Here is a 72,089-nt window from a genome sequence, read left to right as displayed (position 1 = left end):
ATAATTTTTTGTTCGGTTATATATAACAGAAAACTTGTTTTATTAAAAGGGTTCTAATAATTAGTTGAACGCAATTTTTTTTCAAGAATAACTTTTTCCTGGTTGAAAAGAAGGGTCCGAAGAAGTAGGGCACGTTGAAAGAATTTCATCATTCAGTTTAAGAGGGACAAGTTAGTATCTTTAGGATAGTGTAGCATTGAAAAGAAAAATAGGGTACGAGCCGATCAATCATGTTTAGCTTAGATGATTGAAATCTAAATATGATTGAAAGCAGAGCAACTATTAGTAATACAATAAAAATAAACTATCTCGTCATTAATATCTTTGCTTTCAATAATTGTGACCTCTTGAAAAGATTGATTCACCCACTTATGGGCAAAAGTCATTTTTTCTTGCATCGTAACTTTTAACTTCATATTATTAGCTTCAACTTAGACACATTTTTTTTTAAAAAAAAACTTATACTTAGACATTTGTATTGCACTTAAAAATTTCATCATAACATTCCAATTTTTTAAAACTATTATTAATTTTTAATAAAATATTACCACAAAAAATAATTTGAGTCATACCAAATGCACAGTTGATGAGTCGGGAATTTGGACTCATTTATATCTCAAAACGCAAAAAAATTGTGTCCCTTTTGCCTTTGTTGTGGCCAAAACTGACTTCAAAGGGATTATTTGCAGGTGAAAGGTGTTGAGAATTGTAACGACCTGTTCTCGTCATTAGGAATAGGCCAATGGAGAAGAATTTTGGACCAGAAAACTTCAGGTAGTAAGTTCAAAAAATTTGAGCATAGGCCAAACTTGAATGAATTCTAAGTTAGGTGAAGTTAAGGAGGATCATGTGAATGATGGGAGGTCAAATATATAATTTGGTTGGACAGGCTGATAGCCAAGACGATATAGAGCATTTACGGCTTCGCGGAAGGGCATTCGGGCGAGTAAAACTCTCGTAATCAAATTTGGCGTGAAGGGTATAATTTTAATGCATCTTTGGAAGGGGTATGTTGAGAAATGGGGGCATGGACCAAAAACTTCGACCCCACTGTTTCCACATATGCCGCCAGAGCGGGATTATCCCGTCAGAGCGGGGTTGCTAGAGTGGGACAGTCATGATAATCAGTTTCTAAAGCCTCAAGAGGTGACCTAGGGATATTTTCATTGATTTTCCATGGATTTTCACGCTTAATGTAAGGTTTTTACTCCCTGGATTCATACTTTGATTCTTAAAAACTAGAAGTATGGGTGATAATCATTAGGGGAGGGTTTGAATTGAAAATCTATGATGAAAAATAACCCTAGGGTAAGGTTAGGATCATCGGTTTGGTCTAGGGAGTAAAATTGTGTTATATTTCCTAATAGTTAGGACATTGTATTGATCTTTCATATGTATTTAATATTTTCTAGACCAAGAACGAGATGAACTAACCCGGAAATAGAAGACTCTGGCATTGTAAGATTGTGAAAGCTTGAATTTGAGGTTGGTGATGGTCTAGTTTCCCGTATGTGTTTCATATACTTATTAAATTACTTCATGATATGCATGTGTGTTTATGAATTGGAAAACATGCTAGATTATGTGTGAAATGATCACTTGTTGGCTTGTTATTGTGATGAACTGTTCTTGGTGGTATAAATGTTGTAAACATTTAATGTTCTTGTGATTGTGATATCTTAGGATCGGATGTCACATTCCGACACATAATTTAAATCAGGTGTCATGTTCCGACATATACTTGGATCGGGTGTCATATTCTGACACAAAGTTGATTGTTTGTAGGTCCCTTGAGAGGACCCTTGTGTGAAATTATAGCATGTGAAAGATATTGAGTTGTGATATTGAGATGTTGTTGAATTATTCTGTGTATGTATATGCCTATTATGTTGAATTTACTTATCTATGATCCGCTTACTGGCTAACTGCATGATCCTACCAGTACACCATTATTTTTGTGTATTGATATTACTCTTACTCTGCCTTTTTATTGAGTACAGAGCATATTCAGTCAGTTGTGGAGAGACCTCAGTTGGAAGATTAGAAGTTTGTTCAAAGTCCAAGGGTGAGCTATTTTGTCATGCTGCCGTGGACTTTTCCATTAATCTCAACCCTTCTTTCGGGACTCAGATATTTAGACACTATTTTAATATTGTGACTTCTATTTGGGAAGTGTTTCCCCTTTTCTTACATTGACACTGTTTAGAGTTTTGGTACAGACGACTTTCAGTTCCTAGAATGTATTGACTTTCGCATTTTTATGGTTATTAAAATTATTGGCTGAGTTTATGGGAACTCGGTATTATTTTCTGGTTATATTTGTGCTTCTGCAATAGTTTTAATATTTATTTATTAAGTTGATAAGTTGGGCTGTAGAAATGGTTCTTCAACTGGAATGAGTATTGTGGGTGCCAGTCACAGCGGGTCGGGATCGTGATAAAGTTGGTATCAGAGCCTAGGTTCGTTGATCATGTCGTACCAAAATGAGTCTAGTAGAGTCTTGCGGAATGGTACGAAGACGTCTGTAATTTTCTTTGAGAGGCTATAGAATTTTAGGAAAAGTTTCACTGTCTTCCTTCCTTCGTGCTATAACTTAATTCTAATTGGTATCTGGTGATACAAATTGGTTTCTAATCGCTTTCACTCTCTTGTCCGCAGATGGTTAACATACGTTATGGAGGGCAGCACCTGCTAGAGTTGAGGTCCCTACTGAGGAGATGCTAGAAGGTGAGTCCTCTTCTGTTCCCCAGAATGAGTTTGAGGGAGAAGTAGAAGCTGGAGAGGAAAAGGAGAAGGTAGAACAAGAGGAGGGTACCCAAACTAAGGCTGTTGGTATCCCCCTCTAAATCCAATCTTAGACCAGTAGATCATGGCATTCCTAAGTAGGCTAACTAGCACTGGCGCCATACCTACCATGCCCGCAGCACCAGCTCCTGTTGACCATCCGTTTGCTGTTGTAGTTCAGCCAACAGATGAAGTGGTAGGAACAGATGCATTCTTCAGGCCACTAATGGGTCCTGTGATGGATGGTATTGAGCATGACATGCTTACCAAATTCCTTAAGATCAAACCTCCAATATTCCATGGTACTGAAAATGAGGATGCCTATGAGTTTATTCTTGATTGCTATGAGAGGATACACAAGTTGGGCATAGTGTATCAGGATGGAGTGGAGTTTGTGACCTTCCAACTGCAGGAAAAGGCCAAACAGTGGTGGAGGGCCTATGTGGAGTGTCTTTTGCTTATGTTGCCCCCACTTACTTGGGCTCAATTCCATGCTCTATTTTTAAAGAAGAATGTGCCCTACACCTTGAGGGACAAGAAGAAGGATGAGTTTATGACCCTTGAGTAGGGAGGGTTATCAGTTGCTGCTTATGAGACCAAATTTCATGCACTGTTCAAGTGAGCTACCTAGTTGGTCACTACTAAGGAGGAGAGGATCAAGTTGTTCGTGAAGGGGTTACCCTGAGTTACAAGTACTTTCTGTTCATATGACTTCATTTGACAGGAACTTTAACGAGGTCACAGATTTTGTTAAGAAAGTTGAAGGTGTGAGGAAAGATGGGCAAGCCAAGGCTTTGACAAAAAGACCTAAGAGTATAGGTAACTTCTAGGGGTCTTATTCCAGAGGGTCAGGTAGGCCGGTGATTGCTGCCCACTTCCACTAGTAGCTTTTTAGGTACTCCGTAGCAACATCAGGCCTATGAGGTCCAGGGAGCATCATTTCCAAGTAGCCGTCCGCCATTTAGTCGAGGTTGTTTTAACTGTGGAGAGACGGGCCATATACAAAGAGAGTTCCCTCACCCTCATGGGATAGTTTTAGCACCCCTACAAGCCCAAGTAGTGGTCCCAACAGCTGGAGGGAATAGTGGAAGAGGACGTCCACAAAGTAGGCGAGGAGGAAATCTGAGAGGCCGTGGGAGTCGGGGCAGTAGTAGTGCAGGTCAGGAAGTAGTCCAGCTAGGCAGGGAGGTGGCCCTTCAGGATGACTGAGCTCAGTTTTATGCATTCCTATGCAAAATTGAGGCAGAGGCATCTGACGCAGTTATTACAAGTATTATTTTTATTTTTGACCGGATGACTACTGTTTTATTTGATTTGGGTTCCACTTATTCCTAGGTTTCTGTAAGATATGCCTTGGGTTTTAATGAATTGTGTGATATATTGGATGCCCTGGTTCATGTTTCTACCCTTGTTGGAGAGTCAGTCATAGTCACTCATGTGTATCGTTCTTATTCTGTTGTGTTTATGAGATACCATACTTGGGTTGACTTAGTGATCTTAGACATGAAAATTTTTGATGTGATCTTAGGCATGAATTGGTTGTCCCCCTACTTTGTTGTACTTAATTGCAATGCAAAGACTGTGGCTTTAGAGATCCTAGAGAGGGAAAGGTTAGAGTGGAAATGGGTGTACAAGCCTAAGATAACTAAGGTCATATCCTTTCTTTTGGCTAGAAAAATGGTGGGGTGGGTTGTTTGGCCTATTTGGCCCATATTCGGAATATGGAGGTAGAATCTCCTTCTTTTGAGTCTATTCTAGTAGTGTGTGAATTCCCAAAAGTTTTTCCTTCAGACTTGCCTGGTATGGCTCCTGACCGAGACATAGACTTTTGTATTAATTTAGAGTCGGTACTTGTCAAATTTTCATTTCTCGCTACCATATGGCTCCGACAGAGTTGAGAGAGATTAAGGCTCAGATTCAGGAGCTTTTTAATAAGGGATTCATTTGTCTTAGTGCTTCTTCTTGGGGTATTCCGGTGTTGTTTGGCAAGAAAATAAATGGTAGTATGGGAATGTGCATTGACTACCGATAGTTGAATAAGGTCACTATTAGAATTAAATACCCTTTGCCTCGTTTGATGACCTGTTTGACCAGTTACAAGGTGCTTTAGTCTTCTCAAAGATTGATCTCAGGTCTGGGTATCATCGGTTGAAAATTAGACCCGAGGATGTGCCCAAAATAGCTTTTAGGACCAGGTATGGGCACTATGAATTTTTAGTAATGTCCTTTGGGTTGACCAATGCACCTACAGCTTTCATGAGTTTGATGAATGGGGTGTTCAAACCGTTCCTAGATTCATTCATGATAGTATTTATAGATGATATATTGGTGTATTCAAAGAGTGAACAGGAATATGCAAATCATCTTTGAATTGTGTTGGGGGTTTTGGGAAGACAAAGGTTGTATGCGGAATTGTCTTAGTTTGAATTTTGGCTTCCTTCAGTTGTCTTTTTAGGTCATGTTGTTTGAAAAAAAGAAGTAATGGTAGACCCACAAAAATTTGAGGTAGTTAAAAATTGGGCTAGGCCTAGTTCTGTGACAGAGGTTAGAAGTTTTATGGACTGGCCAGTTACTATCGCCGGTTCGTAAAAAACTTTGCTTCTATTGCTACTCACTTGACCAGGTTGACTAAAAAGAAAGTACCATTCGAGTGAACATACAAGTGTTAAGAGAGCTTCCAAAAGCTCAAAACTCTCCTAACCACAACCAATTTTGACCCTGCCGGTCGAAGGTAAAGATTTCATTGTTTATTGTGATGCTTCACATTCTGGTTTGGGTGCTTTGTTGATGCAGCATAAGAATGTTGTAGCATATGCTTTGCCATAATTGAAGGTGCATGAGAGAAACTACCGACTCATGACTTGGAGTTGGCAGTGGTAGTGTTTGCACTAAAAATCTAGAGATATTATTTGTACAGTGTCAAGTGTGAGATTTTTACTGATCACCGCAGCTTACATCATGTGTTCACCCAGAAAGACTTGAATTTGAGACAGCGAAGGTGAATGGAGTTGCTTAAGGACTATGATGTCACTATCTAGTATCATCAAGGAAAGGGTAATGTGGTAGCAAATGCATTGAGCCAGAAATTGGTGAGCATGGGCATTTTATATTGTTTGGGGGCCCTTAAGTTGCCCCTAGCTAGGGAAATTTAGGCCTTGGAAGATAGATTCATGAGGCTAGGCATCTCAGAGAAAGGTGGGAAAATGGCCAGAGTTGATCTAAGGCCCAATTTCATAAAAGAGATCAAGATCAAGCAGTTTGAGGATGTATACTTAAATGAAATTAGATGGAAGGTATTGATGGGAAAGTCACTAGACTCAACACTAGATGCAGGTGGGGTGCTTCATTATATGAGAAGGATTTGTGTTCCCCGGGTAGATGGACTAATTTAAAAGATCCTATTTGAATCTCATGGTTCACGATACTCTATTCACCCTGTAGTGACTAAGATGTATCAAGACTTGAAATTGTTATATTGGTGGCCGGGTATGAAGAAAGACATAGTTGAATATGTAGCCAAGTGTCAGAATTGCCAACAAGTGAAGTGTGAGCACAAAAGATCTGCAGGTTTATTGCAAAGGATGCCCATTTCTAAATAGAAGTGGGAGAGAGTAGCCATGAATTTCGTGGTGGAACTTTCTAAGACTTTGGAAAAACATGACTCTATTTGGGTGGTGGTTGACAGGTTAACAAAGTCAGCATACTTCATTCTGATTAGTATGGATTATAATGCACAACAGTTGGCTAGAATTTATGTGAAGAAGATAGTAAGGCTGCATGGGGTGTCCTTTTCTATCATTTCAGACCGTGGTACGTAGTTCACTTCCAAATTTTGGGGTAATTTGCATGAAGAGTTGGTTACTCAACTCACATTCAGCACAATTTTCCATCCACAGACAGACGGGCAGTCAGAAAGGACTATCCAAGTGCTGGAATATTTGTTGAGGCCATGTGTGATAGACTTTGGGGGACACTGGGACAAGTTCTTGTCTTTATGTGAGTTCTCCTATAACAATAGCTACCATGCTAGTATAAATATAGCACCATTCGAAGCCCTATATGGGAGGGGATGCAGGTCTCCCATATGGTGGTTTGAAGCTAGGAAAGTAGAGCCATTGGTGGTTGACTTAGTGAGGGATGTTCAAGATAGGGTAAGAAGCATCCAAACTAAGCTTCTAGCTGCTCAAAGTCGTCAGAAGGAGTATGTTGATTGCAAAGTGAGGGATATGACATTCGAGGCTGGTGAGCAAGCACTTCTAAATATATCACCCATTAAAGGAGTTATGAGGTTGGGCAAGAAGGGCAAGTTCATCCTTTGCTATATTGGTCCTTTTGAAATTCTTGATTGTGTAGAGTGGCGTATAGGTTGTCCTTACCACCTAACTTGTTTGGGGTAAAACCAGTATTTCATGTGTCTATGTTGAAATAGTACCATGGGGATGTGGACTGCATCATTAAATGGGACTCAATATTATTAGACAAAGAACTTCAGTATGAGAAAGAGTCAGTTGCAATTCTTGATAGTGGCATCTGAAAATTGAGGACTAAGGAGATCAATATGGTTAAAGTTCAATGAAAACATCATTCGGTAGAGGAATCTACTTGGGAGACTGAGAAAGACATGCGAGACAAGTATCCTCAACTATTCGACAAAACATGTATTACTCTATCTTTACTTTAGCCCTGTTTTCCTTAGTTAGTCACTCGGGGACGAGTGATGGGTAAATTGATATCTATTATATTGACCTATTCCCGTCTTTAGGGATAGGCCAATGGAGAAGAATTTCGGTTCAGAAAACTTCGGGTAGTAACTTCGAAAAATTTGAGCCTAGGCTAGATTTGGACGAATTCTAAATCAGGTGAAGTATAGGGTAATTAAGTGAATGATGGAAGGTCAAATATATAATTTTATTGGACAGACTGATTTCCAAGACGATACAGAGCATTTACAACTTTGCAGAATCGCATTCAGACGAGTAAAACTCTCGAAATCGAATTTGACGTGAATGATATAATTTTAATGCATCTTTGGAAGGGGTGTGTTGACAAATGAGGGCTTGGAGCAGAAAATCCAAGCTTACTTTTTCCGTATATCCTGCCAGAGTGATATTATTCCCATCAGAGCAGGGCCTCTTGAGTGGGATCTGTCCCACCGGAGCGGGACAGTCGCGACTTAAGTCGTGAAAAAGACCAAAAATAATTTTTTCTGCAACAATCAATTTCTAAAATCCCAAGATGTGATGTAGGTCAATTTTCATTGATTTTCCATAAATTTCCACACTTAATGTAAGGTTTTCACTCCCTAGATTCATATTTTGATCCTTAGAAACAAGAAGTATGGGTGGTAATTATTGGGGGATGGTTTGAACTGAAAATCTATGGTGGGAAATAGCCCTAGGGTAAGGTTAGGATCATCGGTTTGTCCTAGGGAGTGAAAATGTGTAATATTTCTTGATAGTTAGACCATTGTATTGATCCTTGATATGTATTTAATATTTTCTAGACTAAGAACGAGAAGAACGAACCCGAAAATAGAAGGCTCTTGTATGTGTTTCATATACTTGTTAAATTTCTTCATGATATGCATATGTGTATATGAATAGAGAAACATGCTAGATTATGTGTAAAATGATCACTTGTTGGCCTGTTATTGTGATGAACCTATTCTTGGTGGTATAAATGTTGTAAACATTTAATGTTCTTTTGATTGTGATATTTTAGGATCAGGTGTCACATTCCTACACATAATTTAAATCGGGTGTCACGTTCCGACACATACTTGGATCGGGTGTCAGTTTCGACACTAAGTTGATTATTTGTAGGTCCCTTGAGAGGACCCTTGTGTGAAATTATAGCATGCGGAAGACATTGAGTTGGATATTGAGATGTTGTTGACTTATTCTGTATATGTATATACCTATTGTAGAATTTACTTGTCTATGATCCTCTTACTTGCTAACCGCGTGATCCTACCTTACACCATTATTTTTGTGTAATGATACTACTCTTGCTCTGCCTTTTTACTGAGTACAGGGCATATTCAACCAGTTGTGGAGAGACCTCGATTGGAAGATTAGAAGTTTGTTCAAATTCTGAGGGTGAGCTATTCTATCATGCTGCCGTGGACCTTTCCATTAATCTCAGTCCTTCTTTCGGGACTCATATATTTAGACACTATTTTAGTATTTTGACTTCTGTTTGGGGAGTGTTTCTCCTTTTCTTACATTGATACTAGTTAAAGTTTTGGTAGGGACAACTTTCAGTTCCTAGGATGTGTTGACTAACGCATTTTTATGGTTATTAAAATTATTGGCTGAGTTTATGGGAACTCGATATTATTTTCTGGTTATATTTCTGCTTCTACAATATTTTTAATATTTATTTATTAAGTTGATAAGATGGGCTATAGAAATGGTTCTTCTACTGGAATGAGTATTGTGGGTGCCAGTCACAGCGGGTCGGGGTCGTGACAAGGATCAATCATGAGTTAAACATCAAAGAAAAGAAGTAAAAAAGGGACAAAATTGGGCAAAATGGAATCTGAAGTTCGGAAAGAGCTATTTTCGAGTCGCCAAAGGCCTCACTAGCTCTCTCATCTCATCAGAAATCAAGGCCTAAAGCTTGAACACTTTGTCGAGAGAAATGAAAGTTCGGCGATCCGATAAATCGATTTGGGGAAGTTGCATCGCAATTGCCTAATTTTATTGGAAGAAAGGGTTCGAGAGAATCACAGAAAGGCGAGAGGCACATCAACTTGGTGACTCGCGGATGGTTAAGGCAAGCATGTCTAAGTTCGCCTAAAACAATAGAGCCTCAAAGAAAGAGAGGGACTGAAGACCCATGTGAGAGGCGAAATCGGCGACTCACCGAACTTGTTGGTGAGAGAGATCGAGCTCGCCTAACCAGGAGTCGTGGAATTTCTCCTGTTCAGTGCAATTTTTCTCGAGCTAAAATCTGGCCAAAATCTCATTCGCTCAAAATTTGCCTATTAGGGAACACCTCTGCGTCGCGGACTTGGGCGATGGTTTTCGTCTGAATTTAGTTTTAAGTAAGGACACTTTAGATTTTCCCCTAATTGTTAGTTAATGAACCTAAACGTTTTTAGGACCTAATTCAGCTCTATAAATTAACCTAAACCTCTAATTTTATTCATTCTTCTACAATTCCCCAACTCAAATATTTCTCTCTCTACAAAAGACTTTCAAGGACTCCATTGAAGACTTCAAATAAATTCACTCAAACTCTCCATCAAAACTCTCAAGTTCTTCCAAATTATTTGTTTTCTCACTTAAGGTATGTGGGTATTGATTCATGGATTCATGAATTCTTTGATTCATGGATTCATGAATTCTTTCATTCATGAAGCCCAATCAATTTGTTAAGTTTTCTATCAAATTAAAGTATGGTATTTTATGGGTTTTATGATCTCTGTTCCAATTGCATGAATTATGATTCAAATTATGATTATGAATCTATTTTAATATAAATTGATGGTTATTGCATTGAATTGAAGAGTTTTCCATGAATTCTCCTACATTGATATTTAGGGTTCATGATATTAATTATGAGTATTTTCACTTATACTTTTGAATGATATTATCTTTATGAATTATGTATGGGCTGATAGAAAGTATATGATCATGTATGTTTTCAAGTCAATTTCATTATTTTCAAATCAATTGATCATGCATTCATGTCTTACCCTAATTTCAAGTATAAGCTATGATCATGAATTTCTAAGTATGAATTATGTCTATGTATGTATGATTTGTAATGTGGAAGGACAATACCCTCATTTCACTTATGTTATGAAAATGAGGTACTCTATGATTTCAAATCTATGATCATGACTATGATATATGTCATTATGATTTGTATGCTATGTATGTATTCTGTGGTTTTTGACTTAGCACCGAATGTGGACTTGAGATGGGGACTCGAAATATGGGGTCCTTATATAAAGTCTCTTGTCCCATAACTACGTGCCACCATAGGTTGTCTTCATGGCCTAGCTATTGGATCCACATATAGTGTAGTTATGACCCGCCTAGCGGGGTAGAGTCTACCTTGGTAAGTAGATTCCCTTTCTTCCGGTGTAGGGGTAACATCGGAATTTCATGTTATAGTTCACATGATCTTATTGTCGGTTATGGTTCCTATCCACATATGTATAATTTCATATGTATTTTCATGATCTCAATTATGCTTTTCAAATGCTTTGGTCACTATTATTTTCTCATGACTTTACTTATCTCATCTTATCATGCGTGTTACTTGACCATTGCATCCCATAATTTACGTTGCATGTCATGTCCTCATATTTAGTACATTCCAACGTACTAATGCATACTTTTTGCCTATATTGTCTAATAATATAGGGGTTGAGGTTGAAGATTATATTCGTTCACATGGCTAGTTAAGCTTTTCTATCCGCCGGTGTTTGCGGTGAGTCCTCCTTTATCGGGGACTAGTCATCGAGTTGACTATTATTTTCAAAGACTTTTGTTATGTGTTATATTGAGGTGAGCTAGGGACATGTCTTAGCCCCCGCCAATGCTCATGAGTAGAGGCATCAAGTTGGACAAATATTTCGAGTCTATGTTGTCGTGTGACATTCTTCATTCGCTATTCATGGTTTAGACTCTCTTATGATGTTTCCTCTTTTACTTTACCTTATGTATGCTTATTATATGTACAAGAGGCTTGGTTGAAGTCCTTCGGGGTTTCGATCGCCGTGTTACGACTAGGCCCTAGGTTGGGTCGTGACATAATAAGTGAGTCTTCCGCTGATAGAATGTGATTGGACTAAGTGGTTCGCTTGAGAACCAGCAATGGTCTTCGAGTGCCGGCCACGTCTAGAAAGTAATCTTTTAGCCACAATAGATTATTTGAAACAAAACATTGTAGCTAGATAAAATATTTTGCTTCTAAGTTATTAAGAATTGTGGCAATAGTTAAATGATATAGCCATGGACTTTTTGCTATAGTAAAATTTTGTAGCTAATTATTAATTTTTGCCACGACTTAAAGTTTATTGCAGCAATAGTAACCTTTTAGCCACAAGAACTTATTTGAAACAAAATGTTGTAGCAAAATAATTTGTTTTTCTTCAACTAATAAAAAAATGTTGCAATAGTTAAATGATATAGCCATATTTTTCGCTATAACAAAATTCCGTTACTTACTGTAGCAATAGTAACCATTGAGCCATGATAAATTATTTGAAACAAGCTATTGTAGCTAAAAATATATTTGTGCTTCAAGTTATTAAAAATTATGGCAATAGTTAAATGTTATAGCCATTTTTTTTTTGCTATCGTAAATTTTATAGCTAATTACTAATTTTTGCCATGAATTAAAATTTATTGTACCAATAGTAACCTTTTAGTCACGATAAATTATTTAAAATAAAATATTGTGTCTGGACAAATATTTTTGCTTCAAGATATAAGAAATTGTGATAGAAGTTGGCTTAATAACTATAAATTATATGTCATGATAAAATGATACAATCATAGATTTATTGTTGAGATAAAATTTATAGCTAATCATTTTTTATCACGAATTAAAATTATAAAATAGTAGTCTTTTAGCCACTTAAGTAATTCTTAGTACAATTAAAATTATTATGATAACAGTACTAATATAATCACGACAAATTAGTTGTAACAAAATTGTATAATTAAATGAATATTTATAGAATGTATGTAAATGTATTATCTGAGAGATTTCTTCACTTTGATAGATATGGTTACTTATATAAATAATTTTTTACCTTGTATCATAAAATCAAATACTCATCAAAATAGCATTTAAATAGAATAAGATCAAAAAGTAAATTAAAGAAACAATCTTCATTATAAAATCACACAGTATGAGATCACATAACTATTTTATGCTTCATGTCTTGGATCTCTTCTATCCGACAAATATCTTTATTGAGTTAGTATAAATAGAGGTGTGTTCATATTTCTATTCGATTCAATTTTACAAGGTTTTAATTGAAAAATTTATATATATCTCAAATAAATAAAAGGTTAGATATACTTAATTTTGACTATAATTAAATCAAATTTAATAAAATCAATTTCACTAATTAATCAAAGTTTCATCTTGATCATACTTTGAGATTTATTGTTATTTGACTCGAACCTATTTTATCAAAACAATATGTACATATTTTAGTGTAATTATTTAAAAGTGTTCATCGTTGGACTTGATTCAATTTTATAGACATTCTTATAAGTTTTACATATAATTTGAATAAACAGTGGTTATATTTAATAATTTTCCTTTGATTAATTAAAATTATAGCAAATTTAAAGTACAAAATTGAACTAAGTTTCACTTAAGTTCATCTTGATCAAGTATTTTGAGAATTATTATTTGACTCAAACTTATTCGACCAAGACAACATCTTTGCCAATTTAATGTATTTAGGTGTTGATCATTTATTTGGTTCAATTTTATATGATTAACTTGTAAGTTTCAAATATAATTTAAATTTTATAATTAAAAACTATATAGTTAAAATTTAATTGGCTACTTAAAATGGATTTAAGCAAAACCTTATAAGACTCGCACAACATTTATCATGAACAATTGCTTCAAGAATTATGATTTGACTCGTATCTCTATTGTTAGAATAATATCTTAATTGATTAATTAATGTAATTAGATGTTCATATATAGTTTGGTTCGATTTAATTTTACGGGATCTTACTTATAGGTATAAGTTTTAAATATAATTTAAATAAACATATAATATAATCTAAATGTCTAGTGAACTTAAATGCGCACAATTCATTAACAAATAACATATCGAAATAATAGTTTTTTCTAAGAAATATAATCTTTTTATAATTATTTTTTAATTTAAATATTTTTTGAAATTGACATTTTAGATTTGAACATATCGTTTCTTGAGAATTAAAATGCTTTTATTTTGTATTTTTTTAATGACCAACTATTGGTTTTTTTAATTTATATACAGAGAACTAGCCATTGACTTGAACCTGACAGTTTAAAAAAATAGAGATACAACGATATTTATTTAGTGATATTTGAAATAAATGTAATAAAACAACAACATTTGATGCATAAGGACTTTAAAAAGACATTTGACATGAAATATGATTAAAACAATGATATTTATTACAAATATTAAAAATATTATAACTTTTGGTTCAACTATCATTTTATTATCCGCTAATTATTAATTTTTACAATTACTATTGAGATTAATTTTTTTTTTAAAAAAATTATTTCATCACTCTTTTTATTTAACTCTAGAAAAAAATTATTGGATGCATAAATATTACTAGAAATTATATAACATATAACTAAATAATTTGGGACTTAAAATATGATTATAATTATTTGTTTAAATCTTCCCTCCCAAATGTCCCTCTAAAAACTCCCAAAAAAACACAACCATATTCCCTACTATCTTCCTCTCAAAATAAGAACATTCAAGTTCATTCCCCCTTATCTAATTTCTCCCTCTCGCCCAAAACTCCTCCACTTCAGTTGAATCTCAAGAAACTTCCGGAATAGATATATAAAATGTATTCCCTTCTTACTTAACTCTCTTTTATTCTTTTGCTTCATTTACTATCCATTGAAATAATACCTGATATATATTTTTTAATATTTGGATCCTATTTGATTTTTCTTTCCAGAGTATGTTTTGATTTCATAAATATATTGAATCATGTGTATTTATTGTGCATTGTTTTGTAGCTTACCTGCTCACAGTAGAAGAATTGTGACCTAATTTATAAGATTTTGTAATAGATTGGTGATTAGGAAATGGGTTTGTTGAAGAAAATTGTGTAAAAATATTATCACACAATATACAATGTGTATATCATATTTACAAATTGTGCACTACAACAGTTTGACGAAAAGCCCGTGAGAGCATCTTTTGCTTGTTGACTCATAATTCATTTTCTTCTACTTCAAATAATGTAGTCTTAGCTAGAAATGTGCTATTACATTATTCCTTCTCATCCCGTCATTTAAGCTGATATCATATCCTCTTGTTTATATAGCTTTTTACATTTTTAGTTTCAATGTGACTAAGGAACTTTTTAAATTTTTTATGTTACTGATATTTCAAACTTAAAGGTTTCCTGTCACGCCTCGGGAGGGTACCCTAGACGTAACCGGCACCCGAAGGCCATTTTTGGCCTCCGAGCAAACCACCTGGTCCAGTCACACATTCATTCAATCACATTCTCTTAGCGGAAACTCAATTAATGAAATACTATTCGCAATATGAGGGCCGAAGGCCAAGCATTCATCAACTCAACAACAAATATAATAAGACTCCTCGAATTAACCGTTCAACCTCCCCACACTCCAGTCTATGAAGCCTCTATCCAAGTCTAAAAGGTGCCAATGACAAGTCCATGGCTACCAACAATCAAAACTAAAAAAATGACAACAAAACTGTACAAGAAAGCTCAATATCCTCCGGGAACTAGGAGGACTCACCAACTAGCTGGAAGTGTATGTGGATCTTCAACGGAGCGCCGGTTGATGATCTCTAGTACCTGTCTCTGCATCATGAAACGATGCAGGCCAAATGACGTCAGTACATGGAATGTACGAGTATGTAAAATGGCGGGATGAAACCACATTAAGAAAACATCAATATCAACTCAGAATCTCAACTCATACATATACACATGACAACTCACTCAAATGTCCTAAGTCCAACAAGACTAGTTTAGACAGAACTAACTCATAAACCACTTAACTCAACTGACTCGGAGCACTATCAAGGCCTAAATGGAAGTTTCTCTTAACCGACAACCATCACCTATGAGCCTGTGATAGTACAACAATCAGACGTTGTTGCCACGTCCGTCCATACCTTGCCAGGGCATAAACGCCTCCCTAATCATGGATACCATCGATTAGTCAAGTCCTATCATTTCAGGACAATCAAATGGGAAACATCTGACTTTAACGGTTCGATCCCATGGGAAGCATCCGACTTTAACGGTTTCATCCCTACCTACGTTGTCGGCGTAGTTTCTGGGGTTCGAGGATGGACTATACTCTTACCTGCTTTGGTGTTCGATACTCCTCCCATGACTCTATGCTCATAAGACTCCCTTCAATCATCTCAAACAAGCCCTCACGGCTAGTTTCATGTGGAACATTTCCCACTCATCAATTCTATCCTCATTCTTAACTCAATTTAAGTCATAATGGCAAGTGTCATTTAGGACCTTGTCCACTCGTCAATTCTATCCCCCAATTAACTCAATCAAGCCTCATTTAGGTAAGCTTTTATGACACCTCTTCAAGACTCATCACAACTCTGTGACTGTAGCTCAACAATTCAAATAGAATAACACATTTAAGGAAAATGACTTAAGCAACATAATCACTTGGCTAAAGAGATCAACAAAACATAATAACAAGTCATCTCCATCAACTCATACTAACATGAAGGTTTTAGGAACTTCTTAGCTCAACAACATCAACACATATAGCAATAAATACATAGGGGACAAAACTCATTTAAACTTAGACCATGCCAAGAAACTCCATTTTCATGAACATCTAACCTCAAAGCAAGAATAGGGCACATGGGTGGACTTGACCCATGTTTTGGATAGCCTTACATACCTTAGTGAAGACTTGAAGAAAACCTTGGTGTTGGGTCTTCAATGGAGGACTCAAATCTTGAAGCTCTTGGACTCTTTTTGTTGGAAATGGAGAAGAAGAAGAAGAAGAGAGAGAGATATTTCTAGGGCTTTTAGAGAGAGAGAGAGAGCTGGAAATTTTGATCCCAAAATGACCAATGGCAATACATATATAACTTGGGTAAGTTCCCAAATTACCCCTCCTCAAAAGTTCTGAAAATAGGCTAAAAATGCACCTGGCGCGATAGTGGTGCGTCGCGCCAGTGCAGCGCCAGGCTAAATACGCCTAAAACCTGCAAACCTCATAGTGGCGCGTCGCGCCAGAGACCAAACTACTGAGGCATGTTTCTGGCGCGATAGTGGCGCGTCGCGCCCTTACAGTGCCAAGGCCATTGTTCTGAGTTCTGGGAATTTGGCCTGAAAAACCCTGCACAACTTTTAGTGGCGCGCCGCGCCAGAGCCCAAACTACTGAGGGATGTTTCTGGCGCGATAGTGGCGCATCGCGCCCTTATAGCGCCAGGGCCATTTCCCCAGCAGTTGCAACCCAGGCCAAAAAATGAAATTCCTGTCGTGCTAGCTCGTCTTAGGATCGTCATATCTTTCAACTCCGAACTCCAAAATTCACATTCTTGGTGGCGTTGGAAAGAAGACTCGACGACCTTTAATTTAATAAGTCGTGGTCCACCTATATTTCCGTATTTCAAAAGATAGGGCCATTTGAAGTCGACCCCATACACGAACTCATCCTAACTTAGCCATGACGAACCTTTTTGGGACTTAGCTCGGTCCTAGGGGTCCTCTATGACCCCACATCACCTCCAATGCTCTTTAATTTCTCAGGGACTCATCTTAACTCAAGCACATACTTCGAACTAAATACGATGGGCCCCACACGTGTACAAAGAAGGCCTGAATCTTAGGGGAAACTTTTTGAGGGGTGTTACATTATCTCCCCCTTGGGATTATTCGTCCTCAACACCCCTTGGGATTATTCGTCCTCGAATGACGAGCAACCAAGAATGGACTCGGGGTACAAATCACAATCAAAATTTCAGTTATTCAACCAATCACATTCTCAAACAAATATCAATCAAAACTCAAAAAGGCACAAATGAATTCAAGTCAAGGAAATGGTCATTACCTTCAACATTCTCATCGGTAGGCACGAATAGATGTGGATATTTAGATTTCATGGCTCCCTCCGCTTCCCATGTGGCTTCCTCAACAAATTGGTTCCTCCACAGGACTTTGACTGAGGCAAGCTCTTTGTTTCTCAATTAGCGAATTTGGCGATCAAGAATTTGGACTGGGACCTCTTCATAAGACAAGCTATCCTTAATTCCAACGCTATCAATGGGGACTACCAACGAGGGATCACCCAAGCACTTCTTCAACATCGAAACATGGAATACCGGATGAATAGAAGCTAACTCCGAGGGAAACTCCAACTCATAAGAAACACTCCCAATCCACCTCAAAATATGGTAAGGACCAATATATCGAGGAGTGAGCTTCCCTTTCCTTCCAAACCACATGAAACCCTTCATGGGTGATACTTTCAAGTACACCCAATCACCCACCTCAAACTCCAAGTCTCTCCTCCTCACATCGGTGTAAGATTTTTAGCGGCTTTGGGCTGTCTTTAGCCTATCATGGATAACTTTCACCTTCTCCATGGCTTGGTGAACAAGGTCAGGCCCAATCAACTCAGCTTCACCAACTTCAAACCACCCAATGGGAGATCTACACCTCCTCCCATACAAAGCTTCATAAGGAGCCATTTGAATGCTTGCATCATAGCTATTATTATATGCAAACTCTATGAGAGGTAAGTGATCGTCCCAATTTCCCTTGAAGTCAAGCGCACATGCCCTCAACATATCTTCCAATGTCTGAATGGTGCGTTCTGCTTGGCCATCTGTCTGGGGGTGGAAAGCCGTACTCAAGTTCACCTTTGAACCTAATCCCTTCTGAAAGGATTTCCAAAATTGGGAAGTGAATTGAGCTCCTCTGTCTGAAATGATAGACAAAGGGACCCCATGCAATCTGACGATCTCCTGTATATACAACTTTGCATAATCCTCTGTGGTGTCAGTAGTCTTAACTGCCAAGAAGTGAGCCGATTTCGTCATTCTATCCATAATCACCCAAATCAAATCATGTTGCTTTCGGGACCTCGGTAGACCTGTGATAAAGTCCATGTTGATCATCTCCCACTTCCATTCCAGAATTTCTATATTTTGAGCTAGACCACAAGGCCTTTGATGCTCAGCCTTCACTTGTTGACAATTCGGGCATTTGGAAATGAAATCCGCAATATCTCTCTTCATCCCACTCCACCAATAAATTTCCCTCAAGTCATGGTATATTTTTGTAGAGCCCGGATGAATAGAGTATCTAGAACTATGCGTTTCGGCCATAATCCTCTCTCGAACATCATCAACATCCGGCACACATAATCTATTTTGGTACCGCAATACACCATCTCCCCCTTGGGTAAAAACCATTACCTCTTGTTTGTGAACAACTCCCTTCAATTGGAGAAGGACGGGATCTTGGTCTTGCTTCTCCTTTACCTCTGCCACAAGTGAGGATGTAGACCCATCCTGAACAATAACTCCGCCTTCATTATTCTCTTCCAGATGAACTCCTAATTGGGCTAATTTGTGTACCTCCTTCGCCAATTCTCTCTTTTCTTCCTCCACGTGGACAGTGCTACCCATAGACAGTCTGCTAAGAGCATCAGCAACAACATTAGCTTTACTTGGATGGTAGAGGATGCTTATATCATAGTCCTTGAGTAGCTCAAGCCATCTCCTTTGCCTCAGGTTGAGTTTCTTCTGGCTAAAGACGTATTGTAAGCTCTTGTGATCGGTGAATACATCAATATGCACTCCATACAAGTAGTGGCGCCAAATTTTAAGCGCAAACACCACCGCTGCCAGCTCAAGGTTATGAGTTGGGTAATTCCTCTCATGAACCTTAAGCTGTCTTGAAGCATAGGCTATCACCTTCCCCCTTTGCATCAACATGCAACCCAAACCAATTCTGGATGCATCACAATAAATCACAAAACCATATGTACCATCGGGCAAGGTTAGAACAGGAGCAGTGGTTATCTTGGTCTTCAATTTCTGAAAACTCTCCTCACAAGCATCAGACCATTGGAACTTAGCCTTCTTTTGAGTCAGCTTAGTCAATGGTGACGATATGGATGAGAATCCCTCTACAAACCCTCGATAATAGCCAGCCAAACCCAAGAAGCTCCTTATCTCTATCGAGGATGTGGGTCTGGGCCAACTCTTTACTACCTCAATTTTCTGAGCATCCACCTGAATACCATCTCCAGATATAATGTGGCTCAGGAAGGCCACTGATGCAAGCCAAAATTCACATTTGGAGAACTTTGCATACAATACCTGGTCTCTCAAAGCTTGCAAGACGACTCTAAGATGATGGGCATGCTCCTCCTCACTCTTGGAGTAAACCAGAATATCATCTATGAATACAATCACAAACATATCAAGATATGGTTTGAATACTCGATTCATGAGATCCATAAAAGCGGTGGGGGCATTAGTCAATCCAAAGGACATGATCAAAAATTTGAAGTGGCCATAACGAGTTCGAAAAGTGGTCTTCGGAATATCACACTCCCTCACCTTCAACTGGTGATAGCCGGATCTCAAGTCTATCTCTGAAAAACAAGTGGCGCCCTGAAGTTGGTCAAATAAGTCATCTATTCTGGGGAGAGGGTACTTATTCTTTATAGTGACCTTGTTCAGCTGCTTGTAGTCGATGTACATCCTAAGGGACCCATCTTTCTTCCGCACAAATAGGACCGGAGCTCCCCATGGTGAGACACTCGGCCTAATAAATCCCTTATCTAACAAGTCCTTCAACTGCTCCTTCAACTCTTTCAACTCGGCTGGAGCCATTCTATAAGGAGGAATTGAGATAGGCTGAGTATCAGGAAGGACATCAATCCCAAAGTCAATCTCCCTATCCGAAGGGACTCCAGGCAGATCTTCAGGAAAGACATCCGAAAACGCGTTGACAATCGGAACCGACTCGAGGGATGGAGACTCAATATTGTTATCTTTTACTCGGACAAGGTGATAAATACACCCCTTTGAGATTAACTTCCTGGCCCTAAGGTAAGAAATAAACTTACCCCTAGGCATAACAGGACTACCCCTCCACTCTATGACAGACTCATTCGGGAATTTGAATTTGACAACCTGAGTTCTACAATCAATAGAGGCATAACAGACATAAAGCCAGTACATGCCAAGAACCACATCAAAATTGACCATGTCCAACTCAACTAGGTCGGCCAAGGTGTCCTTGTGATGGATCGACATAGTGTAACCTCTATAAACTCTTTCAGCTAAGACAGAATCACCGATAGGAGTAGCTACGCAAAAGGGCTCACGAAGATATTTAGGAACTTTATTGAATTTACCAGCCACATAAGGAGTCACAAAATATAGAGTGGCACTCGGATCCATCAATACATAACAATTAAGAGAAGAGACTCGAATCATACCCGTCACGACGTTTGGAGAGTTCTCCTAATCTTGGCGACTACCCATGGCATATAGGCGGTTTGTACCTCTGCTGGTGCCTGAAGTAGTGCCCCTCTGATTACCTCTAGCCGGCGATGCGGTAGTAGAATGCTGGACTCTATTTCCCCCTGTTGGACACTCCCTCTGAAAATGGCCCATTTGGCCGCATTTATAACAACCAACCCTTCCCGCTCTGCATTCTCCCAAGTGGAGCCTACCACACTTACTGCATGGTGGCTTTCCCCTCGTACCTTGACTTATACTGGCCTGGGATTGAGAACCCGGGGGTCTGAAATTCTGACGACTCTGTCCCTGCCGATCATACCTGTCCTGCGGCGTAGGTGTGCTGGCGGTAGATGAGACATAATTGGGAGGCCTCTTCTGGAAGAAGGACTTGTTGCTCTTGTTTTGCCTTTGTTCATTCTCATGGCCCACTGATTTTGCCTTCTTGCTCAGGTGCTCTTCTCTGTCTTTTCTTTTCTCCTCCTTTACCTGCTGAGCATACACCATTAATCTGGAAAGATCCATATCCGAGATCAACAATGCTGCCTTGCACTTCTTCTTCACGTGCCTCCCTAATCCGGAGACGAACTTTCTCATCTTTGACCTCACATCTGGAAACATTTCTGGAGCATACCTGGACAGCTGGATGAACTTCAGGCCATACTCCTTAACTGTGATACCCTCCTGCTTCAGATTCACAAATTCCTCCACTTTCGCTTCCCTCAACTCTCGAGGAAAGAAGTGGTCAAGAAAGGCTCCCTCAAATTCATCCCACCTGGCAGGTTCAGCATCCTCACCTCTACCTTGCTCCTATAGGTTATACCAGATGTTTGCCACATCTTTGAGTTGATAAGACACCAACTCAACCCCCTCAATTTCTGTAGCATGCATAGCTTTGAGAATTTTCCACATCTCATCAATGAAGTTTTTGGGGTCTTCATCAACCTTAGAACCCGTGAATGCTGGCGGATTCATCTTCAGAAAGTCTCTAATTCTAGTGGTAGCAGACGACTCTTGGGAGTTAGAGCTAAGAGTCGGCGAACTCTGGTTACCATTTCAGACAACCATTAGTTGCGTAAGCATTGCAATTGCCCCTCAAAATTCTGCCTTTTATGTGGGTGCGGGTGGAGTAATTGGAACTTGGGGTGCCTCCGAGTATCTCGCAGGTCGGCCTCTAGCCCTTGCTGGGCGTGCCTCGGACTGGGGCATCTCGGTGTTATCAACATTTCTCTAGATAGCGATGCGTTTAGGAGGCATTGTCTGTAACGTATAAACGCACGAATTAGAAAGGAGTTTTATAGAGTTTAACTCTATCACACGAATTCCAGAGTATGAAAGAAGTAAGACAATTCCTAATGTCTTATAGCCTCCTGATTATAAGTGTGGTGCACAACACACCCATAAGTAAGACTCTACTAGACACGGCTTCATAGACTCCCTAGGACACTTGAACTCTGGGCTCTGATACCATATTTGTCATGCCCCGGGAGGGTACCCTAGACGTAACCGGCACCCGAAGGCCATTTCTGGCCTTCGAGCGAACCACCTGGTCCAGTCACACATTCATTCAATCACATTCTCTTAGCAGAAACTCAATTAATGAAATACTATTCGCAATATGAGGGCAGAAGGCCAAGCATTCATCAACTCAACAACAAATATAATAAGACTCGTCGAATTAACCATTCAACCTCCCCACACTCCAGTCTATGAAACCTCTATCCAAGTCTAAAAGGTGCCAATGACAAGTCCATGGCTACCAACAATCAAAATAAAAAAAATGACAACAAAACTTTACAAGAAGACTCAATATCCTCTGGGAACTAGGAGGACTCACCAACTAGCTAGAAGTGTATGTGGATCTTCAATGGAGCGCCGGTTGATGATCTCTAGTACCTGTCTCTGCATCATGAAACGATGCAGGCCAAATGACGTCAGTACATGGAATGTACGAGTATGTAAAATGGCCGAATGAAACCACATTAAGAAAACATCAATATCAACTCAGAATCTCAACTCATACATATACACATGGCAACGCACTCAAATGTCCTAAGTACAACAAGACTAGTTTAGACAGGACTAACTCATAAACCACTTAACTCAACTGACTCGGAGCACTATCAAGGCCTAAAGGAGAGTTTCTCTTAACCGACAACCATCACCTATGAGCCGGTGATAGTACAACAATCAGACATTTATTGCCACGTCCGTCCATACCTTGCCAAGGCATGAACGCCTCCCTAATCATGGATACCATCGATTAGTCAAGTCCTATCATTTCAGGACAATCAAATGGGAAACATCCGACTTTAACGGTTCGATCCCATGGGAAGCATCCAACTTTAACGGTTCCATCTCTACCTACGTTGGCGGCGTAGTTTCTGGGGTTCGAGGATGGACTATACTCTTACCCGCTTCGGTGCTCGATACTCCTCCCATGACTCTATGCTCATAAGACTCCCTCCAATCATCTCAAACAAGCCCTCACGGCTAGTTTCATGTGGAACATTTCCCACTCATCAATTCTATCCCCATTCTTAACTCAATTTAAGTCATAATGGCAAGTCTCATTTAGGACCTTGTCCACTCATCAATTCTATCCCCCAATTAACTCAATCAAGCCTCATTTAGGTAAGCATTTATGACACCTCTTCAAGACTCATCACAACTCTGTGACATTAGCTCAACAATTCAAATAGAATAACACATTTAAGGAAAATGACTTAAGCAACATAATCACTTGGCTAAAGAGATCAACAAAACATAATAACAAGTCATCTCCATCAACTCATACTAACATGAAGGTTTTAGGAACTTCTTAGCTCAACAACATCAACACATATAGCAATAAATACATAGGGGACAAAACTCATTTAAACTTAGACCATGCCAAGAAACTCCATTTTCATGAACATCTAACCTCAAAGCAAGAATAGGGCACATGGGTGGACTTAACCCATGTTTTGAATAACCTTACATACCTTAGTGAAGACTTGAAGAAAACCTTGGTGTTGGGTCTTCAATGGAGGACTCAAATCTTGAAGCTCTTGGACTCTTTTTGTTGGAAATGGAGAAGAAGAAGAAGAGAGAGAGATATTTCTAGGGCTTTTAGAGAGAGAGAGAGAGAGCTGGAAATTTTGATCCCAAAATGACCAATGGCAATACATATATAACTTGGGTAAGTTCCCAAATTACCCCTCCTCAAAAGTTCTAAAAATAGGCTAAAAATGCACCTGGCGCGTCGCGCCATTGCAGCGCTAGGCTGAATACGCCTAAAACCTGCAAACCTCGTAGTGGCGCACCGCGCCAGAGACCAAACTACTGAGGCATGTTTCTGGCGCAATAGTGGCGCGTCGCGCCCTTACAACGCTAAGGCCATTGTTCTGAGTTCTAGGAATTTGGCCTGAAAAACCTTGCACAACGTTTAATGGCGCGCCGCGCCTGAGCCCAAACTACTGAGGCATGTTTCTGGCGCGATAGTGGCGCATCGCGCCCTTATAGCGCCAGGGCCATTTCCCCAGCAGTTGCAACCCAGGCCAAAAAATGAAATTCCTACCGTGCTAGCTCGTCTTAGGATCGTCATATCTTTCAACTCCGAACTCCAAAATTCACATTCTTGGTGGCATTGGAAAGAAGACTCGACGACCTTTAATTTAATAAGTCGTGGTCCACCTAGATTTCCGTATTTCAAAAGATAGGGCCATTTGAAGTCGACCCCATACACGAACTCATCCTAACTTAGCCACGACTAACCTTTGTGGGACTTAGCTCGGTCCTAGGGGTCCTCTATGACCCCACATCACCTCCAACGCTCTTTAATTTCTCAGGGACTCATCTTAACTCAAGCACATACTTCGAACTAAATACGATGGGCCCCACACGTGTACAAGGAAGGCCCGAATCTTAGGGGAAAATATTTGAGGGGTGTTACATTTCCTCAGTGTCAATCTCTGTGTGTCATGATAGATGTTTAATGAGATTGAAAAGCTGAAGTTAATTCATTTTCAAATATAAACTAAATTGATGGAATATCCTAAGTTCTTGTATGATTGAATAACGTGTAGGTCAATAATAAATGATTCGTCAAATCCTCAAGGATGCACAACTTATGTGCGCATCATTTGAAATGAAAGCTAAAAATGACTTCTTGTGTTATTGCTTATCATACCTCTGTTGTGAGTATCGCGATATTTTATTTATTTTCTCTTTTTTCATTATGCATCAGTATTCTAACTAAAGATATTTATTCTCAATAAAATTGTTTTACAGAATAGGCACTTAAATCTTTTCGTTACTTTTATTCAAAGCTTTTCGTATTCTCATAAGATATAAATTGGAGTGCTTGTGTGTGCTTCGACTAATTCACTTGATATTTGTTATCATTTAGTATAGGTATCAGCTAACTCTGTCACCTAGGTCTGATCATATAAAAAGAATTCATATTGTGTCACTGCTACTGAAATTTGAACCCGGTTCTTAAGGTCGTTATGCTAATCTTCAACTGCTAGACTACCCCTAGGGTTGTTGTTCAACCTAGTCGGACCATGGACATGTTGTTAAGTTACTTGAGTAGCTTGTTCATAGACAGAACAAGGTAATCATCTCATCCTTGCCTTATGTGACAGTTTGTGTTAGATTCAACATTATCTTAGGGATCGTGTAGTCCATTGTGGTGTTTTGTGCTTTTTTTTAGCGTAAGAAGATATCTATAAAAATCTTAACATATTTCTCTTTTTTATTCTTTAGGAGGAAAAAGGTGACCCCTCATTGGAGAGATTTTATACAACCTCGTTGGTAGCAACGCAAGTTGATTGAGTTGAAACTCCATCTACTTCGGTCAAACTCAAAAATATGAGAAACAAATATGGGATAAAAACCAACAGATGAAGCATACTATGACTTCGACCAAATAGGTTTGAATTGAATGCATACTTTTCTTAATTTTGCGTTGCAATTGTTGCTGTTCTTTGTTGCTTATATGTGGAAAAATAGTTTGATAACATTAAAATGATAGCAATGCATATGTTGTTTCTATTCAAGTCTTTTATTAGTGGCTACTACACACACAACAAAGGCTATGTTTGAAGGTTGTATGGAAATGTGACTTCTTGTGCAAGGCACCTATTGTTTAGTTAAGAAATTATAATTATTTCTTTAGTGCAAGTGTCTTTAATGTTGTAGGGAGATGTTAAGGTTTGAAGCTTTCGGGTTAGTATTTTTCCTTTTTTGTGTTTCTGAGATTTGTTGGTGAAGTTGATTCCTAATTGTTAGTTTACTTGTGACCTCTAATTCTTTCAATATGACACATGTTCTATTGCACTTCTATTGATCAGTTGATCCTTGAGGTATTGGTTGGGGATCAGGAGGTTAGGTATCATGTGTTGGCCATGTCAAGATTGGGTATTATTACTGAGTTGGGAGTCAAATAAATCTACATGATCCGTAGAACTAGAAGTATATGGTAGATTACATTTATCAAAGATAACATATCTTGAATTGTGAACTCTTTTAGAGTGAGGATAGTAACATCAATATCCTTTGTGAAGTAGACTATAGCCGATGGAAATATATGGAGAAATCTTCGGTTTAGACTTGTGCTTGTTAATTCAGTGGCGGATCCAGGAATTTTATGAAGGGGGTTCAAAAAAAATTAAACATGCTAATTATATTCATAAAAAACGGGTCGGGTCAAATATACCTGTTTTGCAAGAAGTATGGGGTCTTTCTACAAGTTGTTCAGTTTCTTTTGAATTCTCTTTAGCTCCTGAAAGTGCAAATGAAGAGCAAACATAAACTTTTACATTTAAAAAGACTTAAAATAAACACCAACTCAAAGTAAAAGCACTCTTCCTCCGGAAAAATAATTTGACATAAAATGGCTTCAAAACAATACAAAAACATCCTGAACAATAGAGTTATAGGCATTTTCTATTGAATTAGAAAGCATGTAATAATAAGCCTATCAAAACATTGTTTTACAATTGAAATTCAACTACATACACTACTACAAATCTACAATTGTACTCTACGAGGTTTCATATCTTGAAATGTCTTAATAATAGCATCATTAGAAATACTATCAAATACATCTTTTTCTAAATAAGGCACCAAACAACCACTAAAAAAATCATCACTCATTTTGCTCCGCAAGTCATTCTTGATATACTTCATTGCCGAAAAAGCTCTTTCAACGGAGGCAGTGGCAACTGGTAGAAGTAGAGCAAGTTTCACTAAGCGGAATACCAAAGGATAAGTAGAATGTTTCTTTGTCTGAATTAGTATTTTGGAAAGATCACAAAGCCCATTTAGATCGGAGAACCTTTCATCAACATCACGAACATCTACAACATAACTTGCAAGTTGATTCTCAAGAGCACTCATATTAGATTCATCAAAGTCATCCGGATATAATTTTGCCATTCTCATTACTTTTTTAATGTCAAAACTTGAAAATGAGTTAATTGGATTTAAGCAAGCAATTCCATGGAGCAAATCGGTAGTCACCTCATCAAAACGACCATTAAGTTCTTGAAGTTGCCAATCAATAATATTGCAAAAAACTTCAACACGATAATGATGTAAGATTGTATAGTTAGCAAGATTTCGTCGTGATCTTAAAGAGCTAACATATGGCTCCTCAAAGTTAGGTATCAAAACATCATGTTTGATACAAAATGTAGATACCTTAGCAATAAGAGAGTCCCATTCATCATCCCTTAAAACTTGCAACCTTCTCTTTGCTACTTCAACAAGTAGCATGGCATTTGCAATATCTTGCTCCTTTTTTTGTAAGCATTTATTAAGCTCATTTGTAATTGCTAAGACATCTCTCATCAAATGCAACATGAACGCAACCTCATATGTTCGGCAAGCTTCGAGATGTCCCATTGCCTTAGCTCTTTCATCCATATTTCGTGCATCAAGAGCAAGTGATTCAAGAACATCAAGAATAGAGCCAAACATAATAATAAAATTATTAAAGGATTTATAATGAGATCCCCAACGAGTGTCACAAGCTCTTGAAAGACCAAGTTGTTGATTCAAGCCCCTACCGGTTGTAAGTTCACCCATATCTAATGCCTCTTTAATCGTTTCTTTTTGAGAATCACGTAATTCATCCATACATTTGAAAGAAGATCCCAATACATTTAAAATATTTGAGACCAATACTACAAGTTTTCCCACTTCAACACACTTTTTAGAGACCCCAACAAGAGTTAGTTGAAGTTGATGAGCAAAACAATGGATGGAATGAGCCGATCTACTTTCTTGCCTAATCAACATTTTAAGGCCATTGATCTCACCTTGCATATTGCTTGCACCATCATAACATTGTCCACGCACACTTGATGGACTCAAAGAATGTTTAGCAAGTAAATTAACAATTGCCTCCTTTAGAGATGAAGCACTAGTATCTTGAACATGAACAATGTCAATAAGTCGTTCCATCACAAATCCCTTTCTATCAATATATCGAAATACAATAGCCATTTGCTCTTTGCGTGACACATCAAAGGATTCATCAACTAGCAAGGCAAAGTAATCACCATTTAATTCCTCAAGAATAGCTTTAACGGTCTCTATTTTACATGCACTCACAATATCTTTTTGAATTATTGGAGAAATCATTTGATCATTTTTAGGAGCATGTTCTAGTACATAATCACATATTTTATCACATTTTTTTGCATACCATGAGAGAATTTCAAGAAAGTTACCCCTACTAAGTGATGATTTAGATTCATCATGACCTCGAAATGCAAATCCCTGAGTTATGAGAAGTCTTACTACATCAACCGAAGCACTTAAGCGAATCCAATATCCATACTTGAGTTGATTAGATTGCCTCTCAAATGCAAATTGAATAGACTGCCGTTGTCGTAATAAATCTTGACATTTCTTTTTTGATTGATTATGAATGCTATTTGGTAGACCAATATGTTTGTCAAGACTACTCTTTTTATTCCAACTCTTAAACCCAACACTTGAAAATACTTCACCTCCTCCTTGATGAATGTTATGGTCTTTAAATAGATAACAATACAAACAATAGACTGCATCTTTGCTAACACTATACTCCAACCAATCATGATATACATCATCAAACCATTCATGATTAAAACGACGTATTGATCCAGAAATATTTGTTTGAGGATACTCATGCACCGCTAGACGAGGTTGGCAAGGACCATTCAAAAGGTATGTTCTTCTAATAACATCACGATGATTTGGATGATAGTTCAATATTGAGATTCTTTCACCAGGATCAAACTTTAAAGAATCCAAATCAAATTCTTGAGAAGAGTGTAATGATATTTCCGAATGATTAGCATTTTCTTCTTGGTTAGATTGACTATGACTATGAGAGGCTAAACTTGATTTCGAAACTTTGGTGAAATACTTCTTCATTGAAGCTTGATAGTTGAGACTAAACAGTAAAGAGCACATAAATAAGACAATAAATACCATTATACCAAAGCCAAAGGCATATATAAAATCTGAAAATTTTTAGAACACACAAAAAAGGAAGAAGAGCTAAGAACTTACAGCAAGTCAGCAATGAGCAGGCGCAGCGGCAACGGACAGCAACTGGCAGCAACTGGCAGTGACGAATGGACAGCAGCAGCAAAGACTAAAGAGCAGCTAGGAGAAGAGAAGAGTTGAGGAGAAAAAGAAGGCTTTTTTATCCCTAGAAATCCCTAGAAATTAGAAGAAGAGGGCTTTTTTATTTGTTAAGTTTTCAATTAAAGATTTAAAATTTAAAAAATTAAAATGTTAAGAAGTCATTTTTTAATTTAAAAAACGCCAAAAAAATAAATCTAAAAACGCACCTAAAAGCAGAAATAAAAAAAAGTGTGGCTATTTTTGGATTCGAACCCGCGACGCAAGGGCATGCAAGCGAAATATTGAACCCTCTTTGCCACTGAGCTAGTCCTTTGGCTTATGCTCAGGGTGTTCAACATTAAATATATACACATAAATTAAAAAAAATATTTTATATATACAGTATAATTTTTTAACGAAGGGGGTTCGGATGAACTCCCTGGACTCAACGTAGATCCGCCCATGCTTGTTAGTTGTTATAACTCTTGAAATAGAAAAAACAGCGACTTCCAATTTTTTTTAATGAATATAGTGGGGTTCTCTTTCAAATAACTTTGAAAACATGGACTTCATACTGTATAATATTACTTTTGAAAGTGGTAGAGATTTTCAATCTTAACTTATATTGTTGTAATTCTTTATTTGTATATTATATATAGATATATGTCTCTCTTTAACATGTTTTGTTTCTCTCAGGATATTCATTGCATTAAAAATAGTTCAACTTAGATGTATATTGATTTTAGGACTTTATGTTTTCAGGTATTTGTCTCTTGTACTCTTAACAAACTAGTTAGTTGCATTATATTATATTAAAGAGTAATCACATATGCATAAAATAATTATTCTGCGTGAAAAGAGAATGCTCGTAAGTATTCACATCTATATGTATCATTAGCTTTATATACTAAGGGATTGTTTAATTAACACAATGTTGTAGATTTACTCTTGAATTTCAAGGAAAAATGCTAAAATGATAACTGCCATGAACTTGTTTAATTATAGGGTGATATTTTTGCTAAAATGATTTGTCCCATTAAATTGTATAACTTTAAGATTCTAGACTAAATTCAAATGGTACATATGAAGTATAATTTAGAAGAAAGTTGGAAGAATTTTATTTCATTGTCTATATTTAATTAATGATGATTATTATTATTACTATTTTCACATGAGGAAAAGATAGAAAAATAATCTATTTTCACATGAGGAAAAGATAGAAAAACTTATTCGAGTGTTGATATTTTTATATTAACAAATAAATTTTAATTTTTTAAATGAATACTTTATCGTGTCATATTCTTATTTTCTTTTTAATTGTTATTGCAGCTCGTGGAGGAGTGACGAAATCAAAATCGATGGGGACATGAATAATTTTTTTTTATCTTGTAAGTACATAGATATATTTGAGTAAAATGCTGTTTCACTATTTCGAATAATATTGTTGAACCTTTATTAAATTGTTTCTCTAATATATTGCATTTGTTGCACAATTTAAAATATTTTGCTACAATTGTCTTTACATTGCGCGTCAAAATGAATTCTTGGCTAATTAGGTAAATTATTGTGGCTTACAATATTTGTGGTAAATTTTTTAATTAATATGTATAATTTCTTTTTAAAAAATTGTATCTAAAGTGACATAATTGCCACACAAATAATAACTTGTATGCACATTTTCATTTCCATAGCAAGTGCAAGAAAATCTTTTGCTACAATTTACATCTTGTGAAAAAAAGTATTTAACTTTAGCTATAAAACTTTTAATTCGTAGCTAGACATATACTCCTTTAATTGCCATGTATCAAGGACATGGCTAAAAAAAATTAACTTTTCGTAGCAAATGTAGATTTGTTTTAGCTATAATACTTTATATCTCGTGGCTATAGTATGGATCATTAGCTACCATATGAAAATATTTGTGGCAAATATTTTCATTCATAGCTATGAAATTTTAAATTTGTAACTAAATATGAGTACTATTGCCACGAGACTATACTATACAAAATAGCCATAAAATTTAAATTTGCGTGGCAACTAAATTAATTTTTTTGCTACAATTCAATATCTTTTGGCTACAATATGAAGATAGCTACAAATTTTATTTGTCGTGGCACAAGAATAAAATGATTTGCTATAATTATATTTTTCGTGGCAAAACCTTTTACTATTGCAGCCACAAGACACTTTATTTTGTAGCAATTAGTATAAGTCCTTAGCTACAGACCATGTAAAGTCTGTAGCTAACTTTTAGCCACGCTACATCTTGCTACGAATGCTACGGAAAGAAGGAATGTAGCTAAAACATTTATCCACGGAAAATTTCATATTTAGCTAGAATAAATTTTGTAGCAATATATACCTTTTATTGTAGTGCATTGAAATTTAACCTTCTTTTGAGTCAAAGTAGTCAAGGGCGATGCAATGTAAGAGAAACCTTCTACAAACTGTCTATAATAACCGGCTAAGCCCAAGAAACTCCGAATATCGGAAGGAGTCAATGGTCTAGAAAAATTCTTAACCGCCTCGGTCTTCTTTGGATCAACTATAATTCGTTAATTGGAGACGATATGGCCAAGGAAAGCAACTGACCGCAACCAAAATTCACATTTTCCAAATTTTGCATACAACTGACGGTCCTTGAGAATTTGCAACATATTCCTCAAATGATTGGCATGTTCTTCCTCACTCTGAGAATTGATCAAAGTATCATCAATGAAGACAATCACAAACATATCCAAGTACTGCTTGAACACCCTGTTCATCAAATCCATAAAAGTTGTAGGAGAATTCGTTAGTCCAAACGACATAACCAAAAATTTAAAGTGACCATACCGAGTTTTGAAAGTAGTCTTCAGAATGTCACCTTTCCTTACTCGGAGTTGATGATAACCCGATCGAAGATCAATTTTTGGAAAGTGACTCGCTCCTTGAAGTTGATCGAACAAGTCATCAATCATAGGAATGAGATACTTATTTTTAATTGTGACCTTATTCAATTGTCAGTAATCAGTACACATACGAAGAGAACCATCTTTCTTTCTAACAAAGAGAACCAGAGCACCACATGGAGAGATACTCGGTCTAATGAAACCCTTATCCAACAAATTCTTTAACTGATCCTTTACCTCTTTCAATTCTATCGAGGCCATTCAGTAAGGAGGAATAGAGATAGACTGAGTATTGGGGAGGAGATCGTTATCAAAGTCTATTTCCCTTTCGGGACGAATGCCTGGGAGATCATCAAATTTTTTTTTCAAAAACTCATTAACAACTGGAACTGATTTAAGAGCAGGAGTTTCAGAATTAGTATCTCTAATCCAAACTAGATGATAAATGCAATCTTTGGAAATTATTTTCCGAGATTTAAGGCATGAGATGAATTGACCCTTAAACACAGAATTACTACCTTTCCATTCTAGGGCTGGCTCATTTAGAAACTAAAACTTAACCACATGGATTCTACAACATATAAAAGCATAACATACATGAAGACAATCCATACCAAGACTAACATCGAAATCGATCATATCAAGCTCTACAAGATCAACTGAGGCAATTTTATGAAAAACTAGATTTGGAAATTTTTTATAGAATCTTGTAGCCACAACCGAATCACCAATGGGAGTATAGACCGACAAAGGCTCTAGCAAGATTTTAGAACAAATAACAAATCTCATAGCAAGATAAAGAGTAACAAATCATAGAGTAGCATCCGAATCTAACAATGCTTAAACATCAAAGTAAAAGACTTTTGTAAGACCCCATAAGTCAAAATGAAGGAAAAACTTTAGAAAATGGGCTGGATTTGAGTTCTATGACTCAACCTATGAGTCGTAAAAACTCCTATGGGTTGTAGGAGTGACTCGTAAGGCTTATGTTGAGATTGGAAATTAATTAAGTGGAGGAATGAGTCCATGAGTCAAGGTTATAAATCGTAGACACTATGATGAATCATAGGAATGACCCGTAAAGGAAGTTCAAAGACTTAGTCCACAGGGTTTCTCAAACCCTGCAGGACGAGTCCCTTCTATGACTCGGACGAGTCGTAGGAAAAGTCCTGAGGGTCAGTTCTCAGGGTTTTCTCAAATCCTATAGGACGAGTCATTTCTATGACTTGTCGACCCCTCTACGAATAGTAAGGACGATTCGTAAGGTCTTCTAGCAAGATTTTTAGAAGGGCAATTTAGCCCTTTTTGTGTTTTATCAGCAAAGTATGGTCATTTTGGGACAGAATATACACTATCTAATGACCCTAAGCTTTCCCAAACCCCTCATTCTCACTCTAAGTCTCAAACTCACAAAACCCTTCTCTCCCTAAACTCCTCTCAAGGTCTTCTTCATCACAAGCAAAATGCTAGGGTTTCCTCAAAAGAGCAAGTCTCCTCTATCAATTCCAAGGTCAAATTCACCAAGTTATGTGGGTCTTTAATCATGGGTTCTTCCACATATGGAGCCCAAGTATTTTCTAACTTAGTAGCGTAATTTCAATGGTGAATTTTATGAGTTTTTATATCATGATTCCAAATGCATAGATTATTGAGTATGTGAAGTTTATTTACCTATCTTAGCTTATATTGGCTCTTAATTGTATAGAATTATTGATTTATCAAAGGTCCTTATATGAAGGCATGAAAGGGTTTTGAAGTGAATTGGTAGGTTGTTTCAAGTATGTTTTAAATTGGTGTATTCCATTACTCTCATGCATGATAACATTGATTTTAATAATTTGAGGTTGAATTGGCTAGATCCACCATGTTTTACCATGACGTTCTGAGAATGTTTGAGTTGATTGAAGGGGTTTTAACCCAATATTTACAAAGGCTTATTTACTACGAATGTGAAGGTTCTTAAAGAATGATCAAATGATGGTGAAAGAGCTTCTTGGCTAAAAGAAAGGATTCTATGTGATGAGGACAATTCTCACATTTGAATCATCAAGTTTTAAGGTGCTATTCTACCAAATGATGACTTGATGTGTAAAGCTATATGTATGTTTATGTTATTATGATATTTATATACTGTTCCATAGAATTTGAATTAGCATTGAATGAGGCTTGAGGTGAGATTCGATAAGGGAGTCCTAGTAGCAACCTCTTGTTTCATTAACTATTTTTCAACATAGGAGCCCTTATAGGCTAGTCTAGTGGATCCACTATGGCCATAAAAAGGTATAGTCAAAGAAATGAATGAAGTTTGATGGAGTTCTACTTGGCAAGTAGTCTCCCCCTGCCAATCTAGGGGATTATGTTGAATTCCATGTCATAGCTTAAATAGTTTTAATGTCGGTTATAGTCATTTTCCCATAAATGAATTTTTCAAATGCTATGTACTTGATTACTCTTGCATGCACTTACTCATGTATTTTACCTTATAAAGTCTTAATGCTTTTCATTGTCTTGCATGCCTACATACTTAGTATATTCAAAGTAGTAATGCATACTCTAGCCTACATGATATCATCATGTAGGGACCGACATTCCTCCTCACTCTCCTCCACGTGGCTAGTTGGGATCGCTGAAGTCTACTTTTGGTGAGTTCCATGTTTTGGGAACAGTATTTATTTATCTTTATAGCTTATGATATTGTCACGACCCAAGCCTAGGGTCTAAATGTGACATGGCGAATAAGGAACCCAAAAGTACCTCAAACAAGCCTTTTAGCATTCTTTTAGCCTTTCATAGGTAATGACGATAAATGAAAAAGCGGAAATCATAATAGTAAATATTCAACTTACATATGTCCAACAATACCTCTAACTATTAGATTTAACGGGGCTAAGACAAGTCCCTAGCTCACCCTTAATCATAATAGAAGAAATACCATAGTAAAATATCTCAACATATCATAAGCTAGAAATATAAAGGAGTATTGTTCCCGGAACATGGGAACTCACCAAAAGTAGTCTTCAAACGAAGTCTCAACTAGCCACGTAGAGGAGAATGAGGAGGAGCACTGATCCCTACATGGTGATATCATGTAGGCAAAAGAGTATACGTTAGTACTTTGAATGTACTAAGTATGTAAGGATGCATGAACATTGAGGAAACATTAAAACATTTATGTAATATGGAACATAATTTAATGTATGCATAATAAATATATAGATATCCTTTAAAACATTCATTTTGTGGGAAATTAACCATAACCGACATTTAAGACCATGCGAGCTATTACATGGAATCCAACATAACCCCCTACGTTGGCCGGGGAGACTACTTGCCAGGTAGAACTCCGTCAACTTCATTCATTTCTTTAACTTTAACTTTAAGGGCTATTTATGGATCCATTAGCCTAAGCCTACAAGGACTCCTATATTGGCACATAGTTAATGAGACAAGGGGTTGCTACTAGGATTCCCTTACCGAATCTCACCTCAATGCCTCATTCGGTGCTAAGTCAATCCCACGGAATAGTTTAATACTTCAAAATATTCATAGCATATAACTTGAGAATTCAAACATCATATTCGGTAGAATAGTTCATTAAAACATTTGATAATTCAAATATGCAAGAATTGTCCTTATTGCATAAAGAATCCATCATTCATATCATTTCATCATTCTTTCATTTCATAAGACTCCCTTTTTTATCATAGATATTGCTTTCATAAACATTTATTTAGAGTCAAAGCTTTCAAGTCAAACTTTATTAAAAACATAGTAAAACTAGGTGGGTTCAAATCACTTCAACTTGCAAATATGTATGTAAATAAATATACATAAATACTTTGAAATCCATTAATTAAAAATCATGCTTTAAACAACCCACCATGAATTTCAAGAACCTTTAAATAGATAAATAAAAGAATTACTTGTAAACCATCAATTCATACATATGAAATTATGTTGCATCAAAATAGAGCAATAATCATTAGTTTAACCATGATTCATATTATTAAGTAAAATTAAGAATTACCATAAGAAAATATTACTTGAAATCAATAGACTTAATTGAAAGAGTTTTTGGACTACATGGGTGGAAGAACCCATGGATAAATACCCACATAGCTTAGAGTAGAGCTTAGAGAAAATAAATATAATTTATCATATAATCAAAATAATTTAGACATGAGAGTGGAAGGAATACTCTCATTGAAGCCTTACATACCTGGAATCCGAAGCTTTAGTTGGTACCGAAAGACTTAATGAACACTCTTGAGTCCTAGCTTCTCTCCTTGCCGGAACATTTTGTGTACTACCCGGAGTATATGAATCACCGAAATAGTATTTCTTCACTACTAAGAACTAAAACTATATTTGAGAATGTGTAAAGAAGTGTATAGAGAGAAGATTTACTTGAAAAAGGTTGATGATTAAAATGAGGAAATAAGGTGGGTATTTATAGGTGGGAAAGATGAACCTAACAATAAATAAAATAATTATAAAGAAAAATCTGAAAATTTAATGGAATATATTGATGTCATGGATGATGTTAAATGGAGGACAATTTATGTCATGAGTGATGTCAAATGTATCTAGATCTTTCTATGGTAGGTGAAATGAGTTATCTTTGACAGAATACTCTTTTTTGGAGCTGCGTTTGAATAAGATAAATTCCTTATTAGGATTTGGTGTCTCATAAGAATTGTAGATATGGAAGTATAGTTTCATATCGTTCAAGAATCAAGTAATTTGGATAAACCTATAGTGAGATATGATTTTCTTCTATAAATACTCCTTTCCGTCACAACATCCTACCTTACAAAAATTAATTTATTTGACCTACTTAACCTCCGAAACGTAAAATATGGTCTTCACAAAGGTTGTAGGTAATGATCTTATGGTTACGCAGAAATTTGAATTGCCCAATTTGGATATTCCTATGAAAGGTTATGCCCAAAATACAGAGGCTATATCATGTCTAGGCGAGAATTGAAACATCGTATACAACATTTTTAGGGGATGTTACAGATATGTTCAAACCCCTAGGTGTTTATTATGACAATTCATTTTATCTTGATTGAGGGTGAGCCAGAGACTTTTCTTAGCCCCCGCCTAATCTAAAAGATAGATGTATTGTTGGACATATATAAGTTGAAGTTTGACCATTTGGTTTTTGCTATGATGTTTCCCTTAGTCCCTCTTTTCCCTTATTTTCGCTTGTTAATTTATTGTCATTACCTATGAAAGACTAAATGAATACCTTATGCTTGGGTGAGGTACCTCTGGTTCCTCATTCGCCTATCACATCTATTCCCTATGTTTGGGTTGTGACAAAACTTGGTATTAAATATTGAGGTTTTGAATAGTCCTTGTTGTTAAGTGCGCCACAGTTATGAATAGAAGATTATAAGGTGTTTAGGAAAGTTTTTCCTTCTTTCATGATTAATGTCGTGCCCTAGAGTCATCTTAAGACTTTCTCTAAGTAACAAATTATTTTGTTTCATCTAGACCATGCCTTCAAGAAGGGTACCTCCACCTAGAGCAAGGTTTGATGATGAGGACCAAGCTCCTCTTGTTCCCAAGGCTCCATATCATGAGGAAGGAGTCATGCATGCGGAGTTCTGAAACCTCATCACCTTGTTGGCCCAAGCCATAACCAACCAAGCTAATCAAGGTAGTTGCTCCACCTCTGCCTCAAGTGCCTACTCTATCTTCTAGGATCCAGGACTTTAAGAGAATGAATCCACCCGAATTTGATGGTTCGAAGGTAGATGAGGACCCTACAGAGTTTATTGAGGAAGTTTATCGAATTGTGGCTATCATGGAAGAGCCTCCAAATGAAAAGGCTGAGATAGTGGCTTATCAACTCAAGGGCATAGCAAGGGTTTGGTATGAGCAATAGGTGGTTGAGAGAGGTGAAGATAGGGAGCCCATAGAATGAGAAGAGTTCAAGGGTGCCTTCCTAGATTACTTCTTTTCTTTGGTGCTAAGGGAGGCATAGATTCAAGAGTTTATCAACCTTCGCCAATGAGGCATGAATTTGAGGGACTATGCCTTTAAATTCAGAAAATTGTCTAAGTATGCTCCTTCATTATCTTCGATCCAAGGGAAAGGATGAGCAAATTCATCTCCGGTGTTTCTAGTTTGGTGTCCAACGAGTGCAAGACGACCATGTTGGTCAAATAGATAGACATCTCCCAACTCATGACATATGCAGAACAAATTGAGGATAAGAAGTTGAGAGAAAGGTCAAGAGGGTTCAAGAAGGCTAGAGTTGAGTGTGGAGGGTTAAATCACCAAAAGTCTAGTTATAGTGGTGGTGGAAAGGGCCAAAGTAGGCAATGATTTGTGGGGCAAGGTCCCATCAATACTCCTCCTCCAAGGTTCAACAAGAACTAGGGTCATAACCCGATGCTTTCAAAGGAGAATGTGGGTAATCGAGCTTTCCCCGCTTGAAAGAAATGTGGGAAAACTCACAAAGGAGAATGCTTAGTCAGCTCCAATGCATGTTTCAAGTGTGATAAACTGGGTTACCAAGCTAGAGATTGTAGTGGTGGTGGTGTTAGGCCTCATGGACAAATTTCTCATGGTCAACAAGCTCAAGGGGGCGGCTAATGCACCAACCAATTTTATGCCTTGCATGGGGGACAAGAGTTTGAGGAAGCACCTGATGTTGTTACTGGATGTTAAAGGTTGTTGATTTCAATATATATGCATTATTAGAGCCGGGTTCCAATTTGTTGTTTGTTACTCTATTCTTTGCTAATAGGTTTGATATGTTACCTGAAATGTTATTAGAACCCTCTTTGGAGTCTACTCCCGTTGGTGACTCGGTTGTTGCTAGGAAAGTCTACAAGATTTATCCCGTGTCTATCTTACACAAAGTTGTTTCGTGTGATCTCATTGAGTTTGAGATGGTAGATTTTGATGTTATTCTTGGGATAGATTGGTTGCATGCGTTTTATGCTTCTGTAGATTGTAGAACTCATAGAGTCAAGTTTTAATTCCCAAGTGAGCTTATTCTTGAATAGAAGGGTCATGATTCGGTAGTAAAGGGTAGATTCATTCCTTGTCTTAAATCCTGAAAGTTAATTTCTAAGGGTTGCATCTACCACATTATGAGAGTTAGGGATGTCAAGTCCGAAGGTTCCTCTCTTGTGTTGGTTCCCATGGTTAATTAGTTTCCCGATGTCATTATCGATTACCTCCTCGGTGTCCCTCTAAAAAAAAAGTTGATTTCGGTATCGATCTTCTCCCCAATACCCAACCTATCTATATTTCTCCCTATCGAATGGTCCTGGCAGAATTAAAGGAGTTAAAGGAACAATTAAAGGATTTATTGGAGAAAAGATTCATAAGGCCAAGTATTTTACCATGGATGCTCCCGTGTTATTTGTGAGAAAGAAGGATTGGTTGCTTCGGATGTGCATAGACTACCGACAATCGAACAAGGTGACCATTAAGAACTAATATCTGATTTCTAGGACAAATGATCTACTCGACCAATTGCAAGGGGCAAGTCATTTCTCAACTATTGATCTCCGATATGGCTACCATCAACTAAGGTTAAGGGAGTATGACATTCCTAAAAGGACATTTCGAATAAAGTATGGTCACTTTGAGTTTTTGGTGAGTTCGTTTGGATTGATAAATGCACCGGTAGTATTTATGGATCTAATGAATATGGTGTTCAAATTCTACCTCGACATATTTATGGTGGTCTTCATTGATGACATCTTGATTTACTCTTGGAGTGAGAAAGAACATAAGAATCATGTGAGAGTTGTGATTCAAACCTTAAGGGATATAAAATTATTTTGCAAGTTTAGTAAATGTGAGTTTTGGTTGAAAGAGGCAGTGTTTCTTGTTCATATAGCGTCTAGTGATAGGATCAAGGTTGATCCTAAGAAAATGGAGGCAGTGATGAATTGGCCTAGACCATTGTCTCCTTCGAACATTAGGAGCTTTTTAGGTCTAACCGGATATTATAGAAGTTTAGTTGAAGGGTTCTCCTCCATTTCATCTCCTTTGACAAAATTGACTAAAAAGAAGGCAAAGTTCCTATAGACGGATGAGTGTCAGAATATTTTCCAAACTTTGAAAGATCGACTTACTTATGCTCCTATTCTGACTCTATAAGAAGGATTGGAATAGTTTGTGGTGTATTATGATGCTTCAAGGGTTGGTTTTGGTTGTGTCTTGATGCGAAACGGCAAGGTTATAGCCTATACTTCTAGGCAATTAAAGGTGCATGAGCGTAACTACCCTACAAATAATCTTGAGTTAGCGGCCATTGTGTTTGATTTAAAGATTTGGTGGTATTACCTCTATGCAGTACATGTGGATATGTTTACCGATCATAAAAGTCTCCATTATATGTTCACCCAAATGGACCTCAATCTAAGGAAAATGAGGTGGCTTGAACTTCTCAAGAACTATGACGTGAGTATGCATTACCATCCGGGTAAAGCCAATGTTGTTGTTGATACCCTTAGTAGGGTGTCTATGGGGAGTGTGGTTCATGTTGATGAAGGAAAGAGGGAGTTGGTAAGAGATGTTCACCGGTTGGCTAGATTGGAGGTGAAGTTGAGTGGTTTCGATGATGGTGGTATATTTGTGAAAAATGGGTCTGAATCGTCTATTATAATAGATGTTAAGTCAAAACAAGACCTTGACCTGACATTGGTGGAGTTAAAGAAGTTGGTAAAAGAAAAAAGAGTAGAAGTCTTTTCACAAGGGGGAGATGGGATACTTCACTACCAAGGTCGGTTATGTGTTCCAGATATGGATGGCCTGAGGGGTTTGATCTTGAACGAGGCTCATAATTCTTTATATTCTATTCATCTCAGTTTTAATAAAATATACCGAGACTTAAAGAAGATTTATTGGTGGGGTGGCATGAAAAAGGACATAGTAAGGTTCGTGGTCGAATGCCTAAATTTCCACCAAGTTAAGGCCGAACAACAAAGGCGGGTGACCTAGCACAAGACATTGAAATCCTTACTTAGAAGTGGAAATAAGTGAACATGGACTTTGTAGTGGGTTTGCCTCGTACTCAAAAATATCATGACTCAATTTGGGTGATTGTTGATAGAATGACTAAGTCGGCTCACTTTCTACCGGTTAAGAAATCTTATAGCACCGAGGATTATGCTAAGTTGTATATTCAGAAATTAGTAAGGTTGCATGGTGTGCTATTGTTAATTATTTTGGATTGTGGCACCCAATTCATTTCCCATTTTTGGAAATCGTTCCAAAGGGGACTTGGTACTAAGCTGAAGCTAAGTACCGCATTCCATCCTCAAATCGATGGGCAAGCCGAGCGGACAATTCAAATACTAGAGGATATGTTAATGGCATGCGTGTTGCAGTCCAAAGAAGTTGGGATAACCACCTACTACTTATTGAGTTCTCTTACAATAATAGCTATCACTCAAGTATTGAGATGATGTCGTTTGAGTCTTTGGATAGGAGATGATGTAAGTCTCTGGTTGGTTGGTTCGAAGTGAGAGAGATGACTTTGTTGGGTCCCAGTTTTGTACTTGATGCTTTGGAGAAGGTGAGATTCATTGGAGAAAGGTTAAAGATGGCTCAAACTTGCCAAAAGTCCTATTTCGATATTGGTGAAGGGATCTTGAGTTTAATGTGGATGATTGAGTATACTTGAAGGTTTCACCCATGAAGGGTGTAGTTTGATTTGGTAAAAAGGGAAAGTTGAGCCCTAGGTATGTGAGGCCTTATAGGATCTTGAGACGAGTTGGCAAGGTTGGTTATGAGTTGGAGTTGCCATTGGAAATGGCCATGGTTCATCCGGTATTCCATGTTTTGATATTGAGGAAATATGTAGGGGTTCCAATTTCCATTGTACCTTTGGAAGTAGTGAATGTTGAAGAAAACTTGACCTATGAAGAGGTGTTGGTTGAAAGTTTAGACAGGCAAGTCAAGAGATTGAGAAATAAGGAAATTGCATTCGTCAAAGTCCTTCGGAGGAATCAACAAGTCAAAAATGCTACATGGAAAGCGGAAGCAGATATGATGAAGCAATACCCTCATCTTTTTAACTCTACTCAAGCCCGAGGTACTAAGTTATTCATGCTCAAACCGTTTAAGACTCCTACATTTTAGTTTTTCCTAAGTCTTTCATATGCATGCATGTTCATGAAGTTGATTTTAAAGTCATGTTTTATGATAAGTATGATAATCTCTTGGTTTATGCATTTTATGTGTCATTGCATTCATATTGGGATACTAGTCCTTATGCAGTGCCTTTTCTATACTAGTCGAATGTCATTTGATGATAAATGTTCCTAAGGAGGAGATACTGTAAGGCCCCGTAAGTTAAAATGAAGGAAAAACTTTGGAAAATGGGATGGATTAGAGTTCTATCACTCAACCTACGAGTCGTAGAAACTCCTACAGGTCGTAGGAGTGACTCATAGGGCTTATGTTGAGGCTGGAAATTGATTAAGTAGAGGAATGAGTCCACGAGTCAAGGTTACGACTAGTAGACACTACGACGAATCGTAGGAATGACCCGTAAAGGAAGTTCGGAGACTCAGTCCTCAGGATTTCTTAAACCTTGCAGGACGAGTCCCTTCTACGAATCATAGAAGGGTCTACGACTTACCTATCTAAGCTTATATTGGCTCTTAATTGCATAAAATTGTTGATTTATCAAAGGTCCTTATATGAAGGCTTGAAAGGATTTTAAAGTGAATTGGTGGGTTGTTTCATGTATGTTTTAAATTGGTGCATTCCATTACTCGCATGCATGCTAGCATTGATTTTAATGATTTGGAGTTGAATTGGCTAAACCCACCATGTTTTACCATAATGTTGTAAGAATGTTTGAGTTGATTGAAAGGGGTTTCAACCCAATGTTTACAAAGGCTTATTTACTATGAATGTGAGGGTTTTTAAAGAATGATCGAATGATAATGAAAGGGATTCTTGGCCAAAGGAAATGATTCTATCTGATGAGGACAATTCTCACATTTGAATCATCAAGTTTTGAGCTATTCTAACGAATGATGATTTGATGTGTAAAAGCTATATGTATGCTTATGTTATTATGATATATATATACTATTCCTTGGGATTTGACTTAGCACCGAATGAGGCTTGATGTGGGATTCGGTAAGGGAGTCCTAGTAGCAACCTCTTATTTCATTAACTATGTTCCAACACAGGAGCCCTTGTAGGCTAGGCTAGTGGATCCACGTATGGCCATCAAAATTAAAGTTAAAGAAATGAATGAAGTTTGACGAAGTTCTATTTGGAAAGTAGTATTCCCTTGCCAACATAGAGGGTTCTGTTGGATTCCATGTCATAGCTCACGTGGTCTTAATGTCGGTTATAGTCATTTTCCCAGAAATGAATTTTTCAAATGCTATGTACTTGATTACTCTTCCATGCACTTACTCATGTACTTTACCTTATAAATTCTTAATATTTTTCATTTTCTTGCATGCCTACATACTTAATACATTCAAAGTAGTAACGCATACTCTAGCCTACATGATATCACCATGTAGGGATCGATGTTCCTCATCACTCTCCTCCACATGGCTAGTTGGGATAGTTGAAGGCTAATTTTTATGAGTTACCATGTTTCAAAACAATATTACTTTAGCTTATGATATATTTAGACCCTTAAACATTAATTATGACAATTCATTTTATCTTGATTGAGGTTGAGCTAAGCACTTGTCTTAGCCCCTGCCTAATCTAAAAGATAGAGGTATTTTTTGACATATGTAAGTTGAAGCTTGACCATTTGGTTTTTCATATGATGTTTCCCTTAGTCCCTCTTTTCCCTTATTTTCTGTTTTTTTATTTATTGTCATTACCTATGAAAGGCTAAATGAATGCTAAGAGGCTTGGGTGAGGTACCTTTATGTTCCTCATTCTCCATGTAACGTCTAAGACCTAGGCTTGGGTCGTGATAACTTTCAACATAACCGTGACCACATTGGGAGACTCCTCAACCTCTAACCTATCTTGAACAACATAGAACCTATTTTGGTGTGGACCACCACCTTGTGGAGCTTGTCCATCATGAGTAGTTTGACTTTGAGGATGCCCTTCTCTCCCCTTGTTAGGGCAATGAGAAATCTTGTGCCCCATCTTACCGCATCCATAGAAGGCACCCCTACCAACCAAACATTTACCTCCATGATTTCTCCTACACTTGGTACACGTTGAAAGAGTAGATCCACTAACACCACCTTGTGCCTTAGGATTGGAGGCCCTATCCTTATCAAACCTTTGACCCAGAGCTTGTGAAGAACCTTGGCCTTGAAACTTTTGGCATTGTTGGAAATGTCCATTACCATTACTGGATTTTGAATGAGAAAACCCACTTTCATACTGAGCCCCCTTGGACTCCCTTACCTTCCTCTCCTTAAGCTTCCCCCCTTCAATTTGCTCGGCATAAGTCATGAGCCTAGAAATATCCATATCCTTGATGAGAAAAGCAGTTCAGAATTCTTTCATCACCAAGTCCAATACACTCGAGATAAACTTACTCATTTGGGCACGAGATTCAATTACTAAGGATGTAGTATACTTGGATAATTTTGTGAACTTGAGGACATACTCCCTCACACTCATATTTTCTTGCTTGAGGTTAATAAATTCCAACACCTTCGCCTCCCTCAACTCAAGTGGGAAGAAGTGGTCAAGAAATGCAACTTTAAAATTTTCCCAATCTATGGGACCCTCTTCAACTCTTTCGGTTTTCCATTGGTTGTACCAAACTTGAGCGACACCCTTGAGTTGGTAGGCTGCCAATTCCACCTTCTCCTTCGAAGACACTCCCATAATGTCAACAATCTTGTACAACTCATCAACAAAATCTTGGGGATCCTCATCAACCTTGGTTCCATGAAACTTGAGAGAGTTTATCCTTGTGAACTCTCTAACCCTTGAAGCCAGTGTAGCCACATCGGGAGGTTCGTCTACCCATCAGTTTACTTGAATAGTCACAGCTTGGGCTAGCATTTGAAAAATGGCTTAAAACTCCATATCAGTCACTTGATCATTCAAAGGGTCATTTGGAGCTTGTTGATCCTCTCCCTCAATATTACTTCGGATGAGGTATCTTCATAAAGGCATGATTCTATAATTGCAAAGAGAAAGCATCAGAGGAGGAAACCTTAAAGTTCAACTCTATAGCATGATGAGATCATAAAAGAAGTGAAGTGTTTTCTAGGATGCCTCAAATCCTCCTATTCATAGATGTGGCGCACTTCACACCGATGAACAAGACTCTAATTGATGCGACATGTTAAATTCCCTAAGACAGTTGAATCTTGAGCTCTGATACCAAGTTTGTCATGACCCAAACTATGGCTAAGCCATGATATGATGATTCGAATCCCAAGAGACCCCAACTAAGTCTCTTAGCATATCATTCGCGGGCATGCATAAGGTAAATGAAGAAAGTAAGCAAAGATAAAAGATACAGAAGCAACCTCTCAACAAAAGCATAAGTCTCAAAATGAGAAAGAGACAACAAAGACTCTTACTATCTAACATGCCCCTACTAGTCTAGATGGGGGCATAAGATAAGTCCCTAGCTCCCAGGACAAAATAAGAGAAATGAAAAAGTCAAAATGACAACATGAAATTAAAATGTCTCATCCTCGAAACATGAGAACTCACCACCAAAGCTACTATAACTAGCTCTAGCCACGAGCGGGAGGAGAATGAACATGATTGTCAGACCCTATATTATGATACAATGTAGGCAAAAAGTATGCATTATTACATATAATGCACTAAGTATGTGAGAACATGCATGAACAATAAACATAGGACATAGGCGATATAAATCATGAGATGCAAGACCAGTATCTTCAAAACATGAGTAAGACCATGAAAAACATTAGAACATTTATCTCATTGGTCATTGCATCAAAATATCATAATCATCATAAGAACTTACATATGTGGGTGATAACCATAACCAACATTAAGACCATGTGAGCTATTACATGTAATTTGATGATCCCCACATTAAGATGGGTTTGAGGCTACTTGATAAGGTAGACTCCATCCAACATTATCATAATTATGTGCTGTATGTAGATCCACTAGATAGGCCATATTGGCAATTCTACAGTGGAAATGTAGTTTAAGAGACTAGAGGTTTCTACTAGGGCTTAGATCAAGTCCCCACCTCAAAGTCCTCTCAGTACTAAGTAAATCATTCCACAGAATATATATCATACCATAATATTAAATCATGCTTGTTATAGATCATAAGTTTTTTCATAATCATAGTTCATAGAAACTTATTCAAAATAATAGTTCATTATCATGTGATTCATTTAATGTGGGTGTAGGTCTTCCATTATTACTAAATTCTTTTCCATAAAATATCATTTGGGTCTTAAGTCACCTTCCTCATTAAGGATCTTAGTCATCCTTTCATTAATCTTGCTTATAAAATCATTGAACATCATTAAAAACCTTTAATGAGAAATTCATAAACCTTGACAATCATTCATGAAACTTTCATTGAATATAACTGGGAAATCATGATCATAATCCATAAATAATACTTGAAAACTATCATATAGCATGGGTCATTGAAATTCATCTTAAAATCATGCAATATGATGTAAATTATGCATAATTAGGCTAATAACATTGAGATAAATCATAATTAAGAAGATCCAATACAAATTATGAAATTAGGGCTTTTTGAACCAAAATCATAAGGGAATTTGGAGAGAAAAACTTGGGATTCCATGAGTGAAAGGAATCCATGGATGAAGTTTCACAAACCTTGATGAAAATCAACCTAATATTTTGAAAAAAAGCTTGGAACCCTAGAACCCTAGCTTGATGAAGAAGAAGAACCTTTTGGGAGAGAATCCTTGGAGCCTTAGAGTGATTTTGTGAAAATAAGAGGGAATGGTAATAATTTGAAGGTTCTAGTAGCTATAGGCTTTGTATCATACCCCAAAAACGTTCAAATACATAGCTAAAATAATAGGAAAAGAACGATATGCCTTTTATTAAATCTGGTCGGAGGGACCTATAGATCCATTCTATGAGTCGTCGAAGGTGTTACCGGTTGTAGGGAAGGTTCGTAGAACACCCCAATACTTAGCCAAAATTCCACACTTCAGGATCCATCCCATGAGTGTATCCTATGACTCATAAAAATTCCTATGAGTCGTAAGTACCTCTCATCTCCGCAACTCTGAAAATCCCTGAAAACCTGAGTGTATGAACCTTTCCTTCGATTCCAACCTACGAATCGTAGGAACTTCTACGATATGTAGGAACCCCTCTTAGGGTAGGTTCACACTTGGTGAATTTTCTTTTTTTAGAACCTTCCTTACGAGTCATTTCTATGACTCTTCAACTTTCCTATGGATCGTAAACTCAACTCATACCAAAACTCAAATTTTCCCTAAGTGCTGGCTTCTTATACTTCCTACGGATGTAGGTTGACTCATAGGAACCTACACTAGCAGTTTTCTACAATATTTTCCTGCATCCTTTATTTTCTTTGGCCTTCCAACTTCCGGGGTCTTATAATATCTCTCTCTTGGGAAGATTTAACCTCGGATGAGACTCAAACTAGCACGAATGGAAAAATGAAAAGGAACATAGCAGCCCAACATGAATGCAAAACATCTCAAAAATGCATAAAACACGAAATCTTCAATCTCAAGCTAAAGCATGACTTTAGAACTCATTTCATAAACATGAATGCGTATAAAACCTATTACACCCCACACTTTTAAACTTGGAATGTCTCTTAAGTTACTTAGACATTATCATAAGAGTCGGATAAGCTACGACACCATCAAATGACTCTAAGGAAGGGAGAATGTGATACCCCATAGTAGAGAAGGTTGGAAATAAAGTCATAAGGATCCGAAAGGAATTGGAGGCCAAATAATGAGTTGTAGGACTCGATTTACGTACGTAAGCTCCTAACTTAGAAGTCTTACATACCTAATCTATTGGAGTACATACCAAGCTTACATAGCACGCATTACATAGGCTCTTAAAATAGGACGAGATTACGAACCCACAAGGAAGAGAAAAAAAAGATATGTGGCAGCCAATGAAGGAGCGACACGTGGCAGCACCTCAAGCAAGCAGGTGACCCACCTTCTTGGAGTCAAGTAGGTGACCCACCTGCTTGGGGGAGGTGGGCCCCACTACCACATTGGAGTCCCTCCTGGCTTGCATGGACACTGTGGCCAATAGGGGCTAGACACGTGTCCCCCTTAGGGGGATGACACATGTCACCTCCTAGGACCACATATATACATGTGTATTATGACTTAATTTCAGTTTCTACACTTAAACTTCAGCAAAAAAACGAAGAACAAAACCCTAAGTCTAGAGAGAAAAAGAGGACGGCTTGGAGAACAAATGTAGGTAAGTCCCGATTTTATTTTGTAAATTAATTATCCAGCATATAAAATGATGATATGGAGTTATTAGAAGTATAAAATCATGGTTTGGTGCAGCCAAAACGGACAGAAAATAGTCCACACAACTTCCAGCACGCTAAAGAGGTTTTTGAGGCGCAATTTTGGCTAGGTTTGGCCAATTTCGGGTAAGGTAAGGTTTCTCCTTTAAATTTTGACTTTATGGGGTTTTTATGACATGTATGAGGTATATTGTATACTAATTTAAGTATAAAAGTAGTCATGGAGATGCTCAGTGAAAGAAACAATCTAAATTGAAGTCATCGTAGTTAAATTGTAGTTGAAATGAGGCGTTGTGAGTGTGGAGGCTGATTATGGTTGTGTGGTGCGTGTTTCAGGGTCTAAAGGTGTCCTAAAATATGTGGGGGATCTGCTGGTTTCAGCCACACAACCCCCGCTTCATACAGTTAAAGGTTTTGCAAAATGGAAACTAGAAACCTTATTTTGGCATTGTAGTTTCGAGCGAGTCATTTGGGGTTTATATTGTGTAATGTTGCCATGATATACATATATATGAGCTGCTGTTTATGTTTTTGGTTGGATGTAGGTATTAAGAACATAATTGTGGATTCGGATAGGGCACATTATAGGGGAGATGCTGCCCGATTTTCGTTAACTCCTTAACTAGTTAAAGAACTAATATAGGAGGCGAGCGAAGACTTAAGTTCTATGAATACTCATGTGTAACCTAAGGTGCTAGAAAGCCAAGGGTTGTTAATATTCATATTGCTTTTATCTTATGTAGGTTCAAAACACGACAAGATGAATGGGTTAAAAAGTAACCCGTAAGAGGTATGTAAAGCCTATTCTTTCTCTTTCTTTTGGCATGTCGTAGAGGTAAGTAAAAAGTAATATGATCTCTGAAGTAATTCCATTCCTAAATGTCTCCTATTCTCTTCTATATTGTGAACTCTCACTGTAGTTGAACTATTTTCCTCAAACTTACTATACGTTACACAGACAATCAATATACATGTTTCTAATCGGAGAGACTATATGACTACATGTACTCTAAATTCCTTAAGAGGTTAGCAATACTTTGGTATGGGACTAAAGTCCCCGAGATGTTAATTAATATAGTCCTAATGGCCTTTAGAGGGCACTTGAGCTGATCAGATTACCACCCTGATTCTCAGACGCTAGCTTAGCCTTCATATACTGTCGAGTCTCCGATAATGATTTAAACTGCATATAGTTACTCACTACTCTACTCGTGTATACTGTAACACTTCTTTCACCATGTCCTGGGATGGGAATAGTAATCGTGCATAATTTACTGCATTGTCCATCGAGCCTCTCACTAGAGGGCCGGGATACGTATGTATATATATATGATGATGTGTTGTAATAAGGTGGTGATGGAACTGGGTTGTGATGATATTACAGATGTATCTACTGGACCTATGATAAGGCCGACTAAATGATATAATTTGAATATACATGTTTTTATGATTCACAAAGTACAGGTACAGAGGCTTCTTTTATAGTGTACTTGATTCCCTGCTCCTCTGTTTCAAATATGTTTCCAGTTATGCTATGTCATGTTTTGCATACTCAGTACATTTGTCGTACTGACCCCCTTTCTTGGAGGCTGCGTTCATGCCCGCAGGTATGGGTTTACAGTTTGGGGATCCGCCAGCTTAGGAGTCCCACTCAGCGGTCCAGAAGTGCTCCATTGTGCTGGAGCATGATTTTGGGTACTAAACATTGATGTATATATTCGTTTTGTTCACGGATACAGTGGGGGCCCTGTCCTGCCTTATGTTACTATTCTTCTTACTCTTATAGGTCTGTGGATACGGATGTGGGTTGTATGTGTATACGAGTTGTATATGAGCTGTATATGAGTTGTATATGAATTGTATATGAGTTGTATATGCGTGTATGTACAGCTGTGCTAATATGATTTATGATTTGGGGTGTTCCTTGTGTCGTGGCAGTCTTGTCAGCTCATATATATGTGTATTATGGAATGACCCTATATGTTATAACAGCCTTGTCGGCTTATATGTTTTCTTACCTGTTAGTGTATTTTGAGTATAGAAAGGAGATAGGCTATGTATGGTTGGCAGGGGTACACATGTGTGTCTAGTTCAGGCACCCGTCATGGCCTATGGGGTTGGGTCGTGATAAAACCATAAAAATTACTAAAACACATGATTTGGGTTGACAAGATCATGCAGGAACTAAATACCTCAACTAGGCACAAAAGGAAAAAGATGGGATATCGGGACATAATATCGGCTTTGGCTTCCTATGTATCTCCCTCAACCTCTTGGTTCCTCCATAACACCTTAACTGAAGCTATTTCCATTTCTCAACTTTTTAACTTGCCGATCTTAGATCTCAATTGAAACCTCCTCATATGAAAGACTCTGTTTCACCTCAATGTTGTCCAATGGAACAATATAGCTAGGATCACCAGTGAACTTCCTCAACAAGGATACATGAAATACTGAATGCACCAATACCAAATCCAAAGGCAAATCTAACTCATAAGCCACCTTACTAATCTACTTCAAAATATGATATGGCCTAACATAGCGGGGACTTAGCTTCCCTTTCTTACCAAAATGCATTACACCCTTCATGGATGAATTTTTCAAGTAAACCTAATCATTAACCTCAAATTCAAGCTCTCTTGTCCTCACATCCAAATAGGACTTTTGTCGACTCTGTGTTGTCTTGAGCCTCTCTTTAATGAGTCTAACCTTATCCATGGTCTAACACTCGTACAAGTTTGTACGACCCGTATGGATGGACGCTTAAACCCCACCCTCTGAAAAGCCCCTAGAATTGTTTCTATGAGTTAGCAGGACAATCCATCATTAGGACTATGAATCGTAGGAAGGGTTCATAAGTTCAACTTCAAAAACCTAGATAAATGCCTAACTTCCTATCAACTAGCTTCCTATGATTCTTCTTAGGGTCTATGATCCATAGAGAGATGGTAGTAGACCCACTGTACAAATTTCAATAGGGTCAAAAATTCGACCTCAAGTTCTACGAAAGGGACCCATGGCGGCCCAAACCCTATTGAATGAGGGGAATTCCAATCTTTTCCCCACCTTTTCCAAACATAAGCCAAGCCATTTTGAGACTAAATTTAGTCCCTTATCTGTATCCAAGGGTTTCAAGCGAGGTCTTCGAATTTTGATAAGATAATCTTCATTCCAGGTTTATAAGGCTATCATAACATTGGACTAAGTTCATCATCGTTCCCTACATCTTCATACAGTTAAGTTGAGTTTCAATTAGGATAAACTAAATTCTTGAGTTAATTATATAAATTCTTATTGAGTTATAGTATATGTTTGATTATACTTTGATGATTTGAGTCTTTGAGATTATGATTCATGTTTTCCTTCACATGAACCCTAGTTGAGTCTTTCATTAATTATTTTATGATTGCTTTGATTTAAAGAATGATTATTTTTATTATTTGATTGAGAAAGAGCTTGAGTATGAATTGAGATTATTTTCATCATTTAATTGAGAAAGAGCTTGAGCATGAGTTGAATCCAAGAAGTCTCTTAATTATTATTTTTTGAACATGAGTTGAGTTGAGAAGTCGCTTAATCATATTTTGAGCATGAGTGTAGATACCCTTGAACATCTATTTTGAGATTGATTTGAAAGTTAATTCATACTTTTAATGCATTCATTGACTTGAGATCATATCTATTGTTAAAGAGAAGAGATGTGTTGAGAAGAGTTGAGTATTGAGCTAAGTCCAAAAGAGACTAAATAGGTAAATTGAGTAAATACTCACTTGAGTTATGAGAATAATGAATTATATTTTGGGAGTAGTATTGAGCACCAATTTGGCTAAGAGTCTAGAATAACTCGAACCTCATAAAGTATTTAGCTAGTGTAGGATATGATCGTACTATTCATTTAGGAGACTCCTCATTGTCTGAGAAGAAGGCTTTTATTAGATCTAGAGATGACTTTTTGTCACTTACCCTTGCAAGGTATTGGGTGGCAGTGGCAATGAAAACAGTTTGTTGTATCATCACATAGCTCATAAGTGATGGTTGTTGGTTAAATAAACTCCCAAGAATAAAGTATTTTATTTTAATATACTAAGTTACAATTACTATTTCTTGTCTTTTAAAGCATTGTCTTTATTATATAACATGTTTTATGGAGTTGAGCTATTTTTATAATTGAGTTTCTTGAATTGAGTACCTTGAGTAGGTTTCCTTTTAACTATTTTCCATACCACATATTTAATGTACTGACGCCATTTAGCACTGTATCTTTTTATGATGGAGACACAGGTGATAAAGATCCTCAAAAGGCGCATTGTTAAAGATGAGATTCTACCCAGCTTTGGTGAGACATCTTTGCATTTAGAGGAGCTCTTAAGTTATTTACTTTCATTCCTTTATTTATTAGTTTAAGGTAGCAGTGTGCCTATCCCGATAACTATTTCCGTGTCAGTATTTAGAGGCCACAAAGACTAGTTAGATAGAGTTAGAGTTTATCAGTTTCATTTATTTGATTTATATTTTGAAAACATTGAGTATCATTAGTATATATATTTTGATCATTAAAAATTTGATTGAGAAAGTTAAATTCTTATACTTTTATCATGCCCATCTGAGTACGTTTATGAGTTAAAGTCTTTTGCTTAGTGAGTCAGCCAGGCCAAAAGTTTGCTTGGAAACCAATAATAGTTTATGAGTGTTGGCCATGCCTATGGGTAGACTCGGGGCCTGACAAACTTGGTATTAGAGTCCATAGTTTAAGGGTTCTAGGGTTTCTATGAAGACAAGTCTAGTGGAGTCTTTCTTATTGTGAAGCACGCCACATCTATAATAGGGAGGCTACAGGACTTTTTCAAATTATTTCACTTTTTTCATACTCCATTTCATGTAGTAAAGTTTTAACTCTATGAAATTTCCTTCTAATTTGTGCATTTCTTGATTTCAGATCATGCCTTCGAAAAGAACCTTGAGTTAGTGAAACGTTGTTGAGTATGAGATTCCACAATCATCCAATATATAGACCCAAATCCGAGCCCGAGCAACTAAGAATGAGGACTCAGAATATTCCACAGGTTGCTATGACTTTGTAAGTAAAATTTAGGGGGGTTATATCTATACTCACCTAGTTTATGGCTACAGAGTCTGGTCTTCAAAAGACTCCAGTGCCCAGCTCTAGCTCTTAAAAGTCATCTTCTACTAACCGAATTAGAGTTTTTCTGAGGATGAACCCACCGGTCTTCATCGGGTCAAAAGTTGAGCAAGATTCTCAAAATTTTATTAATGACATGTCGAAAATCCTCAAAGGAATGTATGCCATAGAGATAGAGAGAGTTATACTTGTCTCCTATCAGTTGAAGGGTGTTGCTAACATCTAATACAACTAGTGGAAGGAAAGTAGAGGAAAGGATGCTAAGCCAGCAATCTGAGATGAGTTTGAGAATGCACTCCTAGACCACTTCTTTTTGTGATAGTCGAGGGAGGCAAAGGTAGATTAGTTTGTGAATCTGAAACAAAAGGGGATGACTGTCAAGGAGTATGGCCTCAAGTTCATTCAGTTGTCCAGATATGCTCCGGAGATGGTGGTTCTCAATGCGAGAGACAAAATGTGAAAGTTTGTTTTAGGTTTGGGCAGACATGTGAAGAAGGAATGTCAGGCAACTTTGTTGATGTCAACTATGGACACCTCCATACTCATGGTGTATGCCTAGCAAGTTAGGAGAATAAGAAAAAGGATAGAGAGAAACATAAAGAAAGAAGGCCAAATCCACATGTAATAAAGGCAATCATCAAAATGGTGGAAATGGAAATCATTCTTTCTTTCAGAAGAGGCATTCTAATTATGCACCATCTTCAGCGAGTGCACCTACAACAAATAACAGGAATGACCATAGGTCTCAAGGTAACCAGAACTTTAGAGCTCAAGGTTCTAACTGTCATGCCCCAGAAGGATACCCTAGACGTGACCAGCACTCGAAAGCCATTTCTGGCCTTCAAGCGAACCACCTGATTCAGTCACACTATCATTCAATCACATTCACTCAATGGAGGATTCAATCATAAACACACTATTCATATTATGGGGGTCGAAGGCCAAACACTATCAACTCAACAAAACAAATATAATAAGACTCCTCAAAATGACAGTCCAACCTCCCCACACTCTAGTCTATGAAGCCTCTATCAAAGTCTAGGAGGTGCCAATGACAAGCCCATGGCTACCAACAATCATAATAAAGAAAACAACACAAAACTATACAGGGAGCTCAACATTCTACGAAAACTAGGAGGACTCACCAAGTAGCTGGAAGTGTGTAGATCTTCAACGGTGTGCCGGTTGATGATCTCTGGTACCTATCTCTGCATCATAAAATGATGCAGGCCAAATGGTGTCAGTACGTGGAATGTACGAGTATGTAAAATGGCTGAATAAAACAACATCAGAAAAGGGTCAACCAACTCGGAAATCTCAACTCATAAAGAAGTGACAACTCACTCAAGTGTCCTAAGTCTAACAAGAAGTGGTTTAGACGAGACCAATTCACATGCCACTAAACTCAACTGACTCGGAGCACTATCAAGACCTAAATGGGAGTTTCTCTTATCCGACAACTATCACTTATGACCAAGTGATAGTATAATAATCAGACGTTATTGCCACATCCGTCCATACCTTGCTAGGGCATGAACGCCTCTCTAATCATGGATTCCATCGATTAGTCAAGTTCTATCATTTCAGGATAATAAAATGGAAAACATCCAACTTTAATGGTTTGATCCCACGGGGAGCATCCAACTTTAACGGTTCCATCCCTACCTACGTTGGCGGCGTAGTTTCTGGGTTTGAGTATGGACTATACTCTTACCCGCTTCGGTGCTCGATACTCCTTCCGTGACTCCATGGTCATAAGACTTCCTCCAATCATCTCAAACAAGCCCTCACAGTTAGTTTCATTTAGAATTTTTTTTGCCAACTCATCAACTCTATTCTCATTTCAACTCAATCAAGTCATAATGGCAAGTCTCATTTAGGACCTTGTCCACTCGTCAATTCTATCCTCCAATCAACTCAATCAAGCCTAATTTAAATAAGCATTTATAACCTCCCACAAACATAACAAACCATTCATCTCCTCATTTATCACCTCCTTATGACTCATCACACTCTAAAATTTTAAACCAACAATTTAAGAGGAATAACACATTTAAGGAAATTGACACATTCAACATAATCACATGGTTAAGGAAATCAACCAAGCATATTAACAAACCATCTCCATCAACTCATGCTAACATGAAGGTTTTAGAAATTCTTAACTCAACAACTTCAACACAATAAGAATCAAATTAATAGGAGACAAGACTCATTCAAACATAAACCATATCAAGAAACTCCATTCTCATGGACATCTAACCTCAACAAAGAGTAGGGCGCATGGGTGAACTCAACCCATGCTTTGAGTAGCCTTACATACCTTAGAATAGATTCTTGAAGAAACCTTGTTGTTGGGTTTTCAATGGAAACTTGGACTCTTGAAGCTCTTGAAACAATTCCTTGTTGGAAATAGAGAAGAAGAAGAAGAAGAGAGAGGGATTTCTAGGGCTTTTTAGAGAAAGAGGGAGAGGCTGAAAATGGTCCCAAAATGCCCAAGGCTCGAGTATATATAATTTGGGACAATTCCCAAATTGCCCTTTCTCCAACATTCTGAAAAAATAGGTTGAAAACGCTCCTGGCGCGATAGTGGCACGGCGCGCCATTGCAGCACCAGGTCGATTAGGCCTAAAACCTGTACATCTGTTAGTGGCGCACCGCACCAAGGACCAAACTACTGAGGCATATTCTTGGCGCGATAGTGGCGCATCGCGCCCTTACAGTGCCAAGGCCATATTTTCTGGGTTCTGGAAAATAGGTTTGAAAACCCTGCACATCTTGTAGTGGCGCACCATGCCAGGGACCAAACTACTGAGGCATGTTCCTGGCACGATAGTGGCGCGTCGCGCCACTGCGGCGCCAAGCCCAGATTCTGAGCAGTTGCAACCCAGGCCTAAAATTCCTGTCGTGCTAGTTCATCTTAGGATCATCATATCTTTAGACTCCGAACTCCAAAAATTACATTCTTGGTGGCATTGGAAAGAAGACTCGATGACCTTTAATTTAATAGGTTGTGGGCCACCCAGATTTTCGTCTTTCAAAAGATAGGGTCATTAGAAGTTGACCCCTTATACGAACTCATCATAAAACTTAGCCACGATGAATCTTTTGGACTTAGCTTGGTCATAGGGGTCCTTTATGACCCCATATCACCTCTAACACTTTTCCATTTCTCAGGAACTCATCTTAACTCATGCCTATACTTTACAATACTCGAATTTGACCTACCCGTATACAAGAAGGATCCGAATCTTATAGAAAAGTTTTGAGGGGTGTTACATTATCTCCCCATTGGGATCATTCATCCTCGAATGATGAGTAACCAAGAATGGACTCAGGGTACAAATCAAAATTAGAATTCAGTCATTCAACCAATCAAATTCTCAAATAAATTACCAATCAAACTCATAATTCGCAAAGAAATTCAAGTCAAGGAAATGGACATTACCTTCTATATTCTCGTCGGTAGGCACGAATATATGTGGATATTTAGATTTCATGTCTTCCTCCGCTTCCCATGTGGCTTCCTCAACAAATTGATTTCTCCATAGGACTTTAACTGAGGCGATCTCTTTGTTCCTCAATTTGCAGATTTGGCGATCAAGAATATGGACTGGAACCTCTTTATAGGATAAACTATCCTTAACTCCAATATTATCAATGGGGACTACTAATGAGGGATCGCCTAAGCATTTCTTCAACATCGAAACATAGAATACCGAATGAATAGAGGCTAGCTCTGAAAGTAACTCCAACTCATAGGCAACACTCCCAATCCACATTGAAATCTGGTAAGGACTAATATATCGAGGACTGAGCTTCCCCTTCTTTCCAAACCTCATGACGCCCTTCATGGGTGACACTTTCAAGTATACCCAATCACCCACCTCAAACTCTAAGTCTCTCCTCCTCACGTCGATGTAAGATTTTTGGTGAGTTTGGGCTGTCTTTAGCCTGTCTTGAATGACTCTCACCTTCTCCATAGATTGGTGAACAAAATCAGGCCCAATCAACTCAACTTCACCAACTTCAAACCACCCAATGGGTGATCTACACCTCCTCTCATACAAATCTTTATAAGGAGTCATTTAAATGCTTGCATGATAGCTATTATTGTATGCAAACTCTATGAGAGGTAAGTGATCATCCCAATTTCTTTTAAAGTCAAGCACACAAGCTCTTAACATATCTTCCAACGTCTGGATGGTGTGCTCCGCTTGACCATCCATCTAGGGATGAAAGACCGTGTTAAGGTTCACCTTTGAACTCAGTCCCTTCTGAAAGGATTTCCAAAATTGGGAAGTGAATTGACCTCCTCTGTCTGAGATAATAGACAAGGGAACCCCATACAATCTGACGATCTCTTAAATGTATAACTTTGGATAATCTTCTACGGTGTTAGTAGTCTTAACTGCCAAGAAGTGAGCTGATTTCGTCATTCTATCCACAATCACCCAAATTGAATCATGTTATTTTCGGGACCTCGGTAAACCCGTAATAAAGTCCATGTTGATCATCTCCCACTTTCATTCTGGAATTTCTATATTTTGAGCCAAGCCACATGGTCATTGATGCTCAACTTTCACCTGTTGGCAATTCAGGCACTTGGAGACAAATTCCGCAATATCTCTCTTCATCCCACTCCACCAATAGATTTTCCTCAAGTCATGGTATATTTTTGTAGAGCCCAGATGAATAGAGTATCTAGAACTATGCGCTTTGGCCATAATCCTCTCTAGAACATCATCGACATCAGGTACACATAATCTATTTTGGTACCTCAACACACCATCTCCCCCTTTGGTAAAAACCATTACCTTTGTTTGTGAACAACTCCCTTCAATTGGAGAAGGACGGGATCTTGATCTTGTTTCTCCTTTACCTTTGCCACAAGTGAGGATGTAGACCAATCCTGAATAGTTACTCTGCCTTCATTGTTCTCTTCCAAACGAACTCCCAATCGGGCTAATCTATGTACCTCCTTTGCCAATTCCCTCATTCCCTCCTCTACATGGGTAGTGCTACACATAGACAACCTGCTAAGAGCATCAGCAACAACATTAGCTTTACCTGGGTGGTAGAGGATGCTCATATCATAGTCTTTGAGTAGTTCGAGCCACCTTCTTTGCCTCAAGTTGAGTTCCTTCTAGTTGAAGACGTATTGTAAGCTCTTGTGATCGGTGAATACATCAACATACACTCCATACAAGTAGTGGCACCAAATTTTAAGTGCAAATACCATCCCTGCCAGCTCAAGGTCATGAGTTGGGTAATTCCTCTCATGAATCTTAAGTTGTCTTGAAGCATAGGCTATCACCTTCCCTCTCTGCATCAACACACAACCTAACCCAATTATAGATGCATCAAAATAGATCACAAAGCCCTTTGTTCCATCGGGCAAAGTCAAGACAGGAGCAGTGGTTAGCTTGGTCTTCAATTTCTGGAAACTCTCCTTACAAGCATCGGACCATTGGAACTTTGCCTTCTTTTGGGTCAGCTTAGTCAATGGTGATGATATGGATGAGAATCCCTCTACAAACCTTCGATAATAACTGGCCAAACCCAAAAAGCATCTTATATCTATCGGGGATGTGGGTTTGGGCCAATTCTTTACTGCCTCAATTTTTTGAGCATCAACTTAAATACCATCTCCAGATACAATGTGGCCCAAGAAAGCCACTGATGCAAGACAAAATTCACACTTGGAGAACTTTGCATACAATACCTGGTCCTTTAAAGTTTGTAAGACGAGTCTAAGATGATGGGTGTGCTCCTCCTCATTCTTGGAGTAGACCAAGATATCATCTATGAATACGATCACAAACATATCAAAATATGGTTTAAACACTCGATTCATGAGATCCATAAAAGCTGCGGGGGTATTAGTCAACCCAAAGGACATGACCAAAAATTCAAAGTGGCCATAATGGGTCTAAAAAGCTGTCTTTGGAATATCACACTCCCTCACCTTCAACTGATGGTAGCCAGATCTTAGGTCTATTTTTGAGAAATAAGTGGCACCCTGAAGTTGATCAAATAAATCATCTATTCTTGGGAGAGGGTATTTGTTCTTTATGGTGACCTTGTTCAGCTGCCTGTAATCAATACACATTCTAAGAGACCCATCTTTGTTTTACACAAATAGGACGGGAGCACCCCATGGTGAGACACTTGGCCTAATGAATCCCTTATCTAACAAGTCCTTCAACTGCTCCTTCAACTCTTTTAACTCAGCCAGAGCCATTCTATAGGAAGGGATTGAGATAGGCTGGGTATCAGGAAGAACATCAACCCCAAAGTCGATCTCCCTATTACGAGGGACTCCAGGCAGATCTTCGGGAAAGACGTTAGGAAACTCATTGACAATTGGAACCAACTCGAGGGATAGGGACTCAACATTATCATCTTTCACTCGGACAATGTGATAGATACATCCTTTTGAGATTAGCTTCCTAGACCTAAGATAGGAAATAAACTTACCCTTAGGCACAATAGGACTCCCCTTCCACTCCATGACAGCCTCGTTCGGGAATTTGAACTTAACAATCTGGGTCCTACAATCAATAGAGGCATAACAGACATAAAGTCAGTCCATGCCAAGGATCACATCAAAATCAACCATGTCCAACACAACTAAGTCGGCCAAGGTATACCTATGATGAATTAACACAGTGCAATCCCTATAGACTCTCTCAGCTAAGATAGAATCACCGACAGGAGTAGCTACACTGAAAGGCTCAAGAAGGCCTTCAGGAATTTTATTGAATTTACTAGCCACGTAAGGAGTCACAAAAGATAGCGTGGCACCCGGATCCATCAAAACATAATAGTTAAGAGAAAAGACTTGTATCATACCCGTCACGACGTTCGGAGAGTTCTCTTGATCTTAGCGACTACCCATGTCATATAAACGGTTTGTACCTCCTCTCGTGCCTGAAGTAGTGCCCTTCTGATCACCCCTAGCCGATGGTGCGGTGGTAGAATGCTGGGATCTATTTCCCTTTGTTGGACACTCCCTCTAAAAATGATCCATTCGGCCGCATTTATAACAACCAACCCTTCCTGCTCTGCACTCCCCCAAGTGGAGCCTACCGCACTTGCCACATGGTGGCTTCCCTCTCGAACCTTGACTCTCACTAGTCTGGGATTGAAAACCCTGGGGTCTGAAACTCTAGCGACTCTGTCCCTGCCGATCGTACCTGTTTTGCAGCATAGGTGCACTTGCTGTGGATGAGGCATAGTTGAAAGGACTCTTCTGGAAGAAGGACCTATTGCCCTTGTTCTGCTTCTGTTCATTCTCATGCCCAGCTGAACTTGTCTTTTTGCTCATATGCTCCTCTTTGTCCTTTCTCTTCTTTTCCTCCACCTGTTGAGCATACACCATCAATCTGGAAATATCCATGTCAGAGATCAACAATGCTGCTTTGCACTCCTTTTTCATATGTCTCCTTAATCCGGAGATGAACTTCCTCATTTTCGACCTCATATCTGGGATCATCTCTGGAGCATACCTGGACAGCTGGTTGAACTTCAGGTCGTACTCCTTAACAGTCATACCTTCTTATTTTAGATTCACAAACTCCTCCACTTTCGCTTCCCTCAATTCCCGGAGAAAAAAGTGGTCAAGAAAGGCTCCCTCAAATTCATCCCACATAGCAGGTTCAGCATTCTCACCTCTACCTTATTCCCATTGGTTATACCAAATGTTTGCCACATCCTTGAGTTGATAAGACACCAACTCAACCCCCTCAATTTCTGTAGCATGCATAGCTTTTAGAATTTTCCATATCTCATCAATAAAATTTTGGGGATCTTCATCAACCTTAGAACCCGTGAATGCCGGCGGATTCATTCTCATAAAGTCTCTAATTCTAGTGGCAGCAGATGGCTCTTGGGAACTAGATCTAAGAGTCGGCGAACTCTGGTTACCATTCTGAGCAGCCACTAATTGAGTGAGCATAGCAATCACTCCTCGAAATTCTGCCTCTGAAGTGGGTGCAGGTGGAGTAGCAGGCACTTGGGTGCCTTCGCATATCTTGTGGGTCAACCTCTAGCCCTCGATGGGCGTACCTCTGACTGGGGCATCTCTGCATTATCAACATTCCTCTGGCTAGCCGTACGTTTAGGAGGCATTATCTGTAACGTATAAACGCACGAATTAGAAAGGAGTTTTATAGAGTTTAACTCTATCGCACGAATTTAGAGTATGAAAGAAGTGAAACAATTCCTAATGTCTTATAGCCTCCTGATTATAAGTGTGGTGCATAATACACCCATAAGCAAGACTCTACTAGACACGGCTTCATAGACTCCCTAGGACTCTTAAACTCTGGGCTCTGATACCATGTTTATCACGCCCCGAAAGGGTACCTTAGATATGACCAGAATTCTAAAGCAATTTCTGGCCTTCAAGCGAACCACCTGATTCAGTCACACTATCATTCAATCACATTTACTTAATAAAGGATTCAATCATAAACATACTATTCACATTATGGGGGGCCGAAGGCCAAACACTATCAACTCAACAAAACAAATATAATAAGACTCCTCAAAATGACAGTCCAACCTCCCCACACACTAGTCTATGAAGCCTCTATCAAAGTCTAGGAGGTGCCAATGACAAGCCCATGGCTACCAACAATCAAAATAAAGGAAACAATACAAAACTATACAGGGAGCTCAACATCCTACGAAAACTAGGAGGACTCACCAAGTAGCTGAAAGTGTGTAGATCTTCAACGGTGCACCGGTTGATGATCTCTAGTACCAGTATCTACATCATGAAAGGAAGCAGGACAAATGGCATCAGTACGTGGAATGTACAAGTATGTAAAATGGCCAAATAAAACAACATCAGAAAAGGGTCAACCAACTCGAAAATCTCAACTCATAAAGAAGTGGCAACTCACTCAAATGTCCTACGTCTAATAAGAAGTGGTTTAGACGAGACCAATTCACATGCCACTCAACTCAACTGACTCGGAGCACTATCAAGACCTAAATGAGAGTTTCTCTTATCTAAAAACCATCACTTATGAGCCACTGATAGTACAATAATCATACATTGTTTCCACATCCGTCCATACCTTGCTAGGGCATGAACGCCTCCCTAATCATGGATTCCATCGATTAGTCAAGTTCTATCATTTCAGGACAATAAAATGGGAAATATCCAACTTTAACTATTTGATCCCACGGGAAGCATCCGACTTTAACGGTTCCATCCCTACCTACGTTGGCGGCGTAGTTTCTAGGGTTCGAGTATGGACTATACTCCCACCCGCTTCAGTGCTCGATACTCCTCCCATGACTCCATGGTCATAAGACTCCCTCCAATCATCTCAAACAAGCCCTCACAGTTAGTTTCATTTAGAATTATTTTGCCAATTCATCAACTCTATTCTCATTTCAACTCAATCAAGTCATAATGGGAAGTCTCATTTAGGACCTTGTCCACTCGTCAATTCTATCCTCCAATCAACTCAATCAAGCCTAATTTAAATAAGCATTTATAACCTCCCACAAACATAATAAACCATTCCTCTCCTCATTTATCACCTCCTTATGACTCATCACACTATAAGGTTTTAAACCAATAATTTAAGAGGAATAACACATTTAAGGAAATTGACACATTCAATATAATCACATGGTTAAAGAAATCAACCGAGCATATTAACAAACTATCTCCATCAACTCATGCTAACATGAAGATTTTAGAAATTCTTAACTCAACAACTTCAACACAATAAGAATCAAATTAATAGGAGACAAGACTCATTCAAACATAAACCATATCAAGAAACTCCATTCTCATGGACATCTAACCTCAACAAAGAGTAGGGCGCATGGGTGAACTCAACCCATGCTTTGAGTTGCCTTATATACCTTAGAATAGATTCTTGAAGAAACCTTATTGTTGGGTCTTCAATGGAAACTTGGAGTCTTGAAGCTCTTGGAACAATTCCTTGTTGGAAATAGAGAAGAAGAAGAAGAAGAAGAAGAAGAAGAAGAAGAAGAAGAAGAAGAAGAAGAAGGAGAAGAAGAAGAAGAAGAAGAAGGAGGAGGAGAAGGAGGAGGAGGAGGAGGAGGAGGAGGAGGAGGAGGAGGAGAAGGAGCAGGAGGAGGAGAAGGAGGAGGAGGAGAAGGAGGAGGAGAAGAAGAAGAAGGAGGAGCAGAAGAAGTAGGAGGAGGAGGAGGAGAAGGAGGAGGAGGAGGAGGAGGAGGAGGAGGAGGAGAAGGAGGAGAAGGAGGAAAAGGAGGAAAAGGAGGAGGAGGAGCAGGAGCAGGAGGAGGAGCAGCAGCAGGAGGAGGAGCAGCAGGAGGAGGAGCAGGAGGAGGAGGAGGAGGAGGAGGAGGAGGAGGAGGAGGAGGAGGAGGAGAAGAAGGAGAAGAAGAAGAGAGAGGGATTTCTAGGGTTTTTTAGAGAGAGAGGGAGAGGCTGAAAATGGTCCCAAAACGCCCAAGGCTAGAGTATATATAATTTGGGACAATTCCCAAATTGCTCTTTCTCCAAAATTCTGAAAAATAGGTTGAAAATGCTCCTGGCGCGATAGTGGCGCATCGCGCCATTGCAGCGCTAGGTTGATTAGGCCTAAAACCTGCATATCTATTAGTGGCGCGCTGCGCCTAGGACCAAACTACTGAGGCATGTTCTTGGTGCGATAGTGGCGCATCGCGCTCTTACAGCGCCAAGGCCATATTTTTTGGGTTCTGGAAAATAGGCTTGAAAACCCTGCACATCTTGTAGTGGCGCACCATGCTAGGGACCAAACTACTGAGGCGTGTTTCTGGTGCGATAGTGGCGCGTCGCGCCACTACGGTGCCAAGCCCAGATTCCGAGCAGTTGTAACCCAGGCCTAAAATTCCTGTCGTGCTAGTTCGTCTTAGGATCGTCATATTTTTAGACTCCTAACTCCAAAAATTACATTCTTGGTGGCATTGGAAAGAAGACTCGATGACCTTTAATTTAATATGTCGTGGGCCACCCAAATTAGCATCTTTCAAAATATAGGGTCATTAGAAGTCGACCCCTTATATGAACTCATCCTAAAACTTAGCCACGATGAATCTTTTGGACTTAGCTTGGTCCTAGTGGTCCTTTATGACCCCACATCACCTCTAACACTTTTCAATTTCTCAGGGACTCATCTTAACTCATGCATATACTTCACAATACTCGAGTTTGACCCTACCTGTATACAAGAAGGATCCGAATCTTAGAGAAAATATTTGAGGGGTGTTACACTAATTCCCAAGGAAGTATGATCCAGAGTTCTTCACGCAGACCTCCTTGTGGTAAGTTGTCATGACCCAAGCCTAAGACCTAGATGTGACAAGATGAATGAGAAACCGGGAAGTACATCACCCAAGCCTCTTAGCATTTATTTAGCTTTTCATGGGTAATAACAATAAATAAACAAGCGAAAAAACAAGGGTAAATAAGGGCTAAGGGAAAACATCAAAGAGGGAACTATAATAGTAAATCTTCAATTTACATATATCCAACAATACCTCAAACTTTAGATTTGTTAGGGGCTAAGACAAGTTCCTAGCTCACCCTCAATTTAACCTAGAATAAAATGCCATAGTAAATGTCTAAAGGTCTCAACATATCATAAGCTAGAAAGATAAAGGAGTATTGTTCTCAAAACATGGGAACTCACCAAAAAGTATCCTTCAAATGATATTTCAACTAGCCACATGGAGGAGAATGAGGAGATACACTGGTTCCTACATGGTGATATCATGTAGGCAAAAGTATGTGTTAGTACTTTGAATGTACTAAGTATGTAGGCATGCAATATAATGGAAAAATATTAAAACATTTACAAAGTAAAGTACATAAGTGAGTGCTTGAATGAGTAATCAAGTAAATTGCATTTGAAACTCTAATTTGTGGGAAGATGACTATAAATGATATATAAGACTATGTGAGCTATTACATGGAATTCAACATAACCCACTATGTTAGCCGAGGAGTCTACTTTCCTAGGGTATAGCTCCATTAACTTTACATTCATTCTTTAAGTTTAACTTTAAGGGCTTTTGTGGATCCACTAGCCTAAGCCTACAAGGGCTCCTATGGAGGCACATAGTTAATGAGACAAGGGGTTGCTACTAGGATTCCCTTAACGAATCCCTCCTCAATGCCCTATTCGGTGCTAAGTCAATTCCAAAGAATAGTTTAATACTTCAACATAGTCATAACATATAGATTGAGAATTCAAAACATCACATTCGGTAGAATAGCTCATTAAAACCTTTATGGATTCAAATATGTGAGAATTGTCCTTATCATATAAAGAATCCTTCATTCATATCATTTTATCACTCTTTCATTTCATAAGACTCTATTTTAATTATAGACATTGCTTTTATAAATATTTATTTGGAGTTAAAAGCTTTCAAGTCGAACGGTATTGAAAACATAGTAAAACTAGGTGGTTCTATTCAATTCAACTTTCAAACATGCTTTTGAATAGAATCATGCATAAACATTATCAGTTGACTCAATTCAAAACATACTTCAAATAACCCACCATTCATTTCAAAGACCCATAATAGTTAAGATAGAAAATTACTTGAAATTCAACAATTAATGCAATTGAATAGTAATATAAGCTTACTTGAACATAATCTCAATAATTTGTACCATAATCTAGAAATTTGAGAAGGATTGAACAAGACCCATTTAAAATTCATGAACCCATGATAGGAAAGTAGGAAATTCATAGGTAGTAATCAATTTCATGCAATTTGAGTGAATAACCACAATTTCAATCATGTTTCATGCTAATAAGAAGAAATTAGAAGTACCCATAAAGAATTAATACTTGAATTCAAAGAAATTAGTTCGAAAGGGTTTTTGGGACTCCATGGGTGGAAGAACCCACAGATAAAGAAACCCGCATACATTAGAGTGAAGCTTGAAGAAGAATTGAAGAGGTCTTGAGAAGCTTGAAGTAATCATAATGCTTGGTCTTCAATGGGGAGACTTGAAACCCTTTAGCTTGAGAGTAATTTGTTGGAGATAATTTGGAAAGGAGGGGGAATGAAAATCTAGGGTTTTAGGTAGTAAAAGGGGTGAAAAATAAGCCCAAATTTTGTCCAAACCAATTTATACATGTTTAGAAAATTGTCCAAGTTGCTCTTACTTAAAACTGGAATTTTTTGCAGAAATTGGACCTATCCGAAAATAGGTCCACGATGCATAAGGGCTCCCCCGTAGTTTATTTTTTTATGAAGTTTAATTTTTTGCCAGATTTGAGCTCAAATTGAGCTCAGATAAATTTATACTAACAGGGAACAACTCTACGATGAGCCTTGGTCGTGGAGTCTTCTATTTTGAACATTTTTTTAAAATTTCATTTTACGGAAAACGAGTTCGAAAAATCCTCCGAAGCTATTTTCCCACTATTTTACCTTATTATAACACATTCCAACCTTTAAAACACATGAGACCTCACATTATCCCCCCTTGAGAACATTCATCCTCGAGTGAGACAAGACTTAGCTTGAGTAGAGTAGAGTGTCAACTAACAACCCATTATGAATGCAATAGTACAAATTTTAAAACATCGTTCAAAACACATTTCATAGCTATGAATGCATATGAAAATAAAAGTTGAAATACAAGGATTTCAAGTAATTGAGAATGACAACTTAATACCTTAGGCTTGAGTAAAGTGAAAGAGATGAGGGTATCGCTTCATCATATCTGCTTTCGCTTACCATGTAGCACTTTCGACTTGTTGATTCCTCCAAAGGACTTTGATAGATGCAACATCCTTATTTCTTAACCTCTTAAATTGTCAGTCCAAAATCTCAACTGGGACCTCTTCATAGGTCAAAATTTCTTCAACATTCACCACTTTCAAAGGCACAATGGAACTTGGGTCATCCACAACTTCCTCAACATAGACACATGGAATACCAGATGAACCATAGCTATTTCTAATGGCAATCCCAACTCCTAAGCAACCTTGCCAATCTGTCTCTAGATCCTATAAGGCCCCACATACCTAGGGCTCAACTTTACCATTTTTCCAAACTAAACTACACCCTTCATGGGTGAAACCTTCAAGTATACCCAATCCTATATGGTAAACTCAAGGTCCCTTCTCCAACTATTGGAATAGGACTTTTGATGACTTTGAGCCGTCTTCAATCTTTCTCTAATGACTTACCTTTTCCAAATCATCAAATACCAAATCAGGACCTAACAAGGTCATCTCACCACTTTGAACTAACTAATATGAGACCTAAATCATCTACCACACAAAGCCTCAAACGGCGCCATCTCAATACTTGAGTGGTAGCTATTGTTGTAAGCGAACTCAATAAGTGGTAGATGATCATCCCAACTCCCTTTGAACTCCAACACACAATCTCTTAACATATCCTCTAGTGTTTGAATTGTCCATTCGACTTACCCATTGGTTTGATGATGGAATGTTGTACTTAGCTTCACTTCGGTACCAAGTCCCATTTTAAATAATTTTCAAAAATGAGAAGTGAATTAGGTACGACAATCTGAAATAATCTACAATGGCACACCATGCAACCTTACCAATTCCCGAATATACAACTTAGCATAATGCTTGGCACTATAAGAATTCTTGACCGGTAAAAAGTGACCCGCTTTGTCATTCTATCAACAACTACCCAAATCGAGTCATGATACTTTTTATTTTGAGGAAAACCTACTACAAAGTTCATGTTCACATCCACCCACTTTCAAGTGAATTTCAATGTCTTGTGCTAGACCAGCCGGCCTTTGATGTTTGGCCATAACTTGTTGATAATTTGGACATTCAGAAACGAACCTTGCTATGTCTTTTTTCATGCCACCCCACCAATATATCTCCTTTAAATCTCAGTACAATTTGGTCGAACCGGGATGAATTGAATATGAAGCATTATGAGTCTCCTTCAAGACCAAACCCCTTAGGCCATCCACATCCAGAACACATAGCCAACCTTGGTAATGAAGCAACCCATATCCCTTTGTGAAAAAGACTTCTACTTTCTTCTCCTTCACCAATTGATTCAACTCCACCAATATTGGATCAAGGTCTTATTTTGACTTAACATCTACTACCAAAGATGATTTAGACCCATTTTGCACACACACGGCACCATCATCGAAACCACTCACCTTCACTCCCAATCTAGCCAACCAGTGAACATCCCTTATCAACTCCATTTTCCCTTCATCAATATGAGACACACTACCCATAGACACCTTCTAAGCGCATCGGCAACAACATGGGCCTTACCGGGATGATAATGAAAACTCATATCATAATCTTTCAGAAGTTCAAGCCACCTCCTTTGCCCTAGGTTGAGGTACTTTTGGGTGAACATATATTGGAGACTTGTGATCATTAAATACATCTCCATGCTCTTCATAAAGGTAATACCTTCAAATATTTAGAGCAAACACAAATGTTGTTAACTAAATATCATGGGTAGGGTAGTTATGCTCGTATACCTTCATTTGCCTAGAAGAATAGGCTATAACCTTGCATTTTTTTATCAAAACACAGCCTAAACCAACTCTTGAAACATCACAATATACAATGAGCCTTCTATTCCTTTCAGAAGGTTTGTTGAAGGGTTCTCATCTATTGCTTCACCCTTAACTAAGTTGACACAAAAGAATGCAAAATTACAATGGTCGAAAGAATGTGAGAAAAGTTTCTAAATATTAAAGGATCTTCTAACGTCGACTCCTATTTTGACATTGATCGAAGGTTCGAATGGGTTTGTTTTTTATTGTGATGCTTTGCGTGTTGTTTTGGGTTGCATCTTGATGCAACACGGTAAGGTTATAGCCTATGCCTCTAGACAACTTAAGGTGCATGAAAGAAATTATCCAATCCATGATCTTGAACTTGCGGCGATCATGTTTGCATTGAAAAATTGGTGCTATTATCTTTATGGGGTGCATGTTGATGTGTTTACCGACCACAAAATCTTGCAATATGTTTTTAGTTAAAGAGACTTGAACCTTAGGCAAAGGAGGTGGATTGAACTCTTAAAATATTATGACATGAGTGTATTGTACCATCTGGGTAAGGCAAATATTATAGCCGATACCCTTAGTCGGTTGTCTATGGTTAGTGTTGCATATGTTGAGGAAGATAAAAGGGAATTGGTTAAAGATGTCCATTTATTGGCATGTTTAGGTGTCCATTTGGTTGATTCCAATGATGTAGGCATTCTTATGCATAATGGTTCAGAATCGTCTCTTAAGGCAGACGTTAAGGCCAAACAAGACGATGATTCAATTTTGATCGAATTGAAGAAGTCGGTTGCCAAAAAATCTGTTAAGGCTTTCTCCCTAGGAGAATATGGGGTACTACATTACCAAGGTCATTTGTGTGTTCCAAATGTTGATGGATTAAGAGAGTTGATATTGAATGAGGCTCATAGTTCTCGATATTCAATTCATTCAGGATCCACCAAGATGTATCGTGACTTGAGGGAAATTTATTGGTTGAATGGCATGAAGAAGGACATAGCGGAGTTCATGGCTAAGTTTCCTAATTGTCAATAAGTGAAAGTTGAGCATCAAAGGACAGGAGGTCTAGCTTAAGAAATCAAAATTCCTACATGGAAGTGGAAAGATGTGAATATGGACTTTGTCATGGGTTTGCCTCATACTAGGAGACAACATGATTCTATTTGGTTTATTGTGGATGGAATGACCAAATTGTCACATTTTCTACCGATCAAGACTTTTTATGGTGCCAAACACTATGCTAGGTTGTACATTCGCGAACTTGTGAAACTTCATGGTGTTCCTTTGTTGATTATATCAGATATTGGTACTCAATTTAGTTCACATTTTTGGAAGTCATTTCAAAAAGGTCTTGGTACTAAATTCAAGCTAAGTACTATTTTTCATCCTCAAATCGACGGACAAGCTGAAATAATAATTCAAACCTTGAAGGATATGTTAAGGGCATGTGTGATTGATCGTAGAAGAAGTTGGGATGACCATTTTCCATTGATTGAGTTTCCTACAATAATAGTTACTCTAGCATCCAAATGGCTCCTTTTGAAGCCTTGTATAGGAGAAGATATAGGTCTCCAGTGGGGTGGTTTGAAGTAAGTGAGATGACATTGATTAGTCCAGATTTGGTAATTGATGCAATGGAGAAAGTAAGGCTTATAAGAGAAAGATTGAAAACTTCTCAAAGTCGTCAGAAGTCCTATTTGAACAATAGGAAGAGAGAGCTTGAATTTGATGTGGATGATATGGTGTATTTGAAGATTTCACCTATGAAAGGAATAATGCGGTTTGGTAAGAAAGAGAAGTTGAGCCCTAGATATATAGGATCCTATAGGACATTGAAGCGCATTGGCAAAGTAGCATATGAGTTAGACTTGCCACTATAGTTGGCTTTGGTTCATCCGGTATTTCATGTGTCAATGTTAAAGAAGTTTGTGGGTGATCCAAATTCTATTGTGTCAATGGAGAATATAAGTATTAAAGAGAATTTGACCTAAGAGGTTAAGAAATAAAGACGTTGCTTCCATCAAAGTGTTATGGAGGAATCAACAAGTAGAGAGTGATATATGGGAAGTGGAATAAGACATGATGAAGCGTTATCTGTATCTCTTTCCTTCCACTCAAGCCTAAAGGTACTAAGTTGCTCATGGTCAAATCGATTAAACTCCTACGTTTCAATTCCATATGTCATTCATATGCATGTATGATTAATGAAAATGATTTTCTCAAAGACTATGTTTTATGTTAAGTATGAAGTTTACATGTTCTATGCATCCTTCAAAGTGTCCTCATATTCATGTTGGGTTGCTGGTCCTTTTTTCATGTCCTTCCTATATTAGTTGAATCTCATTCGAGGACGAATATTCCCAAGGGGAAGCTATTTTAACATCTCTAAAAAATTCTCATAAATGCCTTAAGAATGCCTTGGAATAGGTCGCTCAAGTAATGC

General features: G+C 38.0%; 1 protein-coding gene across 1 annotated transcript; it reads right to left on the bottom strand.

The window, feature by feature from the left end:
* Positions 1 to 26,968: 26,968 nt before the first annotated feature.
* On the bottom strand, positions 26,969 to 44,968 carry LOC129903670 (uncharacterized). The gene is made up of 3 exons (XM_055979214.1): positions 44,471 to 44,968; positions 29,568 to 29,719; positions 26,969 to 29,448 (listed from the first exon to the last, which is right to left on the bottom strand). The coding sequence occupies exons 1-3, from the start codon at positions 44,966 to 44,968 to the stop codon at positions 27,033 to 27,035; spliced, it is 3,066 nt and encodes a 1,021-aa protein (XP_055835189.1). The 3' UTR covers positions 26,969 to 27,032.
* Between the last annotated feature and the right edge of the window lie 27,121 nt (positions 44,969 to 72,089).

The sequence above is a fragment of the Solanum dulcamara genome, chromosome 9 (assembly GCF_947179165.1).
Source record: "Solanum dulcamara chromosome 9, daSolDulc1.2, whole genome shotgun sequence".
Lineage (NCBI taxonomy): Eukaryota > Viridiplantae > Streptophyta > Magnoliopsida > Solanales > Solanaceae > Solanum > Solanum dulcamara.
The sequence above is the reverse complement of the archived record's forward strand: the minus strand, read 5'-3'. Positions and strand labels throughout refer to the sequence as shown.

Excerpts from the sequence above, each read along its gene's own strand:
- LOC129903670 (XM_055979214.1), bottom strand. The coding sequence starts at position 44,968 with ATGGATATTTCTAGGCTCATGACTTATGCCGAGCAAATTGAAGGGGGG. Across the intron at positions 29,720-44,470 it reads AGTCTCCCAATGTGGTCACG|GGATTTCTAGGGATAAAAAA; the intron begins GTTATGTTGAAA and ends TCTAATTTCTAG. Across the intron at positions 29,449-29,567 it reads CTGCTCATTGCTGACTTGCT|TCTCAACTATCAAGCTTCAA; the intron begins GTAAGTTCTTAG and ends TTTACTGTTTAG.